We start from the raw sequence: 72,089 nt of genomic DNA, 5'->3' as shown, positions 1-72,089 counted from the left end.
AATATAATGAATTACTCTGGTATCCGAACACTTACGATTTCGCCGGACGCCTGGCCCTGTTCGGCCACTCCTCTTCGTCCTCGTCGGCGTCGGGGGCATAGCCCGGCGGAGGGGTTTTCATCCTCTTGGACTCTTCGGCCCCCCCTACTGGGGCGGCCTTCCTCTTCTTTCCTCCCCCCCGCTGGAGGGGGAGAGGTTTCTTCTTCCTCCTCCTCGTCTTCACGGGAGGAGTGCGTCTCAGACTCGCTGGATGACGAGTCCGACGCCACCATATGCCGGGCACTCTTTCGAGTCCCCGTGGTCTTCTTCTTCTTGGCCTTCTTTTCCGGCACCACATAAGGCGCCGGAGCCAGCAGCTTCACTAGTAAAGCTGGGGCTGGGTCTTCGGGCAGCGGAGTCGGACAGTTAATCGGTCCAGATACCGCCCGCCAAGCCTGTCAAAGGTAAGGGAGTTTAGATCCCGCATAGAGTTAAACTATGAAAGAAGCTGAACATCCGGTAAAAGGTGAAAATAGCTTACCTCGCTAGCTTGACGCTGCGAGCTGTATCCGCGGTCCTCGGAAGCGGATGCGGGAGCCTCGGCACCTTTGATTAGCACCTTCCAGACGTCTTCATATGTCGTGTCGAAGAGCCTATTAAGGGTTTGGTGCTGTGCCGGGTCGAACTCCCACAGAGTAAAGTCCCGTTGTTGGCACAGGAGGATTCGACGAACGAGCATGACCTGGACTACATTTACAAGCCTGATTTACTTGTTTACCAGGGACTGGTTGCATGTCTTCAGTCCGGTCACCTCTTCCTCGTTACCCCATGATAGGCCCGTCTCTTTCCAGGACATGAGCCGTGTGGGGGGTCCAGATCGGAACTCGGGGGGTGCGATCTAGTTTGGGTCGCGTGGCTCGGTGATGTAAAACCACCCGGCTTGCCACCCCTTTAGGGTCTCTATGAAGGAGCCCTCGAACCACAGCACGTTGGCAATCTTGCCCGCCATGGCGCCTCCGCACTCCGCCTGGTTGCCACACATCACCTTGGGCTTGACGTTGAAGGTCTTGAGCCAGAAGCCGAAATGGGGGCGGACGCGGAGGAAAGCCTCGCACACGACGATAAACGCCGAGATGTTGAGGATGAAGTTCGGGGCTAGATCATGAAAATCTAGGCCGTAGTAGAACATGAGCCCCTGGACAAATGGGTGAAGTGGAAAACCCAGCCCGCGGAGGAAGTGGGGAAGGAATACTACCCTCTTGTGGGGCCTTGGGGTGGGGACAAGCTGCCCCTCCTCGGGAAGCCGGTGCGCGATGTCTTTGGACAAGTATCCAGCCTTCCTAAGCTTTTTGACGTTGCCCTCCGTGACGGAGGAGACCTTCCACTTGCCTCCCGCTCCGGACATCGCTGGAGAAGGTTGAGGTGGGAAGTGCGGGCTTGGGCGCTGGAGCTCGAGTGCGCAGGAGATGGATAGGCAAAGGAGGAAGAAGGCGTAGGTAAAAAGGTGGATCCTTATCTCCTTATATGGGCGGATGCGGTTGTGCGTCCTCACCTGCGTAATAAAACTCGCTTGCCTCCCAAGCGCCATGATAAATGGCGCGGTTAGGGTTACCTACGTCCGTATTGATGAGAATCCCGTAAAGGGGACACACGATCTTTGCTTTGACAAGACATGCCAAGGAAAACGCCTCGCAAAACATGCTGGGGTGGAAAAGTAAAAACGATTCGAGTAAAGGACTTGGCCGTAGTGTGATGACGCACTGCGGAATACGTCGGCAAATTTGATTTGTGTCAATATTATTCTCTCTATGGCAATATATGGAAGCTTATTTTGCAGAGCCGGACACTACTATTGGTGTTTACAATCTTCTATGAAGGACTTGGAGGAGGAACCCGCCTTGCAATGTCGAAGACAATTTGCGCGCCGGACTCGTCGTCATTGAAGCCTGGTTCAGGGGCTACTGAGGGAGTCCTGGATTAGGGGGTGTTCGGGTAGCCGGACTATACCTTCAGCCGGACTCCTGGACTATGAAGATACAAGATTGAAGACTTCGTCCTGTGTCCGGATGGGACTTTCCTTGGCGTGGAAGGCAAGCTTGGCGATGCGTATATTGAAGATCTCCTACCATTGTAACCGACTCTATGTAAACCTAACCCTATTCGGTGTCTATATAAACCGGAGGGTTGTAGTCCATAGGCAATCAACTCCATACACAACAATCATACCATAGGGTAGCTTCTAGGGTTTAGCCTCCTTGATCTCGTGGTAGATCTACTCTTGTACTACCCATATCATCAATATTAATCAAGCAGGAGTAGGGTATTACCTCCATCGAGAGGGCCCGAACCTGGGTAAAACAAAGTGTCCCCTATCTCCTGTTACCATCCGGCCTAGACGCACAGTTCGGGACCCCCTACCCAAGATCCGCCGGTTTTGACACCGACACCTACTATGCGGTTATGCCTCTAAGTCGTGCTCCGACACGTGGGAGATATAGCCGCATCGTGGGTGTTACATGATGTTTCCTTGTACTAACAATGCAGCTGAGTATGAGGCCTGACTCCATGGGCTTCGAATGGCTAGAGAGATGAGTTTAAGCCGTGTACAGTGCCTCGGCGACTCAGATCTAGTGGCTCAGCAAGTATCAGGCAAGTGGGATTCCATGGACCCTCTCATGGTAGCTTATCACCGTGAGGTTGACGCTGTTGCTGGACACTTCAAGGGTTATCAGGTGGAGCACATTGACCGCAGAAAGAATGAAGCGGCCGATGCTTTAAGCCGGTTGGGATCTCAGCGTAAGCCAGTGCCGCCTAACACCTTTTTAGATGTCTGCATAAACCTTCTGTCAAGTTGCCTACAGAAGAGGATTTGGCTATTCCAGACGCAGAAGCACAATTGGTGGTGGCTCTTCATGTCATTCCATATTGGACAGTGCTATATTTGGCTTACATGACCCGGGGTGAGTGACCAGAGGATGATACCTTGGCTCGACAGATAACCCGCCGGTCTATGTCAATGACAATTTCCAATGGTGAGTTGTATCATCGCAGTCTCATCGGAGCGTTTCAACGTTGTGTCTCTCTTGAAGAAGGTCAAGAAATTCTTCATGAGATCCATGAAGGAGATTGTGGCCATCATGCCGGTTCAAAGTCTCTTGTGGCCAAAGCGTTTCGTCATGGTTTTTACTGGCTATCGGCTCACACTGATGCAGAGGATCTGGTCAGTAGGTGCGATGGGTGTCAAAAATTTGCACGACGAGCGCACGTGCCGGCTCAAGAATTGCGGATGATTCCAATCACTTGGCCATTTCCAGTCTAGGGGCTTGACATGGTTGGACCTTTCAAAAGGTCTAAAGATAAGAAGACACACCTTCTGGTGGCAGTGGACAAGTTCACAAAATGTGTTGAGGCAGAGCCGGTCAGTAAGTGTGATGCGGCCATGGCAGCTCAATTCATGAAGAAGGTGATCTTTCGTTTTGGATTTCCACATAGCATTATCACTGACAATGGCACCAACTTTCCCCAAGGAGACATGGTAGAGTTTTGTCAACGGGAGCATTTCCGGCTTGATGTTTCATTAGTAGCTCACCCCCAATCCAATGGTCAAGCTGAAAGAGCCAATCAGGAAATCCTGAAAGGTCTAAAACCCCGGCTTATGGTCCCTTTACAACGGACGCCGGGTTGTTGGGTGGAAGAATTACCCTCTGTGATATGGAGTATCAATACTACCCCTAACAGGTCTACGGGTTATACGCCTTTCTTCATGGTTTATGAAGCAGAGGCAGTTCTGCACAGTGACATCCGTCATGACTCGCCCCGCGTGGCGGCTTGCGTTGAAGCTGATAACGAGCAAGCCCATCAGGATGCGCTTGACTTACTAGGTGAGGAGCGAGACATGGCACCAATCCGGTCAGCAATTTACCAGCAGGACCTGCGCCATTATCACAGCCACCGGGTTAACTCCAGAACCTTTCAAGAAGGTGACCTGGTGCTCCGGCTCATCCCGGATCAGTCTGATGCACACAAGCTATCCCCACCTTGGGAAGGACCCTTTGTTGTCAGCAAGAACTTAAAACAACGGATCATATTACCTTATCGATGTTCGAGAGCACCAAGACTCACGTAAGTCGGAGGAGGAGACCCGCCAGCCGTGGAATATTGCTCATCTCCGGCCTTACTACACTTGAGCCACCGGCTCTCATAATGTACATACTTTGACGTTGTATATATTATGATAAGTAATAAAGCAGGACCTCTGTCCTTCTTTGATCATATATCTTTATTATTCTAATTATTCAAATGACCAGTTGGGGGCTGATCGTATTCGAATCTAGCTTAACCCTTTTGGTCTAGCTCATGATCGTATTCGAATATAGCCGTTAAACCTCATGGTCACTAGGGGGCTTTCTGTTCAAACATAGGTCGTATTCGAACCAAAGAGAACATAGCTGTCAGTACCCTTTTGATCGGCACACTGCCAAACTCACTAGGGGGCTTCCTGATCGTATTCGAATCAGAGCTCAACCCCTTTTGGGTCTGGCATTGATCGTATTCGAATCAGCATCGTTAAAAAACTCTCAAGGTCATTTTGGGGGCTTCTTGTCCAAACATAGGTCGTATTCGAACCAAAGCGAACATAGATGTCGGTACCCTCTTGATCGGCGCAACGCCAAAGCCACTTGGGGCTACATGATTGTATTCCAATCCTAGCTTAACCCCTTTGTTCCGGTTTACTGGTCGTATTCGAATCAGAAGCCTCCAAAATATTCTTAATGCTTGATTTACATCGTTTGAAACATATTATTTTGTTTTACTGGTTCTTTTGTTGTCACAAATCTAACTGTAAGTACGGTTTCAATTTAAACCGGCTCGGTTATTTGACAATGAGTTGCCAAAGTATAACAATTATCAGGCATATGGAGGTATTGAATTCTACAAAGATTGGGTTGTCAACCTTACTATCCGGGTCCTAAAAGTTGGCAGTTCAGAATCAAAGAACACAAGTATGACATTGTCGTCCATAAACAGACTTATCTGTGTTTTTTCGTTAATCAAAGGCTTTTTATCCTTTTTTATCTTTACATCTGGTCCTGATTATTCCACTATGATAATTTCATAGTTATGTATCGGGTGTTCTGACTCGTCTAGCAATAAACCGCCAGGACAGTGTTTTCATCTTTTTCTTACAGGAACAGATTTAAACACTACAGATGTGATAGAGGATATAATGCATACATTGACATGACGGGTAAAACAGTCATATGCGACATCATTTGCACTACGGCATAGGAAAAACATGCAATTTTCAAGCTAGCCTACTAGAAGGCATTGAGAGCCCAAAAGGTTTAAACTGTTTTCTCTCCTAAGCAGATGTCAAGCTAAGGCCGGTTCATTATGTCTCGGCCGGACTATTCGGATGGTTATGACTCCTTCCTCACCAGTTCACCTCCCTCCACTGGTTGGAGGCTGGGCTTGGACCAATCAAAGCCATCCAGAGCAACGAAGTCAGCTTCATCGTCAATTAGACTAGCCGGGTCAATTTCTGGGGCAAAGGGGTGTTGGCGAACCGGCGGGATAAGATCTGTCACTTTATACTAGGGAGTCGCCATCTTCTTATTATCAACATCAAAACCCGGCTGATATTTATCGATGTTGGTTTCCTCGCCAAGGATGGTAGCATGAGGACGAACTCCCCTCACACAAGCAACAAAGTCATCTTGATCAAACAAAGTCCTGTCTTCCTTTAAAGGGGGATACCCTTTAGCTACGTCAGCCGGGTCTAGTTCCGGCACCCAGGCTTTGGAACGGCTTAGAGTAGTTAGGGCTCCGGCTCTTGCACAAGACCGCTTGGCCTCTTGGAATCTGGCGGGTAAGATAGATAATTTCTTCAAAACGTCACTCAAGAGGTTTGGTCCTTGGTTGGCTGGGGAGATAATGGCAAGCGCCCGTTGAGCCCCAGTATATAGTTGCTCCACCAGGGTGTAAACCGCCTTGAGTTTTGTCACACTGTTTTGACTCAGATTGTTGCTCTATAGACCTATGTGTATTTTAAAAAGGTTAAGCAGGCGGCTTATATTTCTGGCAAAAATAGAGTGTAAGTAACTAATGCAAATGACTCACCAAAGATTGCGGAGACCATCTGAGCACATGGTTTTTTAAGCCGGTGAGCTCCGTGGTAACCTCCCTGAGAGCTGCCTCCGCTGTCTCAGCACGCTGTATCTGCAAGGTTTTCTCATTAGCCCAGGATTTCTTCTCCGCATCAAAACTGGTCTTTAGTTTTTTAGCTTCAGAGAGACTCAACTGGAGTTTGGAGTCAGCGTTCTTTATCACCGCCTCTTGAGCCCCCAGCCGGGTCTTTGCATCAGTCAATTGAGAGCCCAATTCAGTTAGGGCGCTCTGCAAACATGCACAGGTGTGTTAAAATTTATTTCAATAAAGGTTATAATGATTAAAGTCCCAAGTGCTTTGCAATGCAACACCACTCGGTACTTGGGGCTAATGCATGATATTAAGAAAAAAAAACCATGTTGAGTCGGATCACACTATTTGTTTGGACTGATTCAAGACAGTTATGAAGTCAAGTACTGGCTCATTCATGATAAATTGAGCCGGCCCTTGGGGACTACAGGTGAAATTTATGCTGGACTTCAGGAAAATCTAAGACAGAGCATCAACCTATATCACAAGTCTACAGATCATTTAGGTTCATCATAATCCAGAGACTTGGGGGCTGGCAGAGCATATGTAAGCTAGTGAAAGCCGGAGAACATACCTCATATTTCAGTTGCAATTGCTTGACCATCTCAATTTCCGAGTCACGGCTGGAATGCACATGACTGAGATATCCAGACAGCACATCACTAACATTCAGGTGAGCATGGTGAGAGATGTCAAACCACACCTTCTTCCTTTCTAAAGCCTCTTGCTTGGCAGAGTGTCAGGCCAGTACAGTTGGGTTGCCCGGCTCAACGAATCGACTACCAGTAATTAAGACATCATTGTCAGAAGTCGTCGGTGGGTTAGCTGAGCTAGATGGCTCAGCGGTAGACGGATTGGGAATGGTATCATCAACTGATGGCTCAGGAGGGTCTGATTGAATGTGGACAGCAGGGTCTACTGGTGCTTCAGATTGTTTAGGAGGAGTTGGTATTGCCGGTTTAGGACCAGGCTCTTTCGGGTCTTCCGTCGGCTTAGTCACCTTGGCTTTCTTGGACTTTGCTTGACCGCTAAGAAGGATTTCATGCGTTAGTATAAATGATGTAGACTTAACGATGCAGAAGAAAGATAATTTTCCTTACCCAGGGGTAGTCTTGAAAGCCGGGAATTGAGTTTGTGAAGAATCGCCAGAAGAGCAAGAAACCTCCTGCAAAAGTAAAAATAAAGTTAAGTGAGTAAGGAAATAGATTCATTGATAAAAGCAAGAGACAAAGGTGAAAGAAACCTCATTCTAGCATTTTCGAGGAGTTTTTGGTAAGCCGGAGGGTAGTTCATTGTCGTCATTGGTCCGGGCCTGACGGCGGCTTTCATGTTGCTGCTTTTTCAAAAGAAAATGAGGATTCAAATAAGCCAAAGGGTGTGAAAGCCTTACTTTCCGGGTTACCAGTCGAGGTTTCGGTCTTGGCAAAGGTTCTGAGTCGAAGGAAATAGTTACCTCTTCTACTGCCTGGCTGGCCCCCGTGTCATCCTGGCAGTAATCAGTGTCAATAAGGTTGATAAAAAACAGGCCAAGGGAGTCGAGGGCTACCTTCGACTCAGAAACATCATCCAGCTTGAACATGTCAGAAGCAGTCTTTTTCTTCTTGGACTTCCGGGTTGTCTTCCTGGCAGCTATGGCATCGGCTCTAGCCTTCTTGGCAGCTTCATGATCATATTTGGCCTTCCAGAAGTCAGATTTGGCCTGTGGGCAAATAACAAGTTAAGAGTCATGCAAGCATTTAACTACTGAAGAAAAAGAGGATGTCAAGGGGGTTCACCTCTGGTGCCGGGTTAAGTTTGTAGAAAGGATTTAATCGAACCTTACTGCAGTCCTTGTATTTGCTGTTTACAAGGGTGGTTTACATCTCCACAATGGCCTCTTCAGTCAGTTGCAGAGGGCTGTGATGCAGAGGGTCATCTGGTCCTCCAGCATAGGAATACATCAAGGCAGGACGGCGGCTCAGAGGGATGACCCGCCATGCGATCCAGCAATGGATCAGATCAACTCCAGTTAGGCTATTTCCCAATAAGGCTTGAATCCTTTTGATATATGGGATAAGCTTCTTGTGTTCAGCAGAAGTAAGCTTGTCAGGGAGCACAAACTTAGAACCAAGGCACTCCGCACGATAACCCAGCAGTGGTCTTTCATCAGCTAGCGACGTGTCTTGGCAATAGAACCAAGTTTGGTTCCAATCCTTGGGATGGCTTGGTAAGACTATTAAGGGAAAGACAACACCTTGTCGACGCTGAATCAAGATTCCATCGAGTTCCAAGCTAAGGCCATTGGTGCATTCATTCTGGCGGTTCAAATAAAAGTACTCTCTGAAGAGTTCCACGGTAGGTTCTTCTTGAAGGTAAACGTCACAGAGAACTTGAAAATTGTAGATGTTGGATATGGTGTTGGGTCCAAGATTTTGTGGATAAATCTTGAAAAAAGCAGAACGTCTCTGAAGAACTTTGAGTCAGGTGGTGAAAACCCCGATTCATGTGATCGGTAAAGATGATAACTTCGCCGTCTTTGGGCTGAGGCCGTTCTTCGACCGGGTCAGGAGCACGATAGGACATAATGGTCTTCTCTGGCAAATATCGATGGTGAGAAAATCTTTCAAGATGTCATCAGTAACTGTGGAAGGGACCCAGTTGCAGACCGTTGGCGCTTTTGACGGCATGATGAAAAAAGGACAAGCTGAAAGGAAAGTAATTTACCGGTTTAAATTATTGGTGGAATTACAGGTTAAATGATGATAGTACAGATGAGTAATGGCGGCTTAAGTAAGGGCTAATGAGATATGAAGGAGAAATGAGCCGGTATGATAAGCCGCCATGGCTAAAGATATTTGAAGGTTGTATGAGACGGAATTGACTAAGTACTGAGATAAAAAAAAGTTTCGCAAGCTATTGCTATTATTTTGGATCAAGATGGTTCAAAAAAAGAAAAAAATCTAGACCGAAAAAACCAGTGCAGAGGAGTTCGTCAGTTCTAAAGAGGCCTTTGTACAAGAGAAAGGGATTTGCTAGCATCTGAAATGGATGCAAAACAACTACCGCATAGGTTCTATACTTCTTTTAGGTCAAAAGAAGGTGTGGTGGATAAACTGCAAGGAATCTGCGATGAACAGCGAAGAACACAAGAAAGAAACTCGTGAACCCTAATGCAGATCTAAGGTGTGAGAAAACATGAGCTTACGGATGCAGATCTACTTCGGAGGATTGTCGCCGTTCTCTGGACGAGCTCAGGGTGATGTAGCGGCCACAGTTGAGGACGACGATGAGCGCTGTGGCGGTGGCGGAGCTTGAGCAGCAGAGAGGTGGTGAGAGAAGGAAGAAGAAGAAAGAGGAAGGACCGGTCGTGCCTATTTATAAGGAGATAGGTGAACAGGCAGGCGCAGAAATCGAGGAAGGCTAAAAGTAATGGTTATCCAGCTAAATGGACGCCTCGATTTTCGGAAACCATTTGAGATAAGGATCCGTTACAGATGACGTCGTGGCGGGTTTCCAAATTTTCTGAAAATGACGTCATGGCGGGTTCGAGCTTTACAAACAGCAGAAGATGGATTTCGTCTAAGTGTTGGAGATTGACAGGAACAAAGTTCAAATCAACCTGGGGCCTAATGTTGGGGATATAACTACCAGGTATGACCCACCCAGGAGGGGCCCGGTCAACCCCAATGGCGGGTTACTTAAAAGAAGCCCGACGTGTATACGAGGCGACGGTTCATTATAAGGCTTGTAGTAGGCCCAAGCCCAGAGGTGGCTTAAGGCCCATAATTGTAAACCGCCATGTATGAGTAAGACTTGTAAAGTAAGGCACGTAAAAGAAGTCATCGAGCCGGACACGTTGTATGAGACGACCGGGACTCTGTAGGCCGCAGGGCGTCAACCCGTGTATATAAGGCGATGACCCAGTGGCGGCTTAGGGCAAGAAACAACGGATCGAGAGCCAAGCTAGCATATTTCGCTCCTTGGTCATCGAAACCTAGCAATACCACAACAACTGGACTAGGCTTTACCTTCACCACAAGGGGCCGAACCAGTATAAACCTCTTGTGTCCTTTGCCCCGATTAACCCCTTAAGCTTCCTAGTTGCGATGGCTCCACGACTAAGTCCTTGCACTAGGACATCTGCCGTGACAATTCCACGACAGGCCCGGACCAACATTACATGATCATGTTCATGATACCGGTACTACTAACGTGCTTTAGCACACAGGTGGCTGGCGGGTGTCTATTTCTCCAACTTTAGTAGAATCAAATTTGACTACGGCCGGTCCTTGTTGCAGGTAAAAACAGCACACTTGACAAAAAATCGTTGTTGTTTTGATGCGTAGGTAAGAACGGTTCTTGCTAGAAGCCCATAATAGCCACGTAAAACTTGCAACAACAAAGTAGAGGACGCCTAACTTGTTTTTGTCGGATTTCGGGTTCCGGCAGACCCTTGAGGTTCGAACACTGGGGTGCGCGCGGAGACTACGCTTCCCACCTACCTGCACCCCTTCGCCTCGCTAAGATCTAAGGAATGGAAAGAACAACACGAATGACACAGGGTTTATACTGGTTCGGGCCACCGTTGTGGTGTAATACCCTACTCCAGTGTGTGGTGTGGTGGATTTCCTCTTGGGCTGATGATGATGAACAAAACAAGGAAGAACAGCCTCGCGAGGGTCTGCTCTTGGCTGGGGAGATGAACTGCTGGGAGGAGTTCAGTCACCCTTTTCTCTCTCTCTCTCTCTCTCTCTCTCTCTCTCTCTCTCTCTCTCTCTCTCTCTCTCTCTCTTTCTCGTCCCCCCTTTGTTCTGTGGGTGGCTGGTCCTATTTATAGAGGCCCTGGTCCTCTTCCCAAATATCGAGCGGGAAGGGACCCAACAATGGCGGGCTAATTCAAAGGGGGACAGGTAGTGCCAGCTATCCTAACAAAAGTAGTCTTCGCCCGCAGAAAGCTCTGGTGGTGACGCCGTCTTGGGCTCCACAATGACCTCCGTCTTGTAGTCCTCCTGGTCTTGGTCTTGTTGCACCGAAATGGCAACCTTTGCCTGATGCCTTGGTACTCCCCGGCTGCGCTTGCTCCCTTTGCACCAAAGAGGAAAGCAGGACGCTGCGCGGGCTGGCACCCGCCTGGCGCCTTTGGTCGTCATGGCTTGCGTCACGGGCACCTCGTGAGGTACCCCGCCTTGATCTCTCCGCCTCCTCGCGAGCCAGCCTGATGAGGCCGTGCCTAAGGAAGCTCCGCATCGTCCGCCCCGCGAGGCTTGGCCCCTCGCGAGGGTCTTGGGTCTGTGTTGGTGAAGATGGGCCATGCTGGGCCCCCTTTTGAGCCACACCGCAGGCCGCAGGCAGGCAAGTCTGGGGACCCCCGTTCCCAGAACGCCGAAAGTAGCCCCCGGGCCCAAGGCGCGCCCGGACTTGGCCGTGTAGGGAGGCGGAAGGGCGAGGGCGAAGCGCCGCGGGCCCTAACAGCCTGCGGCCTTGGGCGCCATGTGGCGGTTGATTGGATGTGGGCGGCAATGCTCCCCCACGCCTTCCTGATTTTGCGCCATGCTAGGCGGACTCGTAGTTGTACACAGCCGCTCCCCTTTCTGTCGCTCGAGCGCACTCTGTCCTTCCTCCGCTCGAACTCCATCTTCTGTTTTCAACCCAATCTCGAACTCCCCCCCCCTTTCCATCACCATGGCTCCGACGAAGAAGGGAAGAGGGAAGAAACCCGTGTCCCCACCTGGTCCGCCGCTGTTGGCGGCCCCCGCCGAGGGCTTAGGCAAGGTCAGCTCGGCTCTGGCCACTATCTTCAACGAGTGCGGGAGGACGACGGCCTGGCCCGCGTCCCACTCCTCCATCGACAGAACAGTCACCGAGGTCCTGTATTTTGCCGATGCCCTATGGGTGGGTCTGGTTCCTCCCTTTTCTGATTTATTCAATGTCGTGCTTTCCCACTATCAGATCCACATGATGCATCTGGGTCCTGAATCCATCACCCTCCTTTCGGTCTTCGCCTTTGTTTGCGAGGCTATGATGGGCAACCTCCCTTTGGTTGCCTTGCTGCGCCACTTCTTCTCGCTGCGCCTTGTCGACCCTACCCAATGCTGGGCGTGCGTGAGCTTTGTTGCCGCGTCTGAGACTGCGGCCTCGGGTATAGACTTCAAGCTCCCCCTGCCCGCGACTGGGTTCCGCGAGCGGTGGCTGTATGTGGATGCAGGGGCGCCCAGCCCCCCTGCTATCAAAGCCAACTTCGCTTGCTGTCCCCAATTCGGGCTGGGGCCAGGAGACGCTTGAGAGCCCCCGGCTCGTCTTCGTCTGGCACCGCTTCGCGTTCTTGAGGTCGCTCGGCATGACAACGCCCAAGGTGGTGAAGGAGTTCCTGCTACGCCGCGTTGCTCCTCTCCAACGCCACTCCTGCCGGATGTGGACCTTCAGGGAGCGCGATGATCGTATGAGGCTCCAGGAAGAGGACTTGACTCTTGAAGTGCTGAGGACAGCGCTCTTGACCCTGACTGGGGACCCCAACCCTGGCAGCATCCCGCAGGGAGGGGCCTTGCTGTACCTCTGCCAGAGCAGTGGCGATTTTGTGAAGCAGATGCCTGGCTTTGATGAGTGGGGTCGCACCCCGCCGGCCTCCAGGGGCCTCGCGAGAACCCAGTAATGGTGACCGCCCTTCTAGTCGGCCAAGGCGGCTCTTCCTCGAGCGGCGGAGCAGGGAGGCATGAGGCACCAGAGGCCGAGGGGGCTCCCGGCGGGGTGATAGCGCCGGGCGATGCTCATGAGGGAGTGGCTCTCGGGGCCCGTGCCGCTGAGGCTGAGGGCGACGAGCAGCTGCTCTCAGCGCTTGCGACTGAGGCCCTGGGGCTCCGGCTGCTTCCCTTGGCGAGGCGATTGGCAGCGCGCATCAGGCAGGCGCCCCTGACGCAGATCGCCTTGATGCTCCATCTTCATCGCAGGTTGATCCCTGCGCCCAACTCTTGGGCCGCTTCCGCGAGGACTTTGAGGCCCTCCGGAAGAGAAGGGAGGCCCTGGGCGACGATTACCCTTGTCGCCTGCTGAAGCGTAGGAAGTACTTCGCCACTGATGAGTAAGCCTTCTCATTTTCCAGCTCCCAATCCTTCTGTTTCTTTTACTGACCCTTGCTCCGCAGGCCCCTTCCAGCCGAGCTCACGGAGACGGCTGAGGTGCCGTCCCCCTTGGCTTCTCCCCCTCCATCGCCCTCAGGCGCCCCGAGCAGCCGAGCCCTTGTGGTGAGGGCGATCGAAGAGGCGGACCGTCTCGAGGCGCATCGTGGCCCTGCGCACCTCGTGATCCTCTTCCGCAGGCCTTCTCATGGCATAGCCAGCCAGCCGTGGGCCTCCCGCCTGGTCGTGGACTGCGATTGGCTGAGGCGCTCCTTGCGCTCTTCCTCTGGGGACGGGCTGGCCCCAGGCCGGGCTTCTGGCGCGGCGTGCCCGACCGTCGCGAGGGTGCCAGCCCACAGCCCCCAGCCTGGAGCGGGGGTGATGATTCGTGGCCCCCGGCGCTTGCTTGGGGCAGATGATGGCATGGAAGACGTGCTCGAGCGCGCTCGGGAGCGTCGCGCTCTCCGCCAAGGATTCCATCGAAGGGCGGCTGACACGGTAAGCCTGCTTGGTGAGGAGCTTGCTGATGAAGACGCGCGCCTTGAGGCCGAGGGCCTGCGCCTGGCTACAGAGAGGCGTGAGCTGGAGGGCACCATCGCCCTTGCGCGCCGCCAGCGTGATCTTGACGACGCAGAGGCCAAGGCGTCACAGGTGGCCTCTCAGGAGGCTCGATCTTGGGCCGCTGAGGAGGCCCGGGAAGCTGACCGGCGGCGAACGGCGGTGGAGGAGCGGGCTCGGGAGCTCCTGGCATGGTGCCACTCATTGGAGGAGCAGGTGGAGCTACGCGAGGCAGCCCTCGCATCGATGAAGGTGGCCTCTGGCGACTCAGCAGAGCTCCAGAAGCGTGAGGAGGCGCTGACACTAGAAGCCGCTGAACGTACCCACGAGTACGAGCATCTGGAGACGAGGGAGCGCATGGTGACGCAGGCGGAGGATGATGTCGATGCACAGGAAGCCCGCGTCCTGGAGGAGGTCGGACGTCGAGTGGCGATGGCGCATTTGAACCTCGAGCACGAGTTCGAGGAGAAGCTGGGGTTGATTCGGGCCGAGGCTGAAGGCAGGACTGCTGCCTTGAGGGCCAAGCTGGAGGGGGCGACACGGTAGGCTGATGCTTTCTGGGCCGCCCTTGAGGTGGCGCAAGGTGAGTTAACCACTTCCCAGGACGAGGTGCTCCTTCTTCGCCAGCGGGTGGAGGAGGGTGAGGCCGTCGCGCGCCAGAATGCGGATGAGATACGTCAGTGGCGGATCCTGGAGCATGAGCACGGCCCCATGCTCTCCACGCTCCGCGAGAGAGCCAACACAGCCTTGGGCAACATCTGCGAGGCGGTTGTTGGCGAGCCGCATGCAGTCAACTACGCCGGCAATCTTCAGTTCTTCACTGACGTGGTGACGCAGCTGGAGGCGCGGTCGGTCAGGGCTGACAGGTTGGTGGAGGAGAGGAGCCGCGCCCTGCTCGGGCGTGCCTTTTCTCGCGTATTCAGCCATCTCCAGCACATGGATCCCCACTTCGATTACGACGCCGCCATCGCCCCAGTCCCCCAGGCCGTCTGAGGCGACCTGGCGCGCTGGGTGGAAGACAATGTGGATGCTCTTATCAGGGCCTTCGCTTCAGACAACGACGGTGGCGGTGAGAGCATTTGGGAGGGGGAGCCCCTTATGTAAAACTTGTGTTCATCATATAAGTAGTCGCTACATTGCCCATGCGCCCGCGCCAAGTGGTTGGCTTAAGCGAAGCGCTGGTCGGCCAGTTTACCTTGGTCCCGTGCTGGCCCTGAGGCAGCCTGTGGGAGGTTGTGGTGTCCCGAGTGTTCCCTGATTGGATCCGTAGGACCTGTAGCAAAACACCCTCCTGAGAGGACGCGGCGGCGGCAGTCTGGGCTGCGCAAGAGTTGGGCCTGACCCGGCTCGCGAGGGGCTCACGGGGGGAGGCAGCTAAGGCAAAGTGGTAACCAAAACGCGAGAAATTGCTCGAACGAGACTAAGCACCCCTTCCCCGAACACACGCAAATCTCAAATTCGAATCCAACTTTAATCCAGCGGGGGAAAGCGACAACCAAAGGGCAAAGCAACGAAAGCAAACAAAAGGCCGCGTCCGGCACCTAATCTAGTCTTGGACGTCTTCTCACCAGCGCAGAGCTAAGTGCTGCCACTGGGCGTGGGAGGGAGCCCCAGGGCCTGAGGCCGGCACCCCTGAGACTCCGGGGCGTGTACAGCCCCACTCATTATTACGTGAGAGTGTCATGGGGCGGCGAGCTTCACAGGCACTGGGCCTTCTTCACAGGTACTGGCCTTGCTTCATATCGCAAGATGAGGGCCCCGCCTTGCGCCACACTCTTGTGCCATCAGCGACGACCGGAAACCAGGACGCCGCCCGATGGGGTAGAGCGGTCGCCAGCGGTTCCCCCAACGACCACGGGTCCTCCGCCAGGGGCAGGCCCTGAGGCACCTCCCCAGCAGAGGGCCTACCTCCTGAGAAGACCTTGCTCCAAACGCCGTGGTGGTGATGTCGGATCTCGGCCCCTCTCCTGCAGCCCCCTGTGCCCTCCTCCCGAGGGGTAGGAGACTGTGGGAGCGGGGCCGCTGCTCGCTGTGGCGACCTGCACCTCCTGTGATCCATGGTTAGCATATGCCTGTTCCTGAAGAATTAGCGGTACCCGATAATCGTTGCCTCCAGCGTGGCCAGTGGGACCGTCCCGGGGCTTCTGGTGTCTCGTCCCCCCAGCTTGGGCTGAGGAGCGAGCCTTGTTCGCTCTCGTGGGGGTGTCCTTGGTCCATCATGAGGGGCACGTATTCCTCTGGCGCCGTAATCCCGAAGGCCATGCCGTACTGCTCCGCGTGCCACGCGGTCCTGCCTGACGCGCCCACCGTGGGGTGGCAGCACGGCTGTCCACTGGAGCCGCGGGTTGCGTCGAGTCCTTCTTCTTCACGGACCGAGAGCGGGGGCAGCGCCGCCGCCGGTCCGGTGCTGATAGCTTCGCTGGCTAGCCTTGGAGCCTGCGGGCACGCACAGAGCCCCCGCGCGGGCCGCCCTGGGCTTGAGATGGGAGCTGGGTGCAGAAGGGGTAAGCCCCCGAGGCGGCGAAGCCCAGGAGCTCTGCCACCCGCTCCAGCAGTACGTCGCGGCCACCCTCTAGTAGCCTGCACTGCAGCAGCTCTCGGGCCACCGTGAGCGCGGCCCTCGAGTTCGCCTGCTCCCTGCGGGTTTACGGTGCCGTGGTCGCGGCGTGATTGGAGGCCCTTGCTGCCGACCGCGCCTGTCACGGTGTGAGAGCTGTTGAAGCCTGTCCGCGTCGCCCGCGGCCCGCAGCGCCCTGCGGATCGCGAGCTTCCTGGGGCACGGGGTCGCCCGAGGCGAGCGGCTCTGCGCGAGCAGGCCACGCCGCCCATGGATCTGGGTTGCCCGCCTGGTCGCCGGACATGGTGATGACGACGCGACGGGGCACGAAGCGGCAGAAGGTGGATTCCGGCGCACCCCTACCTGGCGCGCCAAATGTAGGATTTCGGGTTCTGGCAGACCCTTGAGGTTCGAACACTGGGGTGCGCGCGGAGACTTCACTTCTACCTACCTGCACCCCTCCGCCTCGCTAAGATCTAAGCAATGGAAAGAACAACACGAATGACACAGGGTTTATACTGGTTCGGGCCACTTTGTGGTGTAATACCCTACTCCAGTATGTGGTGTGGTGGATTGTCTCTTGGGCTGATGATGATGAACAATACAAGGAAGAACAGCCTCGCGAGGGTCTGCTCTTGACTGGGGAGATGAACTGCTGGGAGGAGTTCAGTCACCCTTTTCTCTCTCTCTCTCTTTCTCGTCCCCCCTTTGTTCTGTGGGTGGCTGGTCCTATTTATAGAGGCCCTGGTCCTCTTCCCAAATATCGAGCGGGAAGGGAGCCAACAATGGTGGGCTAATTCGAAGGGGGACAGGTAGTGCCAGCTATCCTAACAAAAGTAGTCTTCGCCTGCAGAAAGCTCTGGTGGTGACGCCGTCTTGGGCTCCACAATGACCTCCGTATTGTAGACCTCCTGGTCTTGGTCTTGTTGCACCGAAATGGCAACCTTTGCCTAATGCCTCGGTACTCCGCGGCTGCGCTTGCTCCCTTTGCACCAAAGAGGAAAGGAGGACGCTGCGCGGGCTGGCACTCGCCTGGCGCCTTTGGTCGTCATGGCTTGCGTCACGGGCACCTTGTGAGGTACCCCGCCTTGATCTCTCCGCCTCCTCGCGAGCCAACCTGATGAGGCCGTGCGTGAGGAAGCTCCGTGTCGTCCGCCCCGCGAGGCTTGGCCCCTCGCGAGGGTCTTGGGTCTGTGTTGGTGAAGATGGGCCGTGCTGGGCCCCCTTTTGAGCCACGCCTGTCACAGCCCTAGCTAAACCCTTGCCTGACTCTGCATAAGCATCCATGCATCATGTTTAAATTCAAATGAAATTTTGAAATGGGGATGTTCAAACCCTAGCAGATAATAATTTTAACTAGGTTCAATTCAAATATTTTCATTGGACCCAAAATGCCCTCCAAAAATGTTCATTATTTCTGGGAAAAGGTTAAAACCTTAATCAGAGGTCATGCACATTTTTCCAATGCATTTATGGTTTTTGAATTAATTCATAATTGTATTTGAGTTGGAGCAAATAAATTCTATAAATATTTTTATTGCTCCAATAATCCTGGAATATTTTGTGGAGCTCTAGGATAAACCTTAATGCATCCACAATAATTCCCAGAGAGCTGCAAAAATAATTTGGTTAAGAAACCAAATTAAAACAAAACTGCAAAATTAGAAAACAGAAACAAAAAAAATAGAAAGAACAGAGACTCACCTGGACCCTTACCTACCTGGCGCCACCAACCGGCCCAGCACTGCAGCTGGCCGGCCCAGCCCACCACTGCAGCCCCTCCGTCGTCTTCCTCCCCTCGCCCCGAAGCAGCTGCGTGCCCGGCGCGCAGGCGAGCCGCGCCAGCTCCTCCCTGCCTGCCTGGCTACCCCCTCGTCGCCCTGGTCGCCTCCCGCGACGCCACGCAACCCCCTCGACGCTCTCTCACTCTCTCTGGATCTCTCCCCTTCCTCTGTTCTCCCCACCGAGAGCCGCCGCCGACGTCGCTCGCAACCACCACGGCCACAGCCACTTCCTCGCTCCCTCTCCACGTACCCGAGCTCAGCCCGGACCCCAAGCACCTCTACGTCGACCCACTGAAGCCCGGATGCCCCAAGACGATGCCGCGGCGCTTCTTCCCGACCACGGCCGCCGGATGCCGCCGTCCGATTCGCCGTCTCCACCGCCTCCCCGAGCACGCCGACCTTCTCGTCGAACTCACCGTGAGCCCCTGTCCATTTCCCCTCTCTCCCCGTGCCTGTCCGCGCCTTCTAACCACCATGGCTGTCGGAGCCGACAGTTCCTCGCCGCCGGCAATGACGCAGACGAGGCTAGAGCCACCGTAGCTAACTCCCGAGCACGGCAACGTGCTCAGCACTCTTCCAGGAGCCGGGCGCGCCCACCCGTGCGACCTGCCGTGCCCCCTAGCGCCAACCCCGACCTCGCCGTGCTCCGGCCGCCGCCTTGTTCGCCGCCGTCGCCAAGTCCGACCTCCCCAGCACGAACGGATGCCACGATTCGATGCGCGCGAGCTTGGGCATCCCGTACAGCCCCTCCGCCGCTCTTTTGGTCATTGGAGGGCGAATCCTGACGCTCTCCGCCGTCCCTGGCCTCGCCGGCGACGAGCCTCGGGTCAACTCCGGCGAGTTTGACCCGGGTTTGACCCCAGTTTGACTCCCCCTGACTCAATGACAGGTGGGGCCCAGCTCTGTTAGTTAACTAGGATTAGTACTAATTGAATTAGTTAAACTAATTACCCCTGCTGACACTGACAGTGGGCCCCGTGGCTATTAATTTGATTAGTTAGAATTAATTAACTCTGTTAGTCACTTGTGTCACTGACGTGTGGACCCCGCTGGTCAGGTTTGACCCGGACCAGCCCCTGTTGACCTACTGACGTCATGATGATGTCAGGCTGACGCAGTAATGTTTTCTGGATTTATTTTTATTCAGAAATTCCAGAAAATTGTATAAACTTCTAAAATTCATAGAAAATCAACCGTAACTCCAAATGAGATAAATTATATATGAAAAATGATCAGAAAAATCCAATCTATCCATCTGTACTATTTTCATGCATGTTAGAACAACTTATAGGTGCTGTTTAGCACAAATCATATTAATGGCATTTAAATATCCACATATGGAGTTTGAGTTTGAATCTTGAATTCAAACCAACTTCATTTAATCTGGTTTAGTTGCATCAGCACAAATCACATCATATTGCCATGTCACATTCATGCATCATATTGTCGCATTGCATTGATTGTGTTCTTCCTTGTTTGCCGGTAATTGTCCCCTCTCGATAGACGTGTACCGGCGATGTGATCGATGACACCGATGAAGAGCTATATTATCTTCAGAAGTGCCAGGCAAGCAAAACCCCCTTGTTCATTCCGATACAATCCTACTCTCTCGCCCTGCTCTCTTTTACTGCATTAGGACAACAACGAGTCATTTGTTACTTGCTGCGGTAGCTGAACCCCTTTATCCTCTACATGACCTGTCATTGCCACAGTAAATAGATGAAACCCACTAGTATGAGTAGGAGTTGTTTGAGCCCTGTTGTGCCTACTCATTCATGTTTGTTTGCCATGCCTGCTACTGCTTAGAGTTGAGACAGGTCTGATTCATCGGGGATGAATCAGAGGTGTGTGAACATGTCCTACTGTGTGTGAGCTAAGTGGTGAACACGATTTGGTAAAGGTAGCGGTGAGAGGCCATGTAGGAGTACATGGTGGGTTGTCGCATTGAAGCCGTCCTTAGGAACTGAGTTCTGTGTTTGTGATCCATGATTCAGCTACTACCATACATTGGGCCCTGAAATATGACCCCGCTCGACTTCTTATTCACCCAAGTCCTCTGTCCAGGAGTTGCAAGTAGTTTCTGGTGTTTGTAGTATGCTGGAGGCCGTGCACGGCAATGACCGGAGGGGTGGGCTGTGATGCGGTAGGCATGTGGCACGGTGTACCGGGCGCCCGTTTGGTGTCTCGGGAACCCTGCACACATCGTTTGGGGCTGTGAGCGAAACTCCGGCCGGATCTCCTCGCGGATGGAACCCGGATAGGCGATAAACCTGGACTAGAGACTTGAGTGTTTAGGTAGGTCGTGGTCTACACCCACGTCGGCTTTCGCTTGAAGTCTGCCGAGCACATGTCGTGTGCAGACGCTAAGTGGTGGAAACATGTATGAAGAAGTACACCCCTGCAGGGTTAACATCATCTATTCGAATAGCCGTGTCCGCGGAAAAGGACTTCTGGGTTGCTTATATCAGTTCATAGACAAGTGAAACTGGATACTCTAAAATACGCAAGATAAGCGTGAGTACTATGGATGGCGTTCTCGTAGGGAGACGGGAGCGGATCCATAGTGGTGTATTGGTTGGTGAATATGTGGACTCGTGTGCGCCACCTCAAAAGAGTTGCTTGCAGTCGTAGTTCAGGATAGCCACCGAGTCAAAGCTGGCTTGCTGCAGTTAAACTCCACCACCCCCTTTGTTGATAATGATGCATATGTAGTTAGTTCTGATGTAAGTCTTGCTGGGTACATTTGTACTCACGTTTGCCTATTTTATGTTTTTGCAGAGAGACTTCAGTCTCACTAGTAGTTCCACGTGGACTTCGACATTTAGCTTGTTACCTCAGCTACGATCTTGTGCCCTCGGCAGGATCTGGTAGATAGTCAGGCTTCTCAGCCTTTTTCATTTATAGATGTCTGTACTCAGACATGATAGCTTCCGCTTGTGTTTTGATTTGTATGCTCTGAATGTTGGGTCATGAGACTCATGTTTGTAATTTCTCGCTCCTCGGAGCCTATTGAATAAAATACTTGAGTCGTAGAGTCATGTTGTGATGCCATGTTGTATTTGCACATATCGAGCATATTGTGTGTATGATATTGAAATGCTTGGTATGTGTGGGATCTGACTATCTAGTTGTTTATCTTTAGTAGCCTCTCTTACCAGGAAATGTCTCCTAGTGTTTCCACCGAGCCATGGTAGCTTGCTACTGCTCCGGAACACTTAGGCTGGCCGGCATGTGTCCTTCTTCGTTCCTGTGTCTGTCCCTTCGGGGAAATATCACGCGATGAATACCGGAGTCCTGTTAGCCCGCTACAGCCCGGTTCACCGGAGTCCTATTAGCCCAGTGCTACAGCCTGAATTCACTCGCTGATGACCGACACGTTCGATGCTGGGTCATGAATGCCTGTCCCTGTAAGTTTGTGCCACTTTGGGTTTACGACTAGTCATGTCAGCCCGGGCTCCTTATCATATGGATGCTAGCGACATCATCATATACGTGAACCAAAAGGCGCAAACGGTCCCGGGCAAAGGTAAGGCGACACCCGTGGGAATACCGTGCGTGAGGCCGCAAAGTGATATGAGGTGTTACAGGCTAGATCGATGTGACATTGAGTCGGGGTCCTGACAGCTTTGGTATCAGAGCTTGACTGCCTGTAGGATTACCAAGCCAAACTGGTCGAAGTTGAGTCTAGAAATTCTTTAGTTATGTAAGGGAATTGATTGTGGGATGGAATGTAAGGCTCTTTTTACTCCTTATACCTTATGCCCTTCTGATCTGAGTCATCCTATCTTTCCTACGGGGTTAAGGAACTAGGCTTTCCCTTCTTTCTATCAGGATCACGTGTTACTAATCCGTAGACTTATAAGATTGTTGGACTTAAGCTTCAGTTCAGTTCCTACTATCTTCTGTATGTTAACTGTTGATCTCAAAACCTTGATATTGTGCTTCTGAGTGGTTATGCCACCATTTTTGTGATTGTCTCAAATCTTTTTGAGCATTTACAGCCGTTATGTTGTCCGAGTCATCCCAGGTTTCTAAATAGTCTGATGCATTTGCAAATCCTTTCTTTCCGTTCTCGATGTCCCTTATGGCCAGATTAACCACACTAGACGGTGAGTTGAGGTACTCTATTGCCTCGACATTTATGTTGGAGTTATTATTATGACCCTAAGTGCTTAGGGGATCATCTAGTGGTCTAGCCATGATCTGTGTTTCCAGTGTGATGATTCTGGCCGTCATTATCGAAAGCATCCCGTGATGCCATTTAGTTAGTAGGTATTCTATTTCTGGGTTTTGAACCCGAGATTCACCCCATTTACCTCATGTTGATAGTGTTGCTAGTTCCTTTAGGAAATTAGTAACTTTTGCATTAGTCCTCGAGGTCCGTGGTATTTTCCTTCTTCCAAATACTATGAACCACTTATGGCAGTAGTTTGTTGGATCAATAGATCACAATTAGAGTACTCTTAAGGAGTTCTCCATTCATAAATCGTGACTCTGCCAGTCCTACCTCTCTGCATGGGTTATCCGGAAGAAACATGTTGAAGTTGGTTCGACATACTAATCTATGCATCCACAACTCAGAAAATTATATGTTCTTTGAGTTGTCCCGCTTTAGTTATCTTCCGACCCTCGTCTGTCAATTGATAGTCAGGAGTAATTGTGCCTTCGTGTTATCAATGCTTATTATTCTTGTGGTCCGTCAAACCATTCTATTCTGGAATGACTAGGAGAAACAAACTCCAGAACCTCGTCCATATCCAGGATTGGGTCAAAGTAGTTGTACTCCGCAGATCAAAATACTAATCCAGTTTTTGTTCTGTTCCACCCTAGAGTGTTACCATATTTATATTAAGATTATCATGGGAATTGCACACCATCCTATGAATTCTTGGTGCAGTGATACTTCTCTCCATCATTATTCATTTCTCGGTTCCCGTGTTGTTATAACCGGATTGTCGACAAGTGAATCGTGATGTGTGAAATCAATACTCCTAGCAACCTTGTTGCTTGGTAGTTAAATGGACAATAACCTCATTCTTAACGTGTTGGTTCTTGAATCATCATTCTAAGATTGATCGTGCTACCTTGTCCATCTTCCTGGTGCACATTTCGATTGATGAGTTAGGATTTTGTCAAGTCCTCGCTCATTTGATCATATCGTCTTGCCCTGAAAAGCAAGATTGTTCTCGATCTTAGTAACATATCGGTGGTTCGTGATTTTCTGAATATCTTCTCGAAAGTATCACCAGGTTGTCACCTGACTGTTATGTTGAGCTCGTGATCAAGTTGGTTTATCCTGTAAACCACCCTTTCTCCAAGAATCTGTGTTGGATACCCCTGAGCTAGTTGGTTAAGCTATGCATCAACTTGGAGAGTTGGAAGATAGAAGCTTGTCCGATATAGTTCATTATAAGGGATGTCTTGTATGTGTTGAAGAAAGTTGATATTTTCATCGACTGAACCTCGTGATCAGTTAATGGACCTATCATTTTTATCCAACCTTTGATTGGAGTATGGGCTATCATCCAATCAGACCAGAACCAACGATATTCGTAATGTTGTCTTACTCGTGGTTGATCCCTCGAGCATACACCATTATATCTTTTGGGTCTGACCAATGCTATCACTTGTTCACTTAACTATGGAATTCCTTTTAAAAGGAAACCCAGATGAATTGTTGTTGAGCCCATCGACAACATCCTTGTCTTCTCCATAATTTTGCTGAACATTAAGCTAGTGTTGGAAACTTTTGAAAGCATTTGTTCATGCTAGCTCATGAAGCATACGTTCGGATGTAAGAAGTGACTTCCTCTAGTTCATGTGCATTTGATGCAAGTTGCCGCTGTGGATTCGAGAAAGTCAATGTTGTTTACTTTGGAATCATCCCAAATCAGTCATGCATACGTGCGAAGTATTGTGTGGTTTGGAGACTTGCAACCCTCATTCCATATGTATCCCTATCACACCAAGCCACTGATTGAGTTGTTCAGAGATAAGGAGTCTGTCTAAGGTGAACTCTTTGGACTTCCACGCGTGGAGACTTCGCTATCATCGATGATGGTTCCCCACCTGAACTCGGTAGTGTTTTATTATAAGACTACTACGTGGTCATGCTTGTCTCGGACAACGTGTTCATATGTTTGTAGCAGAACCAGCTCATGTTTTGGAGCTTGCTATCCTAATTCATTTCCCGAGAATCTTGCAACGTCATCTCGTTGATTTGTGTTGCAAACTTTCATTTTTCTTCCTAGACTTGATGAGTCTAGAATATCCTGACACCAACCAGATCTGAATCGCAGGCAGATGTGATGGTTGGAACATTTCCCAAGAACTATAATATTGGTCACTCTGTAACCGGTAAAGTGGATGTCGTGGCCAACACACCCAGCCAGAAGACCTGTTATTATAATATCTTGATTGAGGAAGTTGGCCACCTCCCCATAAGGATCTCGTAGAACTTATTCTAGTAGTTGTTCCTTATGGATTTTTGTGCTCCCGAAGTACGACCTTTACCTGATGTTCTAGATACCAGACCATTTCAAGGAATGGGATACGCTAGTACATCAAGGAGAACATTAGAAGCAGAGTGCTAAATGTCTCTCGGTCGATCATCCAGATTTCGTCCCCTTGGCCTCGCTAAGGTGAAATATGAGAAAGTGTTATCCTCCTTTGCTTCTGCATCTTCCACTGGTATTCATCATGGTAGTATGATGTGTTGCCAGGATCCTTGACACGGATATTGGTAAAACCTGATGAATATGGAAATGCTCAAGTTCTTGAGAGCACGCACAAGCGCTAGGTATTATCGCCGGCACTAACCGGGATTGCTCCTAGTCTCTTCGGTTATGCTATAACCACTCCAACAGTGAATTCACTCTCTATTGTTGGGTTCTTCCCCAGTTACCAGAATCATTCCCAGCATTTGCATTTTGTTCCCAGCTTGCACCGCCAATGTGCCATTCTACCATGGGTCTCCTCCATTTCCGGTGGTAAGCAAATTCATCCATTACATTGTCTTCAACAAGGTAATCCACATCATCCAAGTCCAAGTATGCCATTCTACCGACCCCCTCCAAACGATCGCTCGAGAATTGCCTTAGGCTGGTTTAGAGTTTCAATGGTCTCTGAATCAAAGGTTATTCTTTTTGCCACTTAAGGGGATATATCTATGAGTCACCATCCCTAAGGTGCCTCGGTGTGGTATCATGGCAACTCAACTCCTTGCTACGTTGACAATCGTTTACCACCTTTTTAAGTGTGGAATTGTAGTCTACCTGGTAAACCTCCGTCATTTGTTCCACTCCTTTCCGCTAGAGGTGTGCTCCGTCTCTCAGCTCAAGAGATGTTGCTATGTCTCATTCCGTGAGTTAATCCTGAGTTGTTCGACCTTCGAGAAGATCGATCCTTCTAGAGTTTTCTTTCTCCTCTCGTTGTCATGACGGTTGGAGTTCCCAGAGCAAGACGTCGAGACAAGATGATGATCGAATCAAGGTTCTTATGAAGTGCAACCTGGATCGTGAAGATTGTGCTAGATTCGTGTCCCCTCTGTCTTCTTACCTCATGTCTTGAATCTCGGGTCGAGATTCTTGTTTAGTGGGGGTGAGTTGTCACAGCCCTAGCTAAGCCCTTGCCTGACTCTGCATAAGCATCCATGCATCATGTTTAAATTCAAATGAAATTTTGAAATGGGGATGTTCAAACCCTAGCAGATAATAATTTTAACTAGGTTCAATTCAAATATTTTCATTGGACCCAAAATGCCCTCCAAAAATGTTCATTATTTCTGGGAAAAGGTTAAAACCTTAATCAGAGGTCATGCACATTTTTCCAATGCATTTATGGTTTTTGAATTAATTCATAATTGTATTTGAGTTGGAGCAAATAAATTCTATAAATATTTTTATTGCTCCAATAATCCTGGAATATTTTGTGGAGCTCTAGGATAAACATTAATGCATCCACAATAATTCCCAGAGAGCTGCAAAAATAATTTGGTTAAGAAACCAAATTAAAACAAAACTGCAAAATTAGAAAACAGAAACAAGAAAAATAGAAAGAACAGAGACTCACCTGGACCCTTACCTACCTGGCGCCACCAACCGGCCCAGCACTGCAGCTGGCCGGCCCAGCCCACCACTGCAGCCCCTCCGTCGTCTTCCTCCCCTCGCCCCGAAGCAGCTGCGTGCCCGGCACGCAGGCGAGCCGCGCCAGCTCCTCCCTGCCTGCCTGGCTACCCCCTCGTCGCCCTGGTCGCCTCCCGCGACGCCACGCAACCCCCCCGACGCTCTCTCACTCTCTCTGGATCTCTCCCCTTCCTCTGTTCTCCCCACCGAGAGCCGGCGCCGACGTCGCTCGCAACCACCGCGGCCACAGCCACTTCCTCGCTCCCTCTCTGCATACCCGAGCTCAGCCCGGACCCCAAGCCCCTCTACGTCGACCCACTGAAGCCCGGATGCCCCAAGACGATGCCGCGGCGCTTCTTCCCCGACCACGGCCGCCGGATGCCGCCGTCCGATTCGTCGTCTCCACCGCCTCCCCGAGCACGCCGACCTTCTCTTCGAACTCACCGTGAGCCCCTGTCCATTTCCCCTCTCTCCCCGTGCCTGTCCGCGCCTTCTAACCACCGTGGCTGTCGGAGCCGACAGTTCCTCGCCGCCGAAGATGACGCAGACGAGGCTAGAGCCACCGTAGCTAACTCCCGAGCACGGCAACATGCTCAGCACTCTTGCAGGAGCCGAGCGCGCCCACCCGTGCGACCTGCCGTGCCCCCTAGCGCCAACCCCGACCTCGCCGTGCTCCGGCCGCCGCCTTGTTCGCCGCCGTCGCCAAGTCCGACCTCCCCAGCACGAACGGATGCCACGATTCGATGCGCGCGAGCCTGGGCATCCCGTAGAGCCCCTCCGCCGCTCTTTTGGTCATCGGAGGGCGAATCCCGACGCTCTCCGCCGTCCCTGGCCTCGCCGGCGACGAGCCTCGGGTCAACTCCGGCGAGTTTGACCCGGGTTTGACCCCAGTTTGACTCCCCCTAACTCAATGACAGGTGGGGCCCAGCTCTGTTAGTTAATTAGGATTAGTACTAATTGAATTAGTTAAACTAATTACCCCTGCTGACACTAACAGTGCGCCCCGTGGCTATTAATTTGATTAGTTAGAATTAATTAACTCTGTTAGTCACTTGTGTCACTGACGTGTGGACCCCGCTGGTCAGGTTTGACCCGGACCAGCCCCTGTTGACCTGCTGACGTCATGATGATGTCAGGCTGACACAGTAATGTTTTCTGGATTTATTTTTATTTAGAAATTCCAGAAAATTGTATAAACTTCTAAAATTCATAGAAAATCAACCGTAACTCCAAATGAGATAAATTATATATGAAAAATGATCAGAAAAATCCAATCTATCCATCTGTACTATTTTCATGCATGTTAGAACAACTTATAGGTGCTGTTTAGCACAAATCATATTAATGGCATTTAAATATCCACATATGGAGTTTGAGTTTGAATCTTGGATTCAAACCAACTTCATTTAATCTGGTTTAGTTGCATCAGCACAAATCACATCATATTGCCATGTCACATTCATGCATCATATTGTCGCATTGCATTGATTGTGTTCTTCCTTGTTTGCCGGTAATTGTCCCCTCTCGATAGACGTGTACCGGCGATGTGATCGATGACACCGATGAAGAGCTATATTATCTTTAGAAGTGCCAGGAACGCAAAACCCCCTTGTTCATTCCGATACAATCCTACTCTCTCGCCCTGCTCTCTTTTACTGCATTAGGACAACAACGAGTCGTTTGTTACTTGCTGCGGTAGCTGAACCCCTTTATCCTCTGCATGACCTGTCATTGCAACAGTAAATAGATGAAACCCACTAGTATGAGTAGGAGTTGTTTGAGCCCTGTTGTGCCTACTCATTCATGTTTGTTTGCCATGCCTGCTACTGCTTAGAGTTGAGACAGGTCTGATTCATCGGGGATGAATCGGAGGTGTGTGAACATGTCCTACTGTGTGTGAGCTAAGTGGTGAACACGATTTGGTAAAGGTAGCGGTGAGAGGCCATGTAGGAGTACATGGTGGGTTGGCTCATTGAAGCCGTCCTTAGGAACTGAGTTCTGTGTTTGTGATCCATGATTCAGCTACTACCATACATTGGGCCCTGAAATATGACCCCGCTCGACTTCTTATTCACCCAAGTCCTCTGTCCAGGAGTTGCAAGTAGTTTCTGATGTTTGTAGTATGCTGGAGGCCGTGCACAGCGCTGACCGGAGGGGTGGGCTATGATACGGTAGGCATGTGGCACGGTGTACCGGGCGCCCGTTTGGTGTCTCGGGAACCCTGCACACATCGTTTGGGGCTGTGAGCGAAACTCCGGCCGGATCTCCTCGCGGATGGAACCCGGATAGGCGATAAACCTGGACTAGAGACTTGAGTGTTTAGGTAGGTCGTGGTCTACACCCACGTCGGCTTTCGCTTGAAGTCTGCCGAGCACATGTCGTGTGCAGACGCTAAGTGGTGGAAACATGTATGAAGAAGTACACCCCTGCAGGGTTAACATCATCTATTCGAATAGCCGTGTCCGCGGAAAAGGACTTCTGGGTTGCTTATATCAGTTCATAGACAAGTGAAACTGGATACTCTAAAATACGCAAGATAAGCGTGAGTACTATGGATGGCGTTCTCGTAGGGAGACGGGAGCGGATCCATAGTGGTGTATTGGTTGGTGAATATGTGGACTCGTGTGCGCCACCTCAAAAGAGTTGCTTGCAGTCGTAGTTCAGGATAGCCACCGAGTCAAAGCTGGCTTGCTGCAGTTAAACTCCACCACCCCCTTTGTTGATAATGATGCATATGTAGTTAGTTCTGATGTAAGTCTTGCTGGGTACATTTGTACTCACGTTTGCCTATTTTATGTTTTTGCAGAGAGACTTCAGTCTCACTAGTAGTTCCACGTGGACTTCGACGTTTAGCTTGTTACCTCAGCTACGATCTTGTGCCCTCGGCAGGATCTAGTAGATAGTCAGGCTTCTCAGCCTTTTTCATTTATAGATGTCTGTACTCAGACATGATAGCTTCCGCTTGTGTTTTGATTTGTATGCTCTGAATGTTGGGTCATGAGACTCATGTTTGTAATTTCTCGCTCCTCGGAGCCTATTGAATAAAATACTTGAGTCGTAGAGTCATGTTGTGATGCCATGTTGTATTTGCAAATATCGAGCATATTGTGTGTATGATATTGAAATGCTTGGTATGTGTGGGATCTGACTATCTAGTTGTTTATCTTTAGTAGCCTCTCTTACCAGGAAATGTCTCCTAGTGTTTCCATCGAGCCATGGTAGCTTGCTACTGCTCCGGAACACTTAGGCTGGCCGGCATGTGTCCTTCTTCGTTCCTGTGTCTGTCCCTTCGGGGAAATGTCACGCGATGAATACCGGAGTCCTGTTAGCCCGCTACAGCCCGGTTCACCGGAGTCTTGTTAGCCCAGTGCTACAGCCTGAATTCACTCGCTGATGACCGACACGTTCGATGCTGGGTCATGAATGCCTGTCCCTGTAAGTTTGTGCCACTTTGGGTTTACGACTAGTCATGTCAGCCCGGGCTCCTTATCATATGGATGCTAGCGACATCATCATATACGTGAGCCAAAAGGCGCAAACGGTCCCGAGCAAAGGTAAGGCGACACCCGTGGGAATACCGTGCGTGAGGCCGCAAAGTGATATGAGGTGTTACAGGCTAGATCGATGTGACATTGAGTCGGGGTCCTGACAACGCCGCAGGCCGCAGGCAGGCAAGTCTGGGGACCCCCGTTCCTGGAACGCCGACAGTTTTTGCAGGGCATGTTGTGATGTGATATGGTCAAGACGTGATGAGATATAAATTGTTGTATGAGATGATCATGATTTTTAAAAGTTATCGGCAACTGGCAGGAGCCTTATGGTTGTCACTTTATTTTATGAAATGCAATGGCCATGTAATTGCTTTACTTTATCACTAAGCGGTAGCGATAGTCGTAGAAGCAATAGTTGGCGAGGCAACAACAACGCTATGATGGAGATGAAGGTGTCAAGCCGATGACGATGGAGATCATGATGGTGCTTTGGAGATGGAGATCAAAGGCACAAGATGATGATGGCCATATTATGTCACATATTTTGATTACATGTGATGTTTATCTTTTATGCATCTTATTTTGCTTAGTATGGCGGTAGCATTATAAGATGATCGCTCACTAAATTTCAAGGTATAAGTGCTCTCCCTGAGTATGCACCGTTGCTACAGTTCATCGTGCCTAGACACCGTGTGATGATCGGGTCTGATAAGCTCTACTTCATATACAATGGGTGCAAGCCAGTTTTGCACATGCAGAATACTTGGGTTAAACTTGACGAGCCTGGCATATGCAGATATGTCCTCGGAACACTGAGACCGAAAGGTCGAACGTGAATCATATAGTAGATTTGATCAACATAGTGATGTTCACCATTGAAAGCTACTCCATCTCACGTGATGATCGGACATGGTTTAGCTGATATGGATCACGTAATCATTTAGATGACTTGAGGGATGTCTAAGTGGGAGTTAAGTAATATGATTAATTGAACTAAAATTTATCATGAACTTAGTCTTTATAGTATTTGCATATCTATGTCGTAGATCAATAGCTCGCGTATAGCTTCATCATTTTATTTATTATATGGTCCTAGAGAAAACTAAGTTGAAAGATGATAGTAGCAATGATGCGGACTAGGTCCGTGATCTGAGGATTATCCTCATTGTTGCACAAAAGAATTATGTCCTTTATGCACCGCTAGGTGACAGAACTATTGCAGGCGCAGATGCAGACATTATGAATGTTTGAAAAGCTCGGTATGATGACTACCTGACAGTTTAGTGCACCATGCTTTACGGCTTAGAACCGAGACTTCAAAATGTTTTAAACGACATGGAGCATATGAGATGTTCCAAGAATTGAAATTGGTATTTCAGACTCATGCCCATGTTAAGAGGTATGAGACCTCTGACAAAGTACTTTGCCTACAAGATGGAGGAGAATAGCTCAACTAGTGAGCATATGCTCAGAATGTCTGGGTACTACAATCGTATGAATCAAGTGGGAGTTAATCTTCCAGATAAGATAATGATTGAGAAAGTTCTCTAGTCACTATCACCAAGTCACTAGAACTTCGTGATGAACTATAATATGTGAGGGATGACGAAAACGATTCCCAAGCTCTTCATAATGCTGAAATCAGTGAAGGTAGAAATCAAGAAAAAGCATCAAGTGTTGATGGTTAACAAGACCACTAGTTTCAAGAAAAGGGCAAGGGAAAGAAAGGGAAAACTTCAAAAGAATGGCAAGAAAGTTTTCACTCCCATGAAGAAGCCCAAAGCCAGACCCAAGCCTGAAATTGAGTGCTTCTACTGCAAAAGAAATGGTCACTAGAAGTGAAACTGCCCTAGATACTTGGCGGATAAGAAGGATGGCAAAGTGAACAAAGGTATATTTGATATACATATTATTGATGTGTACTTTACTATTGTTTATAGAAACCCATATGTATTTGATACTAGTTGAGTTGCTAAATAGAAGTTGCAAGATAAACAAAGACTAGTTAAGGACGAGGTGACGATGTGTGTTGGCAGTAATTCCAAGGTTGATACGATCACCATCGCACACTCCCTCTACTTTTGGGATTAGAATTGAACCTAAATAAATGTTATTTGTTGTTTGCGTTGAGCATTAATATGATTAGATTATGTTTATTGGAATATGGTTTTTCATTTTAGTCAGAAAATAATTGTTGTTCTGTTTATATGAATAAAACCTTCTATGGTCATACACCCAATGTGAATGGTTTATTGATTCTCAATAGTAGTGATACACATATTCATAACATTCATGCCAAAAGATGCAAAGTTGATAATGATAGTGCAACATATTTGTGGCACTGCCGTTTAGGTAATATTGGTGTAAGGTGCATGAAGAAACTCCATGCTGATGGGCTTTTGGAATCACTTGATTATGAATCACTTGATGCTTGCGAACCATGCCTCATGGGCAAGATGACTAAGACTCTGTTCTCCGGAACAATGGAGTGTGCCACTGACTTATTGGAAATAATACATAGCGATGTATGCGGTCTAATGAGTGTTGAGGCTCACGGCGGGTATAATTATTTTCTAACATTCATAGATGATTTGAGAAGATATGGTTATATATACTTAATGAAACATAAGTCTGAAACATTTGAAAAGTTCAAAGAATTTCAGAGTGAGGTAGAAAATCATCGTAACAAGAAAATAAAGTGTCTATGATCTGATCGTAGAGGCGAATATTTGAGTTACGAGTTTGGTCTTCATTTAAAACAATGTGGAATAGTTTCGCAACTCACGCCTCCTGGAACACCACAACGTAATGGTGTGTCCGAACGTCATAACCACACTTTATTAGATATGGTGCGATATATGTTGTCTCTTAACGATTTACCACTATTGTTTTGGGGTTATGCATTAGAGACAATTGCATTCACATTAAATAGGGCACCATCTAAATCCGTTGAAACGACAACGTTTGAACTATGGTTTGGCAAGAAACCTAAGCTGTCGTTTCTTAAAGTTTGGGGCTAAGATGCTTATGTGAAAAGGCTTCAACCTGATAAGCTCTAACCCAAATCAAAGAAATGCATCTTCATATGATACCCAAAGGAAACTATCGGGTACACCTTCTATCACAGACCGAAGGCAAGATATTCATTGCTAACAATGGATCCTTTCAAGAGAAGGAATTTCTACCGGAAGAAGTGAGTGGGAGGAAAGTAGAACTTGATGAGGTAATTGTACCTTCTCCCGAATTGGAAAGTAATTCATCACAAAAATCCGTTCCAGTGATGCCTACACCAATTAGTGAGGAAGTTAATGATGATGATCGTGAAACTTTAGATCAAGTTACTACCAAACCTCGTAGGTCAACCAGAGTATGTTCCGCACCAGAGTGGTATGGTAACCCTATTCTGTAAGTCATGTTACTAGACCATGATGAACCTACGAACTATGAGGAAGCGATGATGAGCCCAGATTCCACGAAATGGCTTGAGGCCATGAAATATGAGATGGGATCCATGTATGAAAACAAAGTATGGACTTTGGTTGACTTTCCTGATGATCGGCAAGCGATAGAGAATAAATGGATCTTCAAGAGGAAGACAGACGCTGGTGGTAGTGTTACTATCTACAAAGCTCGACTTATCACAAAAGGTTTTTGACAAGTTCCAGGTGTTGACTACTATGAGATTTCTCACTTGTAGTGATGCTTAAGTCTGTCCAAATCATGTTAGCAATTGCCACATTTTATGAAATCTGGCAAATGGATGCCAAAGCTGCATTCCTTAATGGACTTCTTAAAGAAGAGTTGTATATGATGCAACAATAAGATTTTCCTAAAAGTGCTAACAAAATGCGCAAGCTCCAGCGATCCATCTATGGACTGGTGCAAGCATCTCGGAGTTGGAATATACGCTTTGATGAGTTGATCAAAGCATATAATTTTATACAGACTTGAGGTGAAGCCTGTATTTACAAGAAAGTGAGTGGGAGCACTACAACCTTTCTAGTAAGTATATGTGAATGACATATTGTTGATCGGAAATGATGTAGAATTTTCTAGAAAGCATAAAGGAGTGTTTGAAAGGAGTTTTTCAAAGAAAGACCTCGGTGAAGCTTCTTACATATTGAGCATAAAGATCTATATAGATTGATCAAGATGCTAGATAAGTTTTTTCAATAAGTACATACCTTGACAATATTTTGAAGTAGTTCAAAATGGAACAGTCAAAGAAGGAGTTCTTGCATGTGTTGCAAGGTGTGAAGTTGAGTAAAGACTCAAACCCGACCACAGTAGAAAATAGAAAGAGAGTGAAAAGTCATTCCATGTGCCTCAGTCATAGGTTCTATAAAGTATGTTATGATGTGTACCAGACCTATTGTGTACCTCACCAAGAGTTTGGCAAGAGGGTACAATAGTGATCCAGGAATGGATCACTGGACAGCGGTCAAAAATTATCCTTAGTGGAATAAAGATATGTTTCTCGGTTATGGAGGTGACAAAAAGTTTGTTGTAAAGGGTTACGTCCATGCAAGCTTTGACACTGATCCGGATGACTCTAAGTCTCAATCTGGATACATATTGAAAGTGGGAGCAACTAGCTAGAGTAGCTCCATGCAGAGCATTATAGACATAGAAATTTGCAAAATACATACGGATCTGAGGGTGGCAGACCCGTTGACTAAACTTCTCTCACAAGCAAAACATGATCACAACTTAGTACTCTTTGGGTGTTAATCACATGCCGATGTGAACTCGATTATTGAATCTAGTAAACCCTTTGGGTATTGGTCACATGGCGATGTGAACTATTGGTGTTAAATCACATGGCGATGTGAACTAGATTATTGACTCTAGTGCAAGTGGGAGACTGAAGGAAATATGCCCTAGAGGCAATAATAAATATGTTATATATATTTCCTTATATCATGATTAATGTTTATTATTCATGCTAGAATTGTATTAACCGAAAACTTAGTACATTTGTGAATATATAGACAAAACAGAGTGTCCCTAGTGTGCCTCTACTTGACTAGCTCCTTAATCAAAGAAGGTTAAGTTTCCTAACCATAGACATGTGTTGGCATTTGATGAACGAGATCACATCATTAGAGAATGATGTGATGGACAATACCCACCCGTTAGCTTAGCATAACGATCGTTCAGTTTTATTGCTATTGCTTTCTTCATGACTTATACATATTCCTCTGACTATGAGATTATGCAACTCCCGAATACCGCGGGAACACCTTATGTGCTATCAAACGTCACAACGTAACTTGGTGATTATAAATATGCTCTACAGGTGTCTCCGAAGGTGTTTGTTGAGTTGGCATAGATCAAGATTAGGATTTGTCACTCCTTGTATCGGAGAGGTATCACTAGGCACTCTCGGTAATGCACATCACTATAAGCCTTGCAAGCAATGTGACTAATGAGTTAGTTGCGGGATGATGTATTACCGAACGAGTAAAGAGACTTGCTGGTAATGAGATTGAACTAGGTATGATGATACCGACGATCGAATATCGGGCAAGTAACATACCGATGACAAAGGGAATAACGAATGTTGTTATGAGGTTTGACCGACAAAGATCTTCCCAGAATATGTAGGAACCAATATGAGCATCCAGGTTCCGCTATTGGTTATTGACCAGAGATGTGTCTCAGTCATGTCTACATATATAGTTATTGAACCCGTAGGGTCCCCACGCTTAATGTTCGATGACGATTTGTATTATGAGTTATGTGTTTTGGTGACCGAAGCTTGTTCGGAGTCCCGGATGAGATCATGGACATGACGAGGAGTCTCGAAATGGTTAATAGGTAAAGATTGATATATTCGAAGGTTATATACGGACATTGGAATGGTTCTGAAGAGTTCGGAGATTTTTTGGAGTACCGGGAGGCTATCGGAACCCCCCGGGAAAGTTAATGGGCCTAATGGGCCATACTGGAGGAGAGGAGGCAGGCCACGGGAGGTGGCACACGCTCCCGTTGCCCAATCCGAATTGGAAAAGGGGAGGGGGCGTGGCCCCCCTCTTTCCTTTTCCTTCTCCCTCCTTTCCCCTTTTCCTCTCTCCATTGGAAGGAAAGGGGGCCGAATCCTACATGGAGTGGAGTCCTAGTAGCACTCCCCCCTATGGCACGCCCCCTTGCGCCGGCCACCTCCTCCCCCTCCTTTATATACGAGTGCGGGGGGCACCCCAAAGGCACAATAGTTGTTTCTTAGCAGTGTGCGGTGCCCCCCTCCACAGTTTACTCCTCCGGTCATAGCGTCGTAGTGCTTAGGCGAAGCCCTGCGCGGATCACATCACCATCACCGTCACCACGCCGCCGTGTTGACGGAACTCTCCCTCGACCCTCTACTAGATCAAGAGTTCGAGGGACGTCATCATGCTAAACGTGTGCCGAGCACGGAGGTGTCGTAAATTTGGTACCTGGATCGGTTGGATCGTGAAGACATTCGACTACATCAACCGCATTAACCTAATGCTTCCGTTTTCAGTCTACAAGGGTATGTAGACGCACTCTCCCCATCTCGTTGCTATGCATCTCCTAGATAGATCTTGCGTGATCATAGGAATTTTTTTGAAATTGCATGCTACGTTCCCCAACACGAGCGACTTGTCGCCTCGTCTTCCCGCTCTTCCCCTCCCTCCCCGGCATCATCATCACTAGCCTCCTAATGTGATAGCCGGCGAGGGATGTTCTCTTGGCGCCTTTGCCTCCCCTCCAGCAGTCTTCTGGCTGAGCTTTGGTGGATGACTCCACTGGCGCTCAAGCCGGGGCTTCTTGCTAGCTCTGGAGGTGGTGACCAGAGGGCGCCATCCCGTCACTCGTACTCCTCCTTCGCAGCCTCGCCACTCCCGGTCTTGTCAGGCCGCGCCAAGCGAGTCCTGATGGGACCGGGGTAGGCTCCTTCTTGGGCACCCCTTTTCTCGTCTTTTCCTCCTTCTGTCGTAGTGCTTGTAGGAGGTAAAATGAAAAGAGGGGGTTACGAGGCACTTGTCTTTTTTCAATCTTAAATCTGTCGGTACTTGCCAAATTTTAATTCAAATAATGTAATCTCTCGAGTCCATGTCTGTGTTCTGTAATGCTTGTACTTGTATTAGTATATTAATGAAAAAGATGAACCTTGCCAGGAACCCATGCATGTGTATGTGCATGCAGAGGCGAGATGCCTCTTTAATATAAATAAACAAGTTTTCCCCGCCAGACTATCTTGCCGGTACCCTTTTTGTCTGCCGGAGAGCTACATCTGCCGGGGAACAGATAGAAGGACCAGCCCCCCGCCGACTCCTTTTTACCAAAGGCCACTGCGACCATCCTCACCGAAGCAATGTTCAAGTCATGGACGGGAGCACCAAAGTCTCAAAAGAGTGGTGAGGCTTTCTTATGCACAAGTTATAGCTTACATAACACTAACGGATAAGAGGTAGAACTTATCTGGCTGGCCTGCCAAAGATTGCTGCGCCAGGCAATATCCTCATCTCCTTGTCAAAGCCATGTCCAGGGAAGGAACCTGCAGCTTCATGCTGATGAGAATGACTGCAGGATGTGATCCTATCTATATGAATATGCAGATGCTCATGAAATGCTTATGCAGTGGTCTTGGAATGATCATGCATGCATGTAGATCTTGGTCGGGGGCCCCCACAACGCTTCTTTATTTTCTCTTGCACAGGGTCATCGCCCTGGCTTTGTACAAGGGGTTACATGCAGCTGAAGCAAGGCCTATACAAAAGGGTGGCTGCCGGCCAGGGCCCGACAGCCGCGCCTTACGGGTAGAACTTGTGGAGATGCTCAATATTCCACGACTTTTGCAACTAAGTAGCATCTCTGGTCTCCAGACTGACTATGCCCGGTCTGGTGACTCGTACTACCCGGTAAGGGCCTTCCCACTTCGGTGACAACTTGTTTGAATCCTTGGAAGACTGAACGCGCTAAGGACAAGGTCACCTTCCTAAAAACACCGGGCGTGAACCCTGCGGCTATGGTAGAGACGCATGACTTGTTGATAGCATGCAGCACGCATAGCAGCCCATAGACGGTTCTCCTCGAGTAGCACAGCGTCGTCACGCTGGTGCTGATCTTGCGCTACTTCATCATAGGCAAGCACCCAAGGTGACCCATAAATGAGTTACATGGGGATAACTGCTTCTGCCCCATAGATCAGGGAGAAGGGAGTCTACCTGGTAGCTCGGTTTGGTGTCGTTCTGAGGGACCAGAGAACTACCGGCAGCTCCTCGATCCACCGTTTGTCGTGCTTCTGCAGCGTATCAAAAGTTCTTGTTTTGAGTCCGTGCAACACTTCAGTGTTTGCCCTCTCAACTTGTGCATTGCTCCAGGGGTGTGCCACAAAGGCCAATGAGATCTTGCATTTGAGGGCATGAGAGTATTGCATGAAGGCGCGGCTCATGAACTGGGTGCCGTTGTCGGTGATGATCCTTGCCGGAACTCCAAAACGACACATCAATTCTTTCAAGAACTTGATAGCTGACTGAGCAGTCACCTTTCTCACGTCAGCCACTTCCGGCCACTTTGTAAACTTGTCGATGGCAACAAACAAGAATTCAAAGTCCTCGATTGCTCGGGGGAAGGCGCCGAGGATATCGAGCACCCTGACCGAAAATGGCCATGATAGAGGGAATGTTTGGAGAGCTTGGGTAGGTAGGTGTGTTTTCTTGGAATGGAACTAGCAGGCTTCACATTTCATGACTAGCTCGACCGCATCTTGGAGGGCTGTGGGCCAATAGAATCCTTCCCGGAATGCTTTCCCAACTAATGCCCTTGATCCAATGTGGGAGCCGCACATTCCTTGGTGAATCTCGGCCAGCAGTTCCTTTCCTTCTTCCCAACAGACACACTTCAATTTCACACCGGTGGGCCTCTTTCTGTACAGAGTGTCATCAACAAACTGCTACATACTGACCCTCCATGCTACTCTTTCTGCTTCATCTTGGTAGCCAGGGAGTTCTCCAGTTTGGAGGAAGTGGACAATGTGCCTTGCCCAAGTTGGAGCCTAGGGCTCGGCAACAAGGACTAGCGGCACCTACTCTGCTGCAGGAGCACCAGCATCGTTCGCGGGGTCCATGGGCCCGGCTGGAGGGGGTGGTCCGGCAGGCTGTGAAGAGTTGTTTCCGGCAGGGTCACTGCTGGGAGCGGGTGGCTCTACCGGGAGAGGCTTATCGTAGTCCAACTTTCTCCTCTTACGGGCCATTCTTGCTGGGGATATGGAGGGTTGAGTGAGATGGAGAACAAAAGTCCCTGGTTCCACAGGAAGCTTCTGCGCAGCACACTTTGACAAATGATCGGCTATGCTATTTTCCGCATGGGGTACGTGCTCTGTTTTCAATCAGTCTAAGCGCTCCTCCAATCTCCTCATTTCCTCGAGGTATGCCTCCACCAACGAAATTTGATAATATTTGTTGACTTGTATCACCACAAGCTGTGAATCTCCTCGACTGATCAGCTTCTTAATTCCCAATTCAGCTACAATCCAGAGCCCGGCAAAGAGTCCTTCATACTCAGCTATATTGTTGGTGGCTTCTTCCCAGGCAAAATGCATTTGGATGACGTACTTCAAGTGCTCCCTGGAGGGGGCGAGAACAAGCACGCCAGCTCCTGCACCTTGTAGGGAAAAAGCACCATCAAAATACATAATCCATTCTTGGGGCGATTCCTTGCCGGGGATAACTGTCTCAGTGACTTCCTCACTAGGGGTTGGCGTCCATTCCGCAATAAACTCTGCCATCGGCCTGCTCTGAATAGTTGATGTGCTCTCAAACTTCAAACCAAAGTTGGATAACTCCAAAGCCCACTCCACTATTCTGCCGGTAGCCTCAGGGTTTCGGAGTATCCTTTGCAACAGAAAACGAGTAACAACTATGATCTCATGGGCTTGGAAGTAGTGACGAAGATTCCTTGAGGCCATAACGTGACCAAAGATCAACTTTTGCATGCTAGAGTACCTCGATCTAGCCCCATGTAACACGGAGCTGACGAAGTACACTAGGTGTTGCACCACTTTCTTCCTTGTCGTGCCCTTGGGGTTGTTCTCGTTGTCATGCTCATTGATGTCCTAATCCTTCTCTGATTCTACCGGTCTATGCTCACTTTCTGCCTCATCCACTTCTAGCTGCTCTACCAAGGCCGCACTGACCACTTGGTTGGTTGCTGCCAAGTATCACAACAACGGCTCCTGGGATTCGGGAGCAACCAAGGTAGGAATAGAGGACAAGTAGGCCTTTAGCTCTTGCAAAGCTGCATCTGCTTCCGGGGTCCACTTCATAGGACCGGCCTTCTTCAAAATTTTGAAGAGCGGCATGGCGTGCTCGGCAGACTTGGATATGAATCTTCTTAGCGCGGCAACACATCCTGTCAGACGCCTCACATCCTTAGTTGTCCTTGGCGCTTGGATTTTCTTGATGGCCTTGTTCTTGTCGGGGTTGGCTTGGATCCCGTGATGGGATACAAAGAACCCAAGCAACTTGCCGGAGGGAACACCAAATACACACTTCTCTGGGTTGAGCTTCAGATTGATCTTGCGTAGATTATCAAGTGTCTCCTCAAAATCCTGAATAAGGGTGGCACTATCCTTGGTCTTGACCATAATATCACCCATATAGACTTCCATGTCTATATGCAACTGTGGTTCAAAACCAATCTGGATTGCCCTTGCAAAAGTGGACCCGACACTCTTCAATCTGAATGGCATGCGGACAAAGCAGTACGTACCACATGGAGTAATGAACGACGTCTTCTCTTCCTCTTCCTTGGACATGAAGATTTGGTGATACCTAGAATATGCATCTAGAAAAGAGAACAAATCACAACCTGAAGTGGAATCCACAATCTGGTGGATACGCGGCAAGGGAAATGGGTCTTTCGGGCAAGCCTTGTTGATATCTACGAAATCTATGCAAAGCCTGCACTTCCCGTTAGCCTTCCGGACTACTACTGGATTTGCCAACCACGTGGGATGCAACACTCCTCTGACCAAATCCGGTGTCTCAAGTTTCTTGATCTCTTCTGCAATGAACTGTTGCCTCTCCACGACCTGCTTTCAGACTTTCTGCTTGATAGGTCGGGCATGTGGGCAGACATCAAGGTGGTGCTCGATTACCTCCCTGGGAACACCGGGAATATCAGATGGTTGCTAGGCAAACATATCGATATTCGCCCAAAGAAGGCAACAAGTGTGCTTTCCTATTTCTCATCGAGGGTGGCGCTAATAGTGAAAGTACCATCAACACCAGCCAGCCCTACCGAGACCTTTTTCACATGGGGTGTAGTAACTTTGGATCTCTTGTTGTCGGATCACTTTGGCACGTCATCAACAGGTGTCGTGCACTCGGTGGGGGCACGCTTCTAGGACTCTTTGCCGGAGCTCCTACAATCCCTCTTTTTTCCTTTGTTTTCCTTGGCGGGAACTGCTGCTTCAGCTCCATCAGTCGCAACTATGTCCCGGTACATCTTGTCCACCCAAATAATTGCATCCTTCCAATCTGATGGAATGGTGAGTAATCCCAGTGGCCCAGGCAACTTCGAGGTGTTGTAGGCATAGTGGGATGCCGCCATGAACTTAACCAGGGCCGGGCGTCCGAGAATCCCATTGTACAGCAAGGGGGAGAACAACCACATCAAACACAATCCTCTCAGACTGGTAGTTTAGTTCTCCCAAAACGTTACCGGCAACGTAATCTTTCCCTTAGGACGGCTCCTACCGGGATTAACTCCTTGAAATGTGTCGGTAAACTCTAGCTCTTCCTCTCCTATCTGAAGTTTGCTAATGACTGTTGGGAAATCAGATTCAACCCGGCCCCTCCATCCACCAACATCTTTGTGACCTTGAGGTTGTGAATTGTTGGGGAGACCAACAACGGCAAACACCCTACTACAGTGGTACGACTAGAATGGTCATCCTCATCAAAGATGATGGGCATACGGACCATTTGAGTGGCTTCCGGGCCTCTGGCGCTAGTTCCACGTCATTGACTTCTCGTGCCCACGGTTTGAGCTGGCGGTGAGAAGTGTGCAGAGATGCACCTCCGTCAATGCACAGGGCGTCCGTGGCCTTCTGAAACTCTTGCTCACCGGTTTCCTCTTCTTCCCCTCCTTCACACTCATCACCACAGGTTTCATTCTCTCGACCTTTGGCGGGCTTTCCTTGGTTCCGAAAGGTTTTATCGGGGCGATTTACTTCACTGCCTCGACCCTTACCGCGAGGAACATTCTGACCTTTTTCCTTATCATGCTTCACATATTCTGCTCTCTGTTTCTTGACAAGCTTCTCAACCTGATAACACTCTTGAAGGTCGTGTCCCTTGGTCCGATGAATCTTGCAGTATGACCCATCACCTTCCAGGCTTTCTCGGTAGCAGCGGCTTCCTAGCAGTCAGTGCACACGGCAGCTTCCTTGCCGGGGGCCTCGGCTTTGGCTTTCTTGTCGGTACTAGGCGTACAGAATCCTTCAATAGTCATCACTTCCTTATCCCTCCGTTTCTTACTGTGCTTCTTGATCTTCTTCTAACTAACTGATTCATCTTCATCCTCTGAATCAACATTGGTGCAATCTTCCCCTCCGCGCAACTTCCTTCCTTCCTCCATCCGCGCACACTTATCTACCAGAGTGTAAAGCTCCTTCACAATCTTGGGCAACCGTACATTCATCTTGGAACGAATACGACGGTTGCGCACATTGGACTGGAAGACAGCTATTCCAGCTGCCGGATGGATATTTGGGATATCAATGAACTTTGCTGAATCTATGTAAATACTTAGGGAGGGTTTCCCCTTCCTTATGTTGGAGAAGGTGCGAGTCGCTGGGCCTGCCGGGTTCTTGATGGCCGCTTGTGAAGATGCCAATGAACTCGTGGCACAGGTCAGCCCATGACGAAATGGAGTTCTCCGGTAGGTGTATCACCCAAGTCCTCACATTGGACTTGAGGGCCAAAGGGAAGTAGTTGGCAAAAACCTTCTCATCTCTTCCCCCGGCAGCCTGAATAGCGATGGTATAGATGCTTAGGAATTATGCCAGGTTTAACCTCACATCGTACTTCTCGGGTATTTCTGGCTTGAACATGCGAACACACGGCCAACAGACTTGCCGCAACTCACAAGTAAAGGCAGGGCAGCCAACCTCGAAGGGTAGGCACCTGCCAAGACCGAGCGTGGGCTTGTCGACATCAGGGTCTTTGAGGGAGTCCTGGATTAGGGGGTCTTCCGACAGCCGGACTATATCCTTTGGCCGCACTGTTAGACTATGAAGATACAAGATTGAAGACTTCGTCTCGTGTCCAGATGGGACTCTCCATGGCGTGGAAGGCAAGCTTGGCAATACGGATATGTAGTTCTTCTTCCTTGTAACCGACTCTGTGTAACCCTAGCCCCCTCCGGTGTCTATATAAACCATAGGGTTTAGTCCATAGGACAACAACAAACATACCATAGGCTAGCTTCTAGGGTTTAGCCTCTACGATCTCGTGGTAGATCAACTCTTGTAATACTCATATCATCAAGATCAATCAAGCAGGAAGTAGGGTATTACCTCCATCGAGAGGGCCCAAACCTGGGTAAACATCGTGTCCCCCGCCTCCTGTTACCATCCGCCTTAGACGCACAGTTCGGGACCCCCTACCCTAGATCCGCCAGTTTTGACAACGACATTGGTGATTTCATTGAGAGTTCCACTGTGCCGTCACCATAAGGCTTGATGGATTCTTCGATCATCGTTAACGATGCGGTCCAGGGTGAGGTTTTCCTCCCTGGACAGATCTTCGTATTTGGCGGCTTCGCACTACAGGCCAACTCGCTTGGCCATCTGGAGCAGATCGAGAGCTACGCCCCTGGCCATCAGGTCAGGTTCGGAAACTTATACTACACTACCGACATCCGCGGAGACTTGATCTTCGACGGATTTGAGCCCATGCCAGGTGCGCTGCACAATCACGGCGATCATAACGTAACTCTGGTGTCAGACAGTGTGCGGGAGGTCACACCTGCAACTACTTCGGCCCTCAATCCGGAGCAAATCGCGCCATCCGAGGATGGGGGATAGACCCCGCCATGGAGGCCGCACTCTTAGTGGCGATGGAGCCGGATACTGACTTCACCCCTCACAAGAGATGTGTTGCCGAACCACTGGATTCGCCTCCGGCCATGGACTCCGAGCCGCCTGCGCCCGTGCCTATCGAATCTGATTGGCAGCTGATCATGGAGTTCACCTCCGCAGATATCTGTCAGCACTCACCTTTCGGCGACGTGCTAAATTCATTAAGGACTCTCTCCTTGTCAGGATATCCTTAGCCGAACTATGTCCGACTAGAATGGGATGCAGACGACGAAGAAATTCGCTGCCCACCCACCACCCACTTAGTAGCCTCTGTCGACGATTTAACCGACATGCTCGATTTCGACTCCGAAGACATCAACGGCATGGACGACGATGCAGGAGAGGAACAGGAACCAGTGCCCACAGGGTGCTGGACAACCACTTCACCACATGACATATACATGGTGGATACACCCAAAGAAAACAATGATGAAGAACAGCAAGATGCAATGAAGAATAGCTCCCTCAAGAAGCAAGCAAAGCATCGGCATAGGCGCCGCTCAAAATCCTGCCTCGGCAAAAACATCGATAACAGCGCAAGAGAAAATAACACTCCAGTCGACTCCAGAGGAAACGACGACCACATTGACCCAGCGACAGAGCACGATGAAACTTCAAATGGAAAACACAATACGGATCTGATGTCCGAGCACGGCGACGCCGAGGATAAACCTCATCAACCCCCCTCTGGGGAGGAAAACAGTCCGGACGAAGATGCACACATCCTCCCAGAAAGGCACTTGGAACAAGAGAACCTCGGCAGAAGGCTTATTGCCACAGCGAGGAGTCTAAAGAAGCAGAAGCAAAGGCTTAAGGCCTCACAAAATATGCTCAACAGCAGGTGGAACAAAGTGCTCGACAATGAAGAAAAGTATGGTGGAAGTTACCACACAAAGAGCTATCCAAAGCGCAAGCTATTACCTGAATTCAACGATGAGGACGTAGAGCCCACACAGCTGGAAAATAAAACGGCCAACCAGCCGGATCAACCACCTTGTGGCCGCAATAGAGCGGCTAACAAGGCCGCACATATGTCAACACACGATCTATGTGAGAACTTGCGCCAAAAATCCAGTATGACCAGATCCATCTATGGATCTAGGAAATGTGCTCCGGCACAAAATCAAAACCGAATACTACAACCGTCCGAACACCATGATACATCCAAATACAGGGGTGCCGCACACCCCCTATGTTTCACCGATGAGGTGCTGGACCACGAATTTCCAGAAGGATTCAAACCAGTGAACATAGAGGCATAAGACGGGACCACAGACCCTGGGGTCTGGATTGAGGACTTTATCCTCCATATCCATATGGCTCGCGGAGACGATCTCCACGCCATCAAGTACTTGCCCCTCTAGCTTAAAGGACCAGCTCGGCATTGGCTGAAAAGCCTCCCAGAAAACTCAATTGGAAGTTGGGAGGAGCTCGAGGATGCTTTTTAGGCTAATTTTCAAGGGACCTATGTCTAACCTCCGGATGCAGACGATTTAAGTCAAATAATTCAACAGCCCGGAGAGTCAGCTCGAAAGCTTTGGAACAGGTTTCTCACTAAGAAGAACCAAATCGTCGACTGCCAGGACGCCGAATCCTTAGCAGCTTTCAAGCACAGCATCCGAGACGAATGGCTCGCCAGACACCTCAGCCAAGAAAAACCAAGAACAATGGCAGCCCTGACAAGCCTCATGACCCGCTTTTGCATGGGCGAAGATAGCTGGTTAGCCCACAGTAGAACCAGCGACCCAAGCACATCCGAAGTCAGGGATGGCAATGGAAAACCACGACGCAGTAAAAGCAAGCATCAAAATAAAGAAGATAGCCCAGATAATACGGCGGTAAATGCCGGATTCAGGGGCTCTCGACCAGGTCAGTGGAAAAAGCCTTTCAAAGGCAGCAGAGATGGACCGTCCAGCCTAAACAAGATTCTAGACAAACTATGTCAGATTCATGGCACACCTGATAAACCTACAAATCACACCCATAGAGAATGTTGGGTCTTGAAGCATGCCGGTAAGCTAAACGCCGAACACAAGGGGAGGGAGACACCAAGCGAAGACGAGGATGAACCTCGCCATCAAAGCACTGGAGGATAGAAAAAATTCCCACCAGAGGTTAAAATAGTAAACATGATCCACGTGACGAAGAGGAGAAGCAAACATGCACTCCGAGACATACGCTCCGTAGAGCCCGTCATGATTAAGTTCAACCCCTGGTTGGCCTGCCCGATCACTTTTGATCGCAGGGATCACCCGACAAGCATCCGGCATGAAGGATTGGGTGCCTTAGTGTTAGACCCAATAATAAACGGATACCATCTCACACGAGTCCTTATGGACGGCGGCAGTGGTCTAAATCTGATATATCAGGACACAGTCCGCAAAATGGGGATAGACCCGACAAAAATCAGCCACAGTAATAGTACCTTCAAGGGAGTAATACCAGGCCCAGAGGCCCGCTCCACAGGCTCTCTAATACTAGAGGTTGTATTAGGTTCATCCGACAACTATTGAAGTGAGAAGTTAGACTTCGACATTGCTCCATTTCGAAGCGCCTATCAAGCATTACTCAAAAGAACATCTTTTGCTCATTTTAATGCGGTACCACATTACGCTTCTCGTAAGCTTAAGATGTCTGGTCCACGTGGCACCATCACAGTTAGTGGGAATATTGAGTGTTCTCTACGCACGGAAGAATGTACGGCGGCTTTAACAGCCGAGCACTAGACGGCCTCACCAACCAGAATAAATGACAGGTTGTCAAGACCGCGGACACAGTTAGATGAGTCCAGCGCATCACTAGATATACCTGAGATTGGTTTGATGGTCAAACCCTCATAGACGGTACCAGGGGATTCCCGCGTGTAATCAGGGCTAGTTCGGCTCAACTTCACTTATCTTGAATTTTAATGGTTTATCGAGAATAACCATTTTTTTTGGCATGACAACTTTCACCTAAGTTCTTCTCTTTTACAGATGACAATCGTGCTACACCCGTCAAGGACACGGCACAAAGGAGGCACAGGCGCAGACGTGCAGCAGGGACCCGCTCAAAGGTTTATTTTCAGATTAAGACCCTGCGTAAACCTTTTTTACTATCTCTTGTTGTTCACATCCTCCGGATACACAATACAACCGAGAAGGATGCCGACGTTATTGGCATTTCGCCACGCCAGAATATTGCACGTACCTGGACGCTCAAGGTTTATTATTAAGGGCATTGTTCAGCCCGGAATATGTTATAAAGACCGAATACCTTAGGGAGTGTTCGGCGTCGCGAGTTTGGCCTTATATGCATCAGCTCCGAATCATGTCTTTGGTCAAATGTTGGGTTTTCCCAGCTCCCGTCTTTTGCTACCTTACGTTCCGCTCTATCGGCTAAGGCGGCACTTGGAGAACTACTGCGATTGTGCCCTGGTTCATTCGGATGAGCACCTTAGTAGAGAAAGTCGAAAACTAACTTTCATGATAAAGCGCGAGACTGGTCAACCACTCGATGACTTAGCGGAATCTTCGGGATTCCTCCGCATTAACGAAGGGCCGTTTCCCAATCATGTATGTACGCGCACCGTATTCGGACGAGCGCGGAGGTACCAGGGGCTATATAGTAGTCCCACTGTCAAACTCCTATGGCTAAGTGAAAGTGTTAAAGCAATATAGTCTGATTGCCTCGTTCGCTGCGCCACCACCTCCTTAATGGACCAAGACGTTGGATCAAGTGTGAATACGTGTTTTTTGCGAACACCCCCACATTATATGCATGGGGGCTGAAGCCGACGACTGCAAACTTTCAGGTTATATACATATATACATAAACGACCACACAGGAGGCATTATAATACTTTCAGGCAAAAGTATAAACACAGCCTTTATAATTCAATAAAACATTGTTTTTACAATGGGAATACATGTCACTAGAACATAATATTCTTCCAGCACTGAGCCTCTATTGAACGAGCGCCTTCAAGGACTTCTTCAAAGTAGTGCTCGGCAGATACTCGGCCTACGGACGAACTCTGGGTTGCAATAGCAGTGGCCTCCATCTCTGCCTAGTATGTCTTGACACGGGCAAGTGCCATACGCGCACCCTCTATGCACGCCGACCTCTTCATAGCGTCGATGTGCGGCACAACACCAAGGAACTATTGCACTAAACTAAATAATTATTCGGCCTTGGCCCTTCCGGCCACAGATGATCCACAACAGACCTCGTGGCAAGCCCGGACAACCTGTGGAGCTCGGCCCACTCGGCCATTCGCTCATTCAACAGTAGCGGACGCACTGGAACATGGAACTATGACCAGAATAGCCTTTCCACTTCACAACCTTTTTGATCCTTGAAGTACTCGGCCGCATCAGCAGCACTAGCTGGCAAATCTACGTATGCATCTGAAGAACTCCATAGTTGATCAAGAGGGGCATACTTCGGATCTCCAACCTTCGTCCGCAACAAAAAGGGCTTCCCAACCGCGATATCTCCAGCTTGATGCAGCTCCTCCTTCAGTGCTCTGATTTTAGAGCGGGCTTCCTTGCTGCTACCATGGCCTTCTCCAGGTCTGCCGCCTTTGCCCGGCATTCTTTTTCCAGAAGCTGGTAATGGTCGGCGGCATCTTTCAACTCAACGGCCATCTTGGCTATTTTTTCCTTGCTTTGGCAATGCACAGCCTAGTCGGCCCTCAGCTCTTCGACCGCCTTTAGAGCGGCCGCATCACTATTCCTGGCTTGTTCCTTGGCTCGGGCAAGTTCCGCCCTAAGGGTCTCCACGGCAGGAACTCCATCTACAGTCACAACATATTAAAGATACTAGCATCATGCTCCTCTTACTATGTGTTGATCACCGGAGAAATCACATACCCTGTGCCTCGTCGAGCCGCTTGTCGACAAGCACGATGTCGGCATCTGCCACATCAAGTTGCCGCTTCAGCTCGGCAAACTCACTAGTTCGACTAGCCACCGGACCTTCAGCCACCTACACATGAAGGCGGCCTGATTATTACCTAGGACTATGATCCTCTGTTTGCCGCCATTTTCGACGGCAACCAGAGTCTCAGGGGCTACTATCTGCATAGGGCACGCCTAACGTGTGCGCTACTGTCAAAAACATACACTATTTCACGTACCCCAAAGCCTTTCCGCAGGCTCATAAAAGCTTCATGCAACCCGCTTTCGGCGGAAGAAATCCTCTCAATCACCGTACCCATAAGCGTACGAAGCGCTTCTGAGATGGCCGCTTGCTCCAAAAGATCCTTCAGTGTGTCAGATCGCACACCGAACGGTTCCGGACTCTTTCTGTTGCTCTCTTTAGGAGCCGAATACTAAGGACTTCGGGTGGCCGAAGGATTACCCTCTGGCCTTGCTGCATCAGGAGAAACACTCCGCGACAACACTTCAGGGTCGCCCGCCTCATGAGGCGGGGTGGCATGGGGAGGTGTTTCGCTCTCCATCATCTCCGGAAGAAGATCTCCCGAAGACAAACTCTGTCGAGAAGGGCTACGATCCGAACTACAAGATACATGCTTCATTATTGTCTTCAGAAGTAATGTAGGATATTTTTACTATTAAGTACTTTTTGTTTACTTACAGCTCGGTAGAGGGCTGATCCCCTTGCGGGCACTGTGCGGCAAGAGTACCCTCCGAGGCAGGACCCTCTAGCGAAGATTTCTTCCCCCGTTTGGAAACCTTTGTTTTCGGGTCTTCAAAGGTGGTCCTCGTCCTTCCTTGGGGAGAGGGAATTTCAGATTCTTCTCCCTGGTTATCCTCCTTCGCGGAGGCTCTAATTCCCCCGGTTTGGATGAATAATGAGTGAGGCCTGCTTTCAGCCTCTTTATCCCCCCCTTTATCTTCCCCTGAGGGCGCCTGATAAGGCGCCGGCCCGAGCATTCTGGCCAGTACTGGATCTGCTGAGCCTTCGGGAAGGGGGGCCGAACACCTGATCATCTCGCCTTTGTTACCCAGTCCTGGTCAAAGAGCGACCTTTCAGAATGATGTTGTGATAAATAAAAAAACAACGCATTCGGCCACGGGATTACTTACTTGGGTATCTGGATGTTTGCAGCTCAGACCCGCATCCTCGGTGGTGTCCGGACACCTTATTTGTGTTCCGAAGAACAATTTGTACATCTCTTCGAGCGTCATGCCGAGGAAGTGCTGAATAGTTCACAGTCCTTCCGGGTTGAACTCCCACATACGGAGGGGTCGACGTTTGCAAGGCGGGACTTGACGAACTAGCATGACATGCATTACCGTGGCCAGGCTGACATCTCTCTCTAGGAGATCTCGGATGCGACTCTGCAATATTGGCACATCATTTACTGGCCCCTAGTCCAGCCCCTTGTTGATCCATGACGTCAGTTGTGGTGGGGGGCCCGAGCGAAAGGCAGGGGCGGCTACCCACTTGGTACCCCGAGGAGCTGTGATATAAAACCACTCCCGTTGCCATAAACTGGACACCTCTGGGAAGGAACCCTCTAACCATGGAACATCAGCGCTTTTGCTTATTGCGGCACCTTCGCACTCTACGTATCGCCCCTCAATCATCTTCGGTTTCACATTGAAAGTCTTGAGCCACAGGCCGAAGTGTGGGGTAATGCGGAGGAAGGCCTCACACACGACGAGGAACAACGAGACATGAAGGAGGGAATCCGGGGCCAGGTCATGGAAATCCAGCCCATAATAGAACATGAGCCCCCTAACAAAGGGATCCAGAGCGAGGCCTAGCCCTCGGAGGAAGTGAGAGATGAATACAACGCTCTCGCCAGGTTCGGGAGTGGGGATGACTGCCCTCGAGTAGGCAGCCTGTGCGAGATTTTGCTGGTCAAATACCTGGCCTCTCTTAGCTTCTTGATGTCTTCCTCTATGACAGAGGAAGGCATCCACCAACCTTGAAGGTTGGATCCGGACATGGTTGAAGGTCCGAAGCGCCTGACCTGAGCCTTGGGTGTTGGAACTCGAGGCGGGGGAAGGATTCGATTGAGTACAAGAGGGAAAAAAGGAAAGGCCTTGGCCTCTTTATAAAGCGGGTGAATATCAAGCGTCCTCCTCATGGTCGTTCGGGACTTGCCTAAAATCGAGGAGTCATATCAACAGGCACAATTGGGCTACCCACGTCCGTATTGATGAGAATCCCATAATAAGGGGGACACGAGCTCTACTTCGACAAGACGTGTCAAGAAAACTGCCTCGACATATGTGCAGTGCTGGTTGAGAAAAACCGTTCGAATAATGACTAGGCCATGGCATGATGTCATGTTGCTAAATGTGTCAGCAGATTAGATTTGTGGAGATATTATTCTCTCTACGGTGGTATGTGGAACTTGTTTTGCAGAGTTGGACACTATCCTTGTGTTCAAAATCTTCTATGGAGTATTCGGAGGAACAACCCGCCTTGCAATGTCGAAGACAAATCTGCGCGCCAGACTCATCGTCATTGAAGCCTGGTTCAAGGGCTACTGAGGGAGTCCTGGGTTAGGGGGTCTCTTGACAGCCGAACTATATCCTTTGGTCGGACTGTTGGACTATGAAGATACAAGATTGAAGACTTCGTCCCGTGTCCAGATGGGACTCTCCTTGGCGTGGAAGGCAAGCTTGGCAATACGGATATGTAGATCTTCTTCCTTGTAACTGACTCTGTGTAACCCTATCCCCCTCCGATGTCTATATAAATCGGAGGGTTTAGTCCGTAGGACAACAACAATCATACCATAGGCTAGCTTCTAGGGTTTAGCCTCTACGATCTCGTGGTAGATCAACTCTTGTAATACTCATATCATCAAGATCAATCAAGCAGGAAGTAGGGTATTACCTCCATCGAGAGGGCCGAACCTGGGTAAACATCGTGTCCCCGGCTCCTGTTACCATCCGCCTTAGACGCACAGTTCGGGACCCCCTACCCGAGATCCACCGGTTTTGACACTGACAGCCGTCGCACCCATTGGTCCGGCGGAGGTTGTCACGGCATTGCTCGACGATGATGCGCATGTTTCCTCTCCGCCTGTCCTCCGGGGCTCGTCGTTGGCCTAGACGTGCTCGAGGGTCAGAAGAGACCATTGAGACATCGTCGGGGTCTTGATTCTGCTGCACTCGCGCTGGCTGCCGCGGTGGGAACTGCACCATGGGGATGCCCCCTTCTGTACGGTCAGCAGCATGAGCTATTGCTGTCGCTTGGGGAGGTCGTGGTGGGCCAGCTTGTCATGAGCCCCCAACTTCGGTGAAACCGAGCAGGCGTTGGATGGTGGCACGCCATTGGTCCATCTGCTCGGCCGCTGGCAGAAACCTCAACAGTAGTTGAGCCGCGCCATGGCCTTTGAAGCCGTACTTGGCATGGATGATGATGAAGTCGATCATACCGTCGCTCAGCTCCTGACAGTGCTAGCGGCGGTGGCACTGCGCCTCGTTGTTGTTGCGGGGCGACCACGTGGACGTGGTGCAGCGAAGGCGCTCGAGGGCCAGCGGCTCCGTCGGGTGCAACGGCTTGGTCGACCGGTCTAGGAGGAGGTGTACGCACGGTGGCCGCACCCGGGCTGGGAGTGGCCGAAGGGCGGCAGTTCTCCTCGATCTGGGTGCGGTTGCTGCAGATGTGCCCTTCGGTGGGGGAAAGGGGCACAGATGGAGTAACCACTTCACCCATATCTTGGGCAGCGTGGCCGTCAGGGTGTTGTTGATGCTGCTCTCCTCCGGTGCCTCCTGCTCCTGCGTCGGCCGCGGGGGAAGTGGTGACGGTGCCGCCTGCTCTGACCACTCACCCAGCAGCGTCTGCTTCCTCGTGTGCCTCCGCACCCCCTGTAGCGCTGGAGGCCGCGGGCAGCAGAGCCTTCGAGATGGATGGGTGAGCCGAAGGACCGGGTTTCTTCTTGGGTGCCATGGTCGATGGCGTCATCGAAGATGAAGATGGTGGTGAAGTCGACGCATTGCACATGCCTTAAGGTTCGCGCAAGCGAGTCCCCTACCTGTCATTCCAAAGATGTGGCAGGAAACCATGGCCACCTATGGGAACCAGGAAGCCCCTTGCTGGTTTGGAAGGGGGCGACGCATTGCACAAAGAGTAGACAAGCGTGGGGCAGCACAACAGAGATCACGCTGGAAATTTTACCCAGGTTCGGGCTACCGCGAGGCATAAAACCCTACTCCTGCTTTGGTGGATTGATGGTGGAAAGGTGGTAGCGGAGCATAGTACACTTGCCCGGCAGGGTTGCCTCGAGGCAGCAACGGCTATGCGCGTACGGTTGCCATGGGCCTCCTTTTATAGATCAAGGGGTTACCACAGTGGCAAACTAGTCATTATGCACTGATACGATAACAAACGGTGCTATCATACCTAACTCTGCGGGCTGACAGGGCCCACTAAATGCACCGCTCAATGTCACATCGGTGGTTGCCCGGGAAGGCTTGCCGGGCTATCTTGCCAGCTACGCGCCTGTTCGCTTGACATGTCGTTAGACGGGTGTCATCTGAAGGTTTCTCCTGTAGAAAATGGTTGCCATGTGGCGAATGGCTGCCACTTAATCACTTTGCAGCCTGACACCGCACTGATCGACAACGTGGGTCGTGGTATTATGGTTGGTGAGGTGGTTTTGCTTCTGTGAGTCCCGGCGGGCCCTACCGGGGCGCTTTGTTCGTCTATTTCTTGGGGTGGCCTCGCCCCTTGCCCGGCTTGCCTGCCCAGCAAGAGAGGCTTTTATCTTGACAATATCCTGCTTCTCTGGTTCGATCTTGGTCCATCTAATCTGCATGTTGGTCCTTCGAATCTCTGGGGTTCTTGCACTCTGATCTGGGATGGTGCTCCAATCTTGTTCCCATGCTTGTGCACATTCTGGGCAACAGACGCAGGGTTTGTTGCACCGACAGGGTGGAACATCCTCTTCATTGTCTTGTTCTTCCTCTTGTCCTTCTTCATTGTTGTTGGTATTGTTGTTATCTTGTGGAGGTGGAGAAGGAGGTCGATGAGGTTCATCTTGTTGTACTTCCTCCTTTCCTTCGTCTTGACGTGTTCCACTCATGGATGCCTCCATGTCAACTTGCGGTTTACCTTGTCATGAAGTTGAGGCTTCCACTTCAACGGACGAGGTACTCTCCTTCACCTTTGTTGGACGAATCTTGCCAATAAACAAGTCTTGAATTGCTTCTGAGGGATATTTATCTCCCACATCAATTGGCAATTGCTCTACTTGTGAGCCGTTAGATTCATCAAACTTCACATCCACCGTCTCTTCAACCTTTTGGGTGAAATTGTTGTAGACACAGTAAGTGTGAGAGTTTGAGCCATAACCGAGTAGGAAACCTTCATGAAATTTAGGGGCAAATGTCGAACGATGATGCTTATCAACAATGTAGCACTTTGAGACAAATACTCGAAAGTATCCAACTTGGGGTTTGTTACTAGTAAGAAGCTCGTATGCCGTCTTGCCAAGAAGCTTGTGAAGATATAGTCGATTTGTTGCATGACAAGATGTCTCAACCGCCTCCGCCCAAAAGTGTTTCGGGGTCTCGTATTCATCAAGAATCATTCTCTCCATCTCAATAAGTGTACGGTTCTTCCTCTCAACAACTCCATTTTGTTGAGGCATTTACGTAGCCGAGAACTCATGTGAAATCCCTTCTTCGTCAAGAAAGGCATCCACATTGGCGTTCTTGAACTCCGTTCCATTATAGCTACAAACCTTCTTGATCTTCACTTCAAATTGATTTTGGGCCTTCCTAGTGAAGTTCTTGAAGATCTTTTGCACTTGTGATTTATCAACAGAAAAGAACACCCACGTAAATCTTTGAAAATCATCAACAATGACCAATCCGAACGAGTTACCACCGAGACTCTTGTAGGCATTGGGACCAAAAAGATCCATATGAAGTAGCTCGAGCGGTCTTATCATGGTCATAATGTTTTTCACGGGATGACATCCTCCAACTTGTTTTCACTACAAAAAAAGACACATTCGTGACATTTTGGGCCGAACGAAAAAAAAATTCATACTTATGACACTTCTATGACGATAATTGTGCCAAAACCAGGTATCATCATAGATGTGGTGGACTCCTACTTCTATGACAAAAAATCATAACATAAAATGGGCTTTTCATCCTGGGCGGGCCGGAGACGCAGCTGCATGACATTCTTTGGGTCGTCCATGACGGAAAAAACCGTGGTAGAATCGAGGGCGATGAAAATATTGGGGTGTTCCCAGTTACGGTGGGTGGTCGGGGCCGAGCGATGCGCGTTTCTCTCGTACACGCACGCGCGTGGGTGCGAGGCGTTGGGCTCTAACTAAACCCGAGTGATGCGTTCGCCTACTGAACCCGAGCGATTGCACTGCAGGCTACGCGTTACTAAACCCAAGCGATCGATCGATGGCTGTTAACTGAACCCGATCGAGCGATTCCTTCGCTACTGCTGTAACGCCCCAAGACCGGAAATTCTGATACCTTCCATGGGTTCCGAGTTTCGCTGGTGTTTTTTTTGGTTCGTTGCATTCATCCTTGCATCATGTGCATTGCATCATGTCATCATGCAACCCGTTTTAAAAACTCAACTAAATTAAATGGCATGGATCTTCGATCCATTTAAATCGAGGGAAGGGTGACTTCTCTTTATAACATATCCTCCCAATATTATAGGGAGCTATAACGAAATATTCCATTAGTTTGGGATCACCAAACACACTTGCAAATAATCACATGCCTTTTTCCGCTTCAAGTTTGGTCCCCAAACTTTTCCTGTAATTTCTTTCGTCCACCTAAATTCTCAACATTTTTGGGCACTTCGAAAAACCTGTCCTAGTTCAAACCTTTTGAATTAAATTCAAAGAAATTTGAATTTATTCTTTCAATCTTGGTCATACCTAATTTCTTGGATCAACACATTTTGTGTAAGTCCAAGAAATTTAACCTCTTGCTCAAATTCGTTCACTAACCCTCTCCTTCATTTTTCTTCTCTCTTTATTCTTCCTTCTTTCTTCTAAGGATTATATGAGAAAGAGAGAGAGGGAGGTTGCACCCAGGCCCAGCCGCAGCAGATAGCCCACCTGGGCCTCCCAACCCATAGCCGAGTCGGCCACTAGGCCCAGTAAAGCTCCCCCCGTAACCCTAGCCCGATCCCCATCTCCCCTCTCCCTCGTTCCCTCCAGTGCGCCGCTACCTCATACGCACGCATCGAGCCAGGAGGCGTGCTCGATCCCATCTCTCCCTCCTGCGCCGCCATGTCTCTCCCTTAGCCCGATCCCCTCTCCCTCCTCTCGCTCTTCCTTGCGCCGAACCCCATGGTCCTGCTGCGGCTGCTCTTCTGGACTCCTCCTGTGGCGCTCGCGTCCCTGTTCACCTCCACTGCCTCCGTGCCAGGGTCCCTCGTAGGCTCCTCCTCGTCGACTTGCCTCGCCGCTGCACGTCCCTGCCCCGCCGCTTTTCCTTGTCGGCGCCCAGGCCCCGCTGAGCTCACTGCTGCACCTCGTCGCGTCACTGCTACATCCTCGCCGCCGCCCGGGCTCCTCCTTCCACCTCGCCTCTCTGAAACCCCCGCGGATGCCATCTTCCAGCCTCGCCGGATGCCGTCCAGGGAACCCATGGCGTCCTCAAGGCCAGCGTCGCCAGCACCGTCCTCCTCTGCCTGCACCTGCTCGTCATCCTTGGGATCTACGAGAAGCAGCTCCGAAGTGCTCCAGCAGCCCGAGGTTGTAGCAGCATCGGTCCAGGCGTGTCGGGCTCCCGAGCGCCTCCTCCTGCCGGCCCGGCGTGCAGCAGCAGCGTACTACTTCGCCCTTCGTGCGTCTCCGCTTTCTGTTGATGCTAAGACCGTGGCTCTAAGACCGTATCCGGTTCGTCAAGTACCATGTCGTCGGTGTCCCTTCAAGTGTGATGTTGGAACGTGCATGACTGCATGGATTCGCCAAGTGCCACGACGCCCCCTCGAAGAGTTCGGGTTCGACAAGTTCGATGACGCTATTGTACAACCACGCTACCGAGACCGGCAAGACCGACGGTACGAAACCACCAACTACCTCTATGAACGGATGTGTTAAGGCCGCCTCGGAGATCGCCAAGTACACCACTGACAAGACCACACAGATGCTCGAACGAGTGCTGAACGAAACGTCAAGTACCACGACAACCATCGGCATGTACCCCTACACCGCATCGGAACGCCGAGTTCCTCTTCGGAGGTGTGTACGACGACCAGGGCCAAAAGACCCGTACACTACTACCCGTCGTTGAAGACCCGTGTAACGCATGCATAAAGTACCTCTACGGAAGACCCGAACGCCTACGAACATGTACCACTATCGTCGCCGAGATCGCGAGTCCGTGAACGAATGCTTGCGTTGTATGAGTTGGACCGCGTGTTGATCCGTGTCCGAGTTGTTCATTGCACGAAGCCCCTCTTTTGCCTTGCCACCGTCATGTGGGAGCCCGGAATCCGGGAGAACCCCATCTTCTTGCATGACACACTCGCACCCACTTCCTTTTGCACCGGTATCCCCGTGAGCTACTGGATCATTGGAATGTTGTCGTGGCATCATTTATGTTTTGTCGCCGTGGCACCCCTTTCTTTCTACCATGGTGACACAAATGCTGCATAATATGCTCATGTCAACTTTTACAAAAAATTGCATAAAACTTGAACATGTCATCCGCATCATGATAATAACATCAAGACTGTTTAAAATTGTTGTTTGCTTTAAATTGCTAAATGCATATGGGGATTTTCCGGACTTGTCGTTTTGTTGTTTCGGCCTCATTTAAACTTGCCTAGATAGATAGTTTCGTTATGCTTCACCTCTTGCCATGCTAACAACATTTAATATTGTTGAGTACCTAAACGAGAGAGAACTAAATAAGTCATGTGGTGTTTCGTCAATATGCAACTCATTGCATATTGAGCTCCATTTAATTTGTAGGATTGTTTGTGCATTTTTCCATGCCATGCCTCATTAAACCGGACATGCATCATACTTGGTTGTGCATCATGCCATGCTTATGTGATGGTTGTTTACTTTGTTGTTTGCTTCTTTCCGGGTTCCTTCTTGCGTTAGCTTTGGTTTCATTCCGGAGTTGTGAGGATTCGTTCGACTACGTCCGTTTGTATTCTTCATGGACTCGTTCTTCTTCCTTGCGGGATCTCAGGCAAGATGACCATACCCTCGAAATCACTTCTATCTTTGCTTTCTAGATGCTCGCTCTTTTGCTATGCCTATGCTGCGATGCCTACCACTTGCTTATCATGCCTCCCATATTGTTAAACCAAGCCTCTAACCCACCTTGTCCTAGCAAACCATTGTTTGGCTATGTTACCGCTTTGCTCAGCCCCTCTTATAGCGTTGTTAGTTGAGGTGAAGATTGGAGTTTTGTTCCTTGTTGGAACATGGATATTTTGTTGGGATATCAAAATATCTCTTATTTAATTAATGCATCTATATAATTGGTAAAGGGTGGAAGTCTCGGCCTTATGCCTGGTGTTTTGTTCCACTCTTGCTGCCCTAGTTTCCGTCATATCGGTGTTATGTTCCCGGATTTTGCGTTCCTTACACGGTTGGGTTATAATGGGAACCCCTTGACAGTTCGCCTTGAATAAAAATCCTCCAGAAAGGCCCAACATTGGTTTTTCCATTTGCGACCTAGACTTTTTCTTTCCCTTGGGTCGGCCGGCTCAAGGGTCATCTTTATTTTAACCCCCCCCCCCCCGGGGCCAGTGCTTCTCTAAGAGTTGGTCCAACTGAGCGATGTCCGGAGCTACCAGGGGCAACTCTGGGCTGGCCCACCCGACGTCTTGCTCATCCGGTGTGCCCTGAGAAAGAGATATGTGCAGCTCCTATCGGGATTTGTCGGCACACCTGGGTGGCTTTGCTGGTCTTGTTTTACCATTGTCGAAATGTCATGTAACCGGGATTCTGAGCCTGATCGGGTCTTCCTGGGAGAAGGAATATCCTTCTTTCACCATGAGAGCTTGTGATGGGCTAAGTTGGGACTCCCATGCAGGGATTTGAACTTTATATAGTTGTGCCCGCGGCTATGGGCAGATGGGAATTTGTTAATGTCCGGTTGTAGAAAACCTGAAGTTGATCTTAATTAAAATGCATCAACCGCGTGTGTAACCGTGATGGTCTCTTCTCGGCGGAGTCCGGGAAGTGAACACGGTGTTGGAGTAATGCTTGACGTAGGTTGTTCTAGGATCACTCTTGATCATAGTTGTTCGACCGTGCTGTTGCCTTCTCTTCTCGCTCTCATTTGCGTATGTTAGCCACCATATATGCTACTCACTTGCTGCAGCTCCACCTCATACCTTTTCCCTACCTATAAGCTTATTTCTGAGTCCCCGTGACTCACAGTTCCTTCCAAAACTAGTTTGTAGGTGCCGATGAAACCGTGCAGGTAACGCAACTGAGCTCGAGGAGGAGCTCGATGAGATTCGCGTTCGTTATGTTGTTCCGTTTCCAGTTGATCAGTAGTGGAGCCCAGTTGGGACAATCGGGGATCTGTGTAGCATTTGGGGTAGTCTTCTTTTATTTTGGTTCCGTACTCGGACCTTGATTGTATCTGGTTGATGTAATGCTTTATTCATGTAATTGTGTGAAGTGGCGATTGTAAGCCAACTATGTATCTCTTTCCCTTATGTATTACATGGGTTGTGTGAAGATTACCTCACTTGCAACATTGCTTTCAATGCGGTTATGCCTCTAAGTCGTGCTTCGACACGTGGGAGATATAGACGCATCGAGGGCGTTACAAGTCGTTATCAGAGCCTTCCCCGACCTTAGGAGTCCCCTGCTTGATCGAATCGTTGGCGTTGTTGAGTCTATAAAAATGTTTTGAGTCTTTTAGGTTTATATATATCGGAGAGTAGGATTCTTTTTACTCCTCAGTCCCTTCGTCGCTCTGGTGAGGCATCCTGACATAGAGTTTTGACTCTTCTCTTCTCAAATTTCACTAAAAAAATATTTAGGATCACGCGGGTATCTTGGAATCGTTCTGATGGTTTTGTGACAAGAACATTGTTCTTGGTGCCTCCTGACATTTAGGGGTTGTGGCAGTGTCCTGGGGAGTTGAGCTCCGAGGTGTTGTCATCACAATTTTATCATTGAGATTCTGGAATACCTGAGTTCGCCGACATCGAAAATCTCTTTTATGAAGTTGTTGGTGAGATAACCTCGACGACACCCAGTACTGGGGCAGGAGTTTGGGAGTATTGCCATAACTCATATAACGGATGCTTTTCGAAGGTTGATGTAAATGATTTCCGAAGGTTTCTTGGTTATGTGTTGAAGGATGGATACAGCTGGATGTAGGATTTGCTAGTTTGGGTGAGATATTATGCTTCCCTTGTATCCCCAACACCTAATTGCATAACCGGAAAATTTCGGGAGTTTATAAGTGGGAATTCAAGTAGCTCTTAGGATATCTTTCCGACAGATGTATGATATGAAATTGGGGTTCGACGTCTAGTGGTCCGCCTATCCACGGTTAGTTTTACAGTGGTCTCGTTGTGTCTTAAAGAGTCCTTGGCTATGCTAACTCGGGGACGCTTCGTATGTCATGTGCACTGCCTTGTACATGATGGTGATGTACGATCGAGCATGTGTAGGCCCCACCACAAAAACTTCGGACAAAATCTCTATCATATGTTTGTTCTGACTTATTTTGCAAGCCAATCCTTTGTTTTCTTTCGGTTTGTGGTATTCGAGTTGCTTCGAAGTCAAGTGTTGAATCCATACCTTCCCTAACCGGTGTTCTCATATTCCTATGTGAATACAAATCCTTCTTGATCTTCGAATTTGCCATCTCAATTTCTTCCGAACCGGTGTGTTTCTCTTCAAGTGGATCCGATCATTTCAACATCCATAAGATCAACTCTAAGTCTTCTCAACGTTGTTTGTTTCATCCATCCCCAAGTTGCCTTTGTTTTCCCGCCCTCCCACACTTTCTCTTCAAGGACTCAGATTTCTTAGTCAAGTATTCATCTTACAGATGTGAAGTCTCTTCTTTCTTTTCATTCAATGTTCTTATCCGGTGATTCTCACGAATATACTAATGAAGCTTCAAGTTAATCATTCTTTGTTCTTCTCTTCTTCGATGGATTCAATTCAAGCTTCGGTGTTGAGCATATTCCTTTCTTTTGTCCAATGCTTTCTCATGCTGGTGCAGCTCTTAATCATTCTCATCTTGCTATCCATTTGTTCTGTAGTGCCGAAGATACCTCAGAAGATTTGTGTCACCACTATCAATCCATTCAAGTTATTTTGAGGTTGTTATCTCATTCAAGCCATTTAACTCAACCAGCGCAATCTATCTTTTAAATCGTTCAACGGTGTATCTTTTGAGTGGGCCCTAACCCACAGGTCTTTTTCTAGGATCTTACCTGACTCCTCTATTTTTTCCAGAGCTATCCACAAATTCTTCCAAAGTTTGACGTAAGAATGAACTGTCATCAGTCAAATGTCTTTCACCAAGATCTTTCAAATTCTTTTCATTGTTGATTCAACCTTTATTTTCTGCATTAATTCGGAGTGTCTCACCAATTCATGGTGGTGTTTCTCGTCGTTATTCTCAGATTTTGAAGACCGAAGAAGAGTTTACTTCTAAATCTTATCCGTTCTCTCAAAGATTCGTGATTCTAGCTTGTTGCCATCCTCTCATAATTGTTTTCGATTGTGTGAATTCTTTTCAACCATCCGGAGCAATTAAAGAGTACTTTCAGTTTGATTCTCCGGAGCCCATCATCTCATAATTATTCATTCTCAGCTTTCAGCTATTGTTCTCAAAATCTTACCGGTGCATCATTCAAATATCCCCTAATCAGTTCATGATCTCTGTGTTCCCTTGCATCTTGATTTCTCTTAAGTACCTTCTTTCATTTGCTAATCCTTACCGGTGATTCGTTCCCCTTGCTTCGTCCGTTTTCAATTCTTACGATGGTTTGCTCAAGATTCTCTTCCATGGTTATCATATTAATTCTTTTGTTCTTTCAAATCCTACCGATGGATCATCGAAGACCTCTTCAAGTTTGCGCTATATCTCTTTTAATCCTTTCTACGAGAATAAGTAGTATGCCAAAATCCATTGTTTTTCATCAATCTAAATTGGTGAAGGATACGCATAACGTAATCATTATTCTTGTTTCATCCAAGTGATTAATTCCTTATTCCGGAGGTTCATCTAAATTCTTGATTTCTGTTGTTCATCTTGTCAGCGTTCTGGGAACGGGGGTCCCCAGACTTGCCTGCCTGCGGCCTGCGGCGTGGCTCAAAGGGGGGCCCAGCACGGCCCATCTTCATCAACACAGACCCAAGACCCTCGCGAGGGGCCAAGCCTCGCGGGGCGGACGACACAGAGCTTCCTCAGGCACGGCCTCATCAGGCTGGCTCGCGAGGAGGCAGAGAGATCAAGGCGGGGTACCTTACGAGGTGCCCGTGACGCAAGCCATGACGACCAAGGGTGCCAGGCGGGCGCCAGCCCGCGCAGTGTCCTCCTTATCTCCTTCGTGCAAAGGGAGCAAGCGCAGGCGAGAGCATCAAGCAAAGGCACCCTTTTCGGGGCAACGAGACCAAGACCAGCCCAACGGCAGGGAGGAAGTCATTGTGGAGTCCAAGCTAGCGTCACCACCAGAGCCTTTGGCAGGCGAGGACCAACTTTAGTCAGGATAAGTGTACCCGATGTTCCCCTTCAAAATGGCCTATTGTTGGCGCCCTTCCCGCTCAATATTTGGGAAGAGGCCCAGGGCCTTTGCCTATAAATAGGACTAGCCACCCCCAGGGTAGAAGAGAGGAAATGAGCTAAGAGAAGAGATCGGAGAGGATAGAAGGAGACCAGATCGGCAAGAGAGAGAGAGAGAGAAGGGCGACTGAACTCCTCCTAGCAGTTCATCCCCCCAACCAAGAACAGACCCTCGCGAGGCTGTTCTTCCTTATATTGTTCATCATCATCAGCCCAAGAGGCAATCCACCACGCCACACACTGGAGTAGGGTATTACACCACAACGGTGGCCCGAACCAGTATAAACCCTGTGTCTCTTGTGCTGTTCTTTCCATAGCTTAGATCTTAGCGAGGCGGAGGGGTGCAGGTAGATAGAAGGCGAAATCTCCGCGTGCACCCCAGTGTTCGAACTTCAAGAGTCTGCCGGAACCCGAAACCCGACATTTGGCGCGCCAGGTAGGGGTGCGCCGGAATTCGTCTTCCACCGCCCCGTTCTCCTCCGACCATCGCGTCCATGTCTGACGCTCGTCGGGCCCGCACCGAGCGTCGGGCCGCTCTCGCCTCCCGCGTCGCCCAGACGGCTCCAGTCGGCGGGCGTCCTCGCCGTTCCCTGTCACCTGCCGTCAACGCCGCCACCAGCCCGGCGGGACACGAGCAGCAAGCGTCGTCTCAGCATCCGTCCGTGCGGCAAGACGGCCGCACCGCTACTCCCTCGCTCACCCCAGCTGGTTCTTCGTCCCGCGCGGTCCGCGCACCCATGGAGGCTCAAGCTGCGCTCATCGTGGCAAAAGAGCTCCTGCACTACTGTCCCGTCGACGACGTCTATGAAGAATGGCTCGACCGCGTCGCCGAGCTCGTCCACGCCGCAGGGGGCTCTCCTGCGCCGTATGTTCCGCTGCACCGCACCCCGCCCTACGCGGGTGACGAAGCTCCGGGGGCGCCCCAGCCGCCTCCTCCTCAAGAAGGCGCCCAGGCTCCAAGGCGCGTGGCCCCTGGGTGGAACCCGCTCCGCCAGGTGCCGGCGCGGCAAGAGCAGAGCTGCCAAGAAATCCCTCGTCCGCAAGAAGCTGCTCGGGCGCTCCCCGCTCCAGCACGTCACGACCATGCTCCTGCTCCCGCACGTCAAGACCCCGCGCTGCTCCCAGCTGCAGCGCGTGGGGACTAGCAAGACCAAGCTCTCCGTCACCCAAGGCCTCCTGTGGCCACAGCAGCCTACCATGCCTTCACCACCAAGCTACGCAGCGTCGCGTGGCCCTGCAAGTTCAAGCCAGACCTGCCTCCTTGTTATGACGGCACGACCGACCCTGCGGAGTTCCTCTAGCTCTATGAGCTGGGCATCGAAGCTGCCAACGAAGACGAGAAGGTCATGGCGAACTGGTTTCCCATGGCGCTCAAGGACGGGGTGTAACGCCCCGAGACCGATGTGCCACGTATCCTCCGGTTATTCGCTGTTGTTGCCATGTCATTGCTTGTGTGTCATGCATTGCATATCATTTCATCATGTGCATTTCATTTGCATACGTGTTCGTCTCATGCATCCGAGCTTTTTCCCCATTGTTCGTTTTGCATTTCGGCGCTTCATTCTCCTCCGGTGGTCATTTCTACCTTTCTTTCATGTGTGGGGATTAAACATTTCCGGATTGGACCGATATTTGTCAAGCAGCCTTGGTTTACTACCGGTAGACCGCCTGTCAAGTTTCGTACCATTTGGACTTCGTTTGATGCTCCAACGGTTAACCGAGGGACCGAAAAGGCCTCGTGTGTGTTGCAGCCCAACACCCCTCCAAGTTGGCCCAAAACCCACCAAAACCCTCTCCATCATCTAGAGCGTTCGATCACGATCGCGTGGCCGAAAACCGCACCTCATTTGGACTCTCCTAGCTCCCCTACCTATATATATGTGGCCATCCCCGAAATTTTCGCGGATGAACCCTAGCCTCTTCTTCCCCGCGCCACCGGACAAAAACCTCGTCGCCCGGACATGTCCGCCCCGCCGCCTCAGCCACTCCCGTGCCGCCACGTCACCGCCGCCGACCCGCGCACCGCCGAGGCCCGACGGGCCCAGATCCGGCCCTCCCGGCCTGGCTCCTCGCGCCGCCCGACCGCGCCTGACTCTCCTCCGCCCAGCTTCGCCGCCCGTCCCCGCCGCCCGCATCACGCGGATCCGGCTCCGGCCGACCGGATCTGGCCATTCCCGTCGCCCCCGGTGCCGTTCCCGTCGCCGGCGGCCCTCTCCAGGGCAGCGCCGCCGCCACCTCGCTTCCTGCTCGAGCTCCCGCTCGGGGAGACGACGAACGTGGGCACACACCCCGCTGCAGGCCCAGCAGCGCTAGGGCCGGCACAGCTTCGCAGCCCCTCGGTCCGCTTCGATCTGGCCCAAGGGCCCAGTGTGAGAAAGCCTGCTATCCCTCACCTGTGCATCCTATAGTTATCTAGCGCTCATGTTTTTTTTCGAAAAACTGCTAAGTCCCCGAGATTTCCACGTTTCATATGCACATCTTCATCGCATCGTAACTTTGCATCCATATCCCCAATTTGAGCATATAGCATATCAAAATGTTCGTCTCAGAGAGTACATCATTTCATCTCATTGCATCATTTTCATTTGAGTTCATCTTGATGCCCGAAATGCTGTTAGAAGAGTGCTACTTGAGATAATTATCAGATATGCTGCTCCATTTAGATTTTGGTCTTTTTTGCCATGATTATTGTGTGCATGATATGTCCATGAGCTCTACATATGTTTTGTTAAGGGTTTTGCCGTCTTTCCAGAGGTGCAACCCATGTTTTTTTGTGATGTGTGTGGTGACTAGCACAAGCTTGCAAAGTGAGGCACTTGGTAATTCTGATTTCAGGGACTTAGCATTTCCACTAAGTCCTTGACCTGTTTATCTCATTATGTCGTATGTTCATGTTGTTTCCTAGTGATCCGTGCATCTTTTGAGGCTTATCAGTAAGGATGATTTGTTAATCTTGTAGTTCTCTATCAATCCATGTCTTTGTTTGCAATTATTGAGCATCCTAGCTTGAGTCAATCGAGCTCTATTTTTGCTATTTCGTGAATCTGGGCAGATTGTCTACTCGTTAGCGCTTTGCCGAGGATGTTGTAGTTGATCTGTGCATGCCATGCTACTGTTCTTGCCATGTCTAGCTTGCATTTTGTGTATTCTTGATGGGTGTATGCTTAGCTTGTCATGACTTGCTCCGTAGTGAGTGCATCGAGCTCGTAAACATGCCTACTTGATATCTGTTTCAGCATGCTCCAGTTTTCACTAAGTCTGTGATTTGATTATGTTTTTGCCATGTTCACATGCTTGCAATTGTATTTTCTGATCCCTTTTGGCTCAAGGTCACTAAGGGACTTTTGTTAAGCTCTTTGAGTAGCTCCATGCCATGATTTAATTTGCCATGTTCAGGCCCTGTAGCATATAGTTTTCATGCTCCGAAGAGTGCTATCTGATCTGAAATTCCAGGCTTGTGTTAATTTCACAAAGTCTGAGATATGTTTACCATATGCATTTTTGCCATGCTTGTTTGAACCTGTTAATGGATGAATTGGCCGTAGCTCAGTGCTAGACTTTTGTTAAGCTTCTTGAATGGATCCCTTCCATGTATTTTGTTGCCATGGTTGGGTGCTGTAGCATGTTTGTCTTGTTGCATTTAGATGGCTACTTGCTGAAAATCCCAGACCGGTGTCATATTTGAATTGCTTGCCATTTCCAAACCGTAACTCCGATTCCGGTGTTCTTCTTATCGTTTTCAAGCGATTTCATCTCATCTTTCCAGTGGCACACTTGGATTTCCAAGTTGAGGCCAGGTTCATGCATTCTTTGCTAATCATGCATATGCATCGCATACCGCATCCCGCGTAGCATACCATGTTCATGTGTTGGTTGTTTACTATGTTGTGTGTTTCTTTCCGGCGTTTGCTTCTTCGGGTTGGTTCCGGTAACGTCGCATTTGTGAGGACCCGTTCGGCTACGTCCATTTGTCTTCTTCATGGACTCGTTCTTCTTCCTTGCGGGATTTCAGGCAAGATGATCATACCCTCGAAATCACTTCTATCTTTGCTTGCTTAGTTGCTCGCTCTTTTGCTATGCCTATGCTGGGATACCTACCACTTGCTTATCATGCCACCCAAATTGTTGAACCAAGCCTCTAACCCACCTTGTCCTAGCAAACTATTGATTGGCTATGTTACCGCTTTGCTCAGCCCCTCTTATAGTGTTGTTAGTTGCAGGTGAAGATTGAAGTTTGTTCCTTGTTGGAACATGGAGATGTTGTTCCTTGTTGGAACATGTTTACTTGTCGGGATATCACATTATATCTTATTTAATTAATGCATCTATATACTTAGTAAAGGGTGGAAGGCTCGGCCTTATGCCTGGTGTTTTGTTCCACTCTTGCCGCCCTAGTTTCCGTCATATCGGTGTTATGTTCCCGGATTTTGCGTTCCTTACGCAGTTGGGCTATTATGGGAACCCCTTGACAGTTCGCCTTAAGTAAAGCTCTTCCAGCAATGCCCAACATTGGTTTTACCTTTTGCCACCTAGCCTTTTCTTTTCCCTTGGGAGTCGTGCTCCTGAGGGTCATCATTATTTTACCCCCCCCGGGCCAGTGCTCCTCTGAGTGTTGGTCCAACTTGTCAGCCGCCGATGGCCACCAGGGGCAACTCTGGGCTGGCCTACCAGAAGTTTGGACGATCTGGTGTGCCCTGAGAAAGAGATATGTGCAGCTCCTATCGGGATTTGTCGGCACATTCGGGCGGTGTTGCTGGTTTAGTTTTACCCTGTCGAAATGTCTTGTAGAACCGGGATACCGAGTCTGATCGGAATGACTCGGGAGGAGGTCTATTCCTTCATTGACCGTGAGAGCTTGTGATGGGCTAAGTTGGGACACCCCTGCAGGGATTTGAACTTTCGAAATCCGTCCCGCGTTTATGGGCAGATGGGAATTTGTTAATGTCCGGTTGTAGATAACTTGAACCTTAACTTAATTAAAATGAATCAACAGCGTGTGTTACCGTGATGGTCTCTTTCCGGCGGAGTCTGGAAAGTGAACACGGTGTTGGAGTTATGCTTGACGTAGGTTGCTCTAGGATCACTTCTTGATCATACTTTTACCGATCGTGCTTTGCCTTCTCTTCTCGCTCACTTTTGCGTATGTTAGCCACCATATATGCTAGTCGCTTGCTGCAGCTCCACCTCATACCTTTACCTTACCCATAAGCTTAAATAGTCTTGATCGCGAGGGTGCGAGATTGCTGAGTCCCCGTGACTCACAGATACTTCCAAAAAACCTGCTTGCAGGTGCCGTTGAGTCCGTGCAGATGACGTGACCCAGCTCAGGAGGAGCTCGTTGAAGATCTTGCCCCTTTGTGTTGTTTCGCTCTAGTTGGTCAGTAGTGGAGCCCAGTTGGGGTCGATCGGGGACCTTTGTCGCATTTGGGGTTCTTCTTTTATTTTGGTTCCGTGGTCGGACCTTGAGTGTATTTGAATGATGTAATGCTTTATTCATGCAATTGTGTGAAGTGGCGATTGTAAGCCAACTATGTATCTTTCCCTTATGTATTACATGGGTTGTGTGAAGATTACCTCACTTGCGACATTGCTTTCAATGCAGTTATGCCTCTAAGTCGTGCTTCGACACATGGGAGATATAGCCGCATCGAGGGCGTTTCACGGGGCCCGCACCTGGCTCCTGAACCTAGCTCCAGGCACGATCTCCTCCTGGGACGAGATGCGCACCCGCTTCATCGCCAACTTCCAAGGTACTCACGACCGGCCACCCATCGTGAGCGACATGCGCTGCATCAAGCAACAACCCGAAGAGACCCTGTAGAAGTACATCAAGTGCTTCAACAACGCACGCCTCAAGATTCCCAAGGTGACCGAGGAGGCCATCATCTCAGCCTTCTCCGACGGCGTGCGCGACGTCAAGATGAAGGAGGAGCTAGCGATGCATGAAGACCTGTGCACTTTCTTGGAGCTGTTCAACTTGGCGACCAAGTGTGCCAGGGCTGAGGAAGGGCGTCTTTCCCTCCTCGAGCTGCCTGCCGCAGACCCAAAAGAGAAGAAGCCCAAGGCCAAGGATGTGAAGCGCAAGGGGGCTGCCGTGCTCGCGGCAGAACCGAACACCAAGCGGGGCAGAGATCAGCCCGAATCTTCCAAGGGCAGTCAGTACTGTGTCCCGACCGCGCTGACCGGGGCTACGGTCGAGGAGGAGGAAGAAACGCAGGACATTAGGAAGACCGCTACCCGCGCCAAGGGTGGCGCGATTGACCTCGCGAGGATCGCTCGCAAGACCCGCCTCACGAGGGAAACTGGAGGGATCAGCCTCGCGAGGATCGCCCGCAAGGCAACGCAGGTCTCCCTCCGTTGCCGCCGCAGCCAAGGAGAAACGAGGACCGCCAACAGGATGAGGGGGCTGGGGGCTTCCAGGAGCCGCGCGTGATCGCCTGCATCCTGGGCGGGGCTCAAGCCCCAGCCTCTCAGCGCGTCTTCAAGCAGTTCGCCCACGAAGTGAATGCAGTCCTCCCCAAGCTCGAAGCCAGGCGCCCTTCAGGTGGTCGGCGTGCGCCATCACGTTCAGCTCAGTGGATCAGCTCAAGTGTGCGGCCATGGCCGGAGTCCTCCCGATGCTTTGTTCCCCAATCATCAGCAACGTGTTGGTCACCAGGACCCTCATCGATGGCGGGGCAGGGCTCAACGTCCTATCCGTGGAAACATTCAACAATCTCCAAGTGCCCTACAACCAGCTTTAGCCAACCAAGCCTTTCTCCGGAGTCACCGATGGCTCCACCGTCCCGATTGGGCAGGTCCGCCTCCCTGTCACCTTCGGAGAGCGCAACAACTACCGCACAGAGCTCATCGACTTCGACGTCGCTCACATTCGCCTGCCGTACAACACCATCCTCGGGTACCCAGCGCTGGCCAAGTTCATGGCCATAACTCACCATGGCTACAACGTCCTCAAGATGCCGGGAAGTGGCGGAGTCATCACGGTGCCCTGTGAAGAGAAGGATGCGGTGTGTTCCCTGGAACGAGCCTTTCAGGCCGCATCACTGGAAGACCTGGATCGCGGAAGACGGAGGCTTCCCAAGGCCACCCCCAAGAAGAAGAAGACATCGTCCGGCCCGGCTCCTCAGGGCCCGTGCCTGCCCAGGGGGAACCTCCTTCCATCGCATAGGAAAGCGCGCCTGGCGCCCTCCTCAGGCAGGGCTCGGGGGCTCTCCCCTGGAGGGCCACCGACCTGGCTAAGGTCACGAGGGAGGCGCTTGGGCACCACATGGAGGCATGTTTTGAAGCACGTTTCCCTCAAGAAAGAGTAAGGCAAGGAGGGTCAGACCCTCAGGAGTTCGTCAGCAAGGCCATTCAAGAGCTACAGGAGTCAAGAGTCATGAGAGGCGGCCGCCGCCTACCAGCTGTGGCTCCCCATCCAGGCGAGGATGGTGGGTTGCCCGTCTGCATCGACATACCCAGGCTCAATCGAGTTGCCTCTCTGGAGCGCCTCTGGCCCTCGCGAGTGGGGCGCTATGAAGGTCCACCCCACAGCTACGTTCGCATGCCTTACGGCTTGCCGAGCGCGGCTCCTATGTACCAGCGCCTCATGAGGGGCATCATGGAGGCTCAAGGGGCCAGGCGTTTCGCAGCCCTAGCGGAGATGGAGATGGTCCGCGAGGAGCCACCAGCGCCTCCGGAGCCTCCCGAGGCCCCTGGGCCTGGGGACTCGTGAGGATCGGCTTCCATAGCCCACCGAGTCTGCTACACCAACGCTGCTTCGTCCTCAACATCATCAGGTGACATCTTTCAAGTTTCATTTCCAGTTGGGAGCGCCCCCCAGGGCTGCATTATTCCCAGGCCGCGTGGGTCCGTCCCTGCGGCATGTATCCCTTTCATTTCATGCTGCAAGCTTACTTTGTTGGGGGCGCCCCTCGGGCTGCATCATCCCCAAGTCGCTTGGGCCAGACCCAGCGGCATGTATCCCCTTTTGCGTTTATTTCCGGCTATGCGCTCGACCCATCATGCTTGATTATTTGATGCCGGTCCACTGCACCTCTTCTTCTCCATGTCGACCACTTGCACATTAAAGGGGGGGTACCTGAGCATCGTGACTCAAGGCTCTTACTGGCTCTCCAGCCCTCACCCTCTGGCCTTGTCCACGGCATCGCGACCTGGCATACCAGCGACGGTTGAGACCAGCTCGAGTGCCGGGACCCGAGGACGTAGAGTGCCGGCATCTAACCAAATTTGCAGGAACACATCACAAGATAAGGCCCAGTGCCAGGCGCAACCCGCCTAGAGGTAGGGCCCCGTGAGTCCCGCGCTGGCTCACGGGTGCCTAGGTACACCTCGCCAGGCCCTACCGTGCCAGCCACGTGTCAGGGCGGGGCTGTACACGCCCCGGGGGCTCCTCCCGGAGGGGAGCCCCCTCCCACGTACCAGTGGAAGCACCATGCTCCGCGCTTGCTGACGACACTGCCGAGGAGCGGCTATGCCCGTACGCATACGGAAGCGCTATGCTCCGCGCTGGTGATAAACAACTGAGGGTGGCCCCCGGGCCACATTAACCTCAGGGATCCCAGAGCTCAGTGTCTAGCCTCATCATAACGCCTCCCCTCGGGAGTGCCGCGCGAGGGGGCTGGGCACGGGGGCTGCGCCTGGGTCACGCCCAGACGCACGCCACCCAGCCAGGCCCCCCGGGGCCTGGTTCGTCACGCGTCTCTCCCCGAGCGGAGCCAAGGTACGAAGGCCGTTTGAGCATCAAGGGGGACTCCTGAGCATCACGACTCAGGAGCCTAATTGGTCACGTAGCCCCTCACTCCTTGGTCCCGTCCTGGTTTCCGGTCGGGGCTAACGGCGGTTGAGGTATGCGCGGGGCCGGGCTCTGCAGACGTAGAATGGTAGATCTCCACCCACATCTCACCTCCCTACTTGTTGTTCATGCGCCAAGGGGGACTCCTGAGCATCGCGACTCAGGAACCTAACTTGTCACGTAGACCCTCACTCCTTGGTCCCGTCCTGGTTTCCGGTCGGGGCTAACGGCGGCTGAGGTATGCGCGGGGCTGGGCTCTGCCGGCGTAGAACATAAGCAAGTAGGAAGGAAAAGCGCAAATTTCAAGGAATTCAAAAGAAAATATTACAGTCCACACTGTTATCTCAATGCCAAACGCAAGTTTAAACGCCTCCCCGAGGCATGATACATGTGCAGGAATTGAAAGCAGGACAGGAGCCACAACGGAGTCACTTGTCGGCGGCGGAGCAGCGCGGAGTGGCTCCGCCTCATGGAGCAGCAGGGTCGGCAGCGCCTCGCTTCGGCTTGGTGATGAAGGCCCGGAACTTCCCAACAGAGCCTCCACGCGACCCTTCACGACCTCGGCAGGGGCAGCGGCACGCTCGCCGCTTGCTGGCTCCAATAGGCTGTCGAGGTCGACGATGGGATCGCGAAGGTAGATGTGGGTGAGGACCCGCGTCAGCGCTGCAGAAGACAGGACATGCGCCTCGGCCTCAGCCGTGGGGCCAAGGCCAAG

Source organism: Triticum dicoccoides, chromosome 2A (genome assembly GCF_002162155.2).
Source record: "Triticum dicoccoides isolate Atlit2015 ecotype Zavitan chromosome 2A, WEW_v2.0, whole genome shotgun sequence".
Lineage (NCBI taxonomy): Eukaryota > Viridiplantae > Streptophyta > Magnoliopsida > Poales > Poaceae > Triticum > Triticum dicoccoides.
The sequence above is the reverse complement of the archived record's forward strand: the minus strand, read 5'-3'. Positions refer to the sequence as shown.